The sequence below is a fragment of the Oncorhynchus gorbuscha genome, unplaced genomic scaffold (assembly GCF_021184085.1).
Source record: "Oncorhynchus gorbuscha isolate QuinsamMale2020 ecotype Even-year unplaced genomic scaffold, OgorEven_v1.0 Un_scaffold_807, whole genome shotgun sequence".
Taxonomy (NCBI): Eukaryota; Metazoa; Chordata; class Actinopteri; order Salmoniformes; family Salmonidae; genus Oncorhynchus; species Oncorhynchus gorbuscha.
In genome coordinates this window covers 252,617-316,935 of record NW_025745817.1, presented here as the reverse complement: position 1 = coordinate 316,935, position 64,319 = coordinate 252,617, and the positions used below count along the sequence as shown (strand labels likewise).

Below are 64,319 nucleotides of genomic sequence, written 5' to 3'. Positions count from 1 at the left end.
CCCTACCATCCTCAGAGATAGCAGCCTCCCTACCATCCTCAGAGATAGCAGGCTCATAAACACTGGCCCAAACTGTCAACCGACTGATAGGAAAATACCTATTCAAATAGAACTGGGACTGCAGGCGTTGCATCAGACAGACCCGGGCCACGTTCAGTAGCATAACGTTGTGGAACATTGAAAACGGTCCCTCCTGCCTGAACTGTGCTCTTTGGAATGTCTTGCCGTAAAAGCCAAACTCAATATCCACGTCGACTCTCCCTCATGTCACTGTGCTGCTGAGCTTGATTGACTGTCTTGACCTGAAGCAACTTGTTGTTGATGTCATTGTTGACCTGGTCATCACTGACCCCATCAACAACATGCAGGTCTATGACCTCGGTGTGCCTGACCACAAGGTTGTCTCATTGGACTTGACACACGCCACGCCCCTCTAACCAAGTCCAAGCCTCTCATACGTTTCCAGAACTAGAAGAAAAACATTGACCCAGCCAGCCTGTCAGTGGATGAAATTGTAGAGTTCTTACAACCAACCCCTGAGCATTGTGCTTGACCTCCACGCCTCCATAAAAACACAGGACATCACGTTCGGCTCACTCAGCTCCCTGGTTTACTCCATGTCACAAACCGGCTCATAGCCCATAACAAAGAGGGAAACAACGTGGAGATAATAAATATATTTGTGTTAATCCTTAACTAAAGTAAACTATATACACAATTAACAATGGTGTGTGTAGTCAGTTATCAGTAGTGTAAGCGAGTGGTTGCATGCAGAGATGGTGATAATGAGGAGTGTTGAGAGGTACCAAAAACAAACCACAAAATGCCACAACCAAAACATAACAGTGTGTCTGCATGGAGAGAGTCTCCTCAATGAATGGGAGGTGTATTTATCCCCTGGAAAACACCGGGCCCAGGTGTGTCCCATTTCACTGATGACCCTCCCAGCTCTGCCCACCAACATCCTATTAAGGATAAGAAGAGTAAAGAGAAAGAATTCGGCAGACAAGAGGTGGGAGGGTCGTCACATCCAAGAACTGAAAAATATTAAATCAATTGGCTGCGTCCTGGACCGTCTCAGAAACTTGGGCCTCACCATCCTTTTAAGACCACTGTCAACAGCCCCCTTCTGAAGCCCCGCCCTGGACCCAGAAGTACTGGCCAATTTCAGGCCAATATCCAACTTCTCCTTTCTTTCTAAGGTGTTGGGGAAAAAAAGTGATTGATGTACAGCTTCAAGGCCATCTCAATCAGAAGCACCCATTTGAGAAGTTCCAGTCAAGTTGCCGGCCCACAGCACTGAAAAACAGCCCTACTCAGGGTCACCAATGACCTGCTGATGGCGGCTGCTGCAGGCAGTCTCCAGATCCTCCTGGACATGCACGCAGCTCTTGACACGGTCGACCACCCCACCCTCCTGAAATGCCTCCGGGACACCATTGGACTGTCTGGACCAGCTCTGAGCTGGTTCCACTCCTAACTCTCAGACAGGACTGAGTACATGTCGCGAGGTGGGTCCAGGTCCCTGGACCAACTTGTCACCTGCGGTGTCCCACATGGATCTGTTCTTGGACCCATCCAATACATGCTCACCCCCTTGGGTTGTGTGGAATCTCCTTCCACTGCTATGCTGTGGACACCCAGCTGTAGGTATAAACGGCCCCCCAAGTCCCTCTGATGCATGTGCTCGTCTGAACACCTGCCTTGAGGAGCAGAGAAGAGGGTATGGATGAAGCAAAACGTCCTTCAACTAAACAGCAGCAAAACCAAAGCCCTACTAGTTGGCAGCCCCCACCAGGTCCAGCATGCACCAATAACACACCTCACCATTGCAGGACAGAACGTCCTTCTGTCCCCCTCAGGTTCCAGTCTGGGTGCAAAGCTCCATTCCTCCCTGACCTTTGACAGCCGCATCAAACAAAAGTGTAAAACATCATTCTATCACCTCAAGAACATTGACCAAACTCAGTCCCACCCCCTCACTCAGTCTGATGCAGAGAAGCTGGTCCATGCCTTTATCTCCTCAAGGCTGGACTACAACAGTGTTCACTGGGATCCCTGGCAGGAGTCTCCAGGACTACTACAACACAGTGTTCACCGGGATCCCTGGCAGGAGTCTCCAGGACTACTACAACACAGTGTTCACCGGGATCCCTGGCAGGAGTCTCCAGGACTACTACTACACAGTATTCACCTGGATCCCTGGCAGGAGTCTCCAGGACTACTACAACACAGTGTTCACCTGGATCCCAGGCAGGAGTCTCCTGGTTCCCCATCTCAACACCACCACATCACCTCCATCCTGGCTCCATCCTGGCTCCCCATCTCAACACCACCACATCACCTCTATCCTGTTTCCCCATCTCAACACCTCCACATCACCTCCATCCTGGCATCTCTGTACTGGCTCCCAGTCTCATTCCAGATTGAATTCAAAACCCTCTTTCTGACTCATCACTAAGCTAAGGATACTGGGACTAAACACCTCCCTCTGCAACTGGATCCTGGACTTCCTGACGGGCCACCCCCAGGTGGTGAGGGTAGGTAGCAACACATCTGCCACGCTGATCCTCAACCCTGGAGCTCCCCAGGGGTGCATGCTCAGTCCCCTCCTGTACTCCCTGTTCACCCACGACTGCATGGCCAGGCATGACTCCAACACCATCATTAGGTTTGCAGATGACACAACAGTGGTAGGCCTGATCACCGACAACGATGAGACAGCCTATAGAGAGGAGGTCAGAGAACTGACCGGGTGGTGCCAGAATAACAGCCTATCCCTCAACGTAACCAAGACTAAGGAAATTATTGTGGAATATAGGAAAAGGAGGACTGAGCACGTCCCCATTCTCATCGACGGGGCTGTAGTGGAGCAGGTTGAGAGCTTAAAGTTCCTTGGTGTCCACAACAACAAACTAGAATGGTGCAAACACACCAAGACAGTCGTGAAGAGGGCACGACAAAGCCTATTCCCTCTCAGGACACTAAAAAGATTTGGCATGGATCCTGAGATCCTCAAAAGGTTCTACAGCTGCAACATCGAGAGCATCCTGACTGGTTGCATCACTGCCTGGTACAGCAATTGCTCGGCCTCTGACCGCAAGGCACTACAGAGGGTAGTGCGTTTGGCCCAGTACATCACTGGGGCTACGCTGCCTGCCATCCAGGACCTCTACACCAGGCAGTGTCAGAGGAAGGCCCTAAAAATTGTCAAAGACCCCAGCCACCCCAGTCATAGACTGTTCTCTCTACTACCGCATGGCAAGCGGTACCGGAGTGCCAAGTCTAGGACCAAAAGGCTTCTCAACAGTTTTTACCCTCCAGCCATAAGACTCCTGAACAGGTAATCAAATGGCTACCAGGACTATTTGCACGGCCCCGGGACCAAGCTCCGTCCCTCAGGGGATCGGGCTGTCAGCCCAACTTGTTTAGTTCATTTTATGCACCCGCAAATTATTCTGTATAATGAGAAGAGCTTTACAAATGTAATAAATAATAATAATAATGTTATTATAATGAAAGGCTTGATAAGTTGAATCAGGTGTGCTAGTTGTGTAATAGTTGGAAGGGCTGGGGGTCCCTGAGTAGAGGTTGGAAAAACGCTGCTCTAAACTAGAGTCAAGTCAACAGGTCATACCTTGTAGTTCTCCAGTTCCGTGTGTAGCCGGTTGTTCTGTGTGACGAGTTCTCGGTTGTGTGTTTCACACTGCTTGAGTTCAGTCTCCAGTTCCACCTCGTAGTCACGACTCATCTGCTGGAACTCCTGCAGCTCCTCCTGCACCTCCTCAGCCCTGTGAGAGGTTAGGGGTCAAGACGGTGGTCGTGGAGTAACAGAGGACACTACGGTTTAAGCAGATACCTGTGGGTACCTCTGCTGGAGCCTGGCAGACTGCTCCTTTCTCTCTCTGTGTGTGTGTGTGTACGTACCTCTGTTGGTGCTTGCTTGTCTGTTCCTTCCAGTAGTCCACCTCCTCCTCCAGAGAGACAAACTTAAGGGACTCTGGTTCTCCCATCTCTGCCCACACCACTGGTCACTCTTCTCTCCCCGATCTCTTCTCTCCCTCTCTTACAGGTCTCTCACTGAGTCAGTAAATGGAAGGAAGGAGAGAGTCAGTAAATGGAAGGAAGGAAGGAAGGAAGGAAGGAAGGAAGAGAGTCAGTAAATGGAAGGAAGGAAGGAAGGAGTCAGTAAATGGAAGGAAGGAAGGAAGGAAGGAAGGAAGGAAGGAAGTAAGGAAGGAAGGAAGGAAGGAAGGAAGGAAGGAAGGAGAGAGTCAGTAAATGGAAGGAATGAAGGAAGGAAGGAAGGAAGGAAGTCAGGAAATGGAAGGAAGGAAGTCAGTAAATGGAAGGAAGGAAGGAAGGAAGGAAGGAAGGAAGGAAGGAAGGAAGGAAGGAAGGAAGGAAGGAAGGAAGGAAGGAAGGAAGGAAATGGAAGGAAGGAAGGAAGGAAGGAAGGAAGGAAGGAAGGAAGGAAGGAAGGAAGGAAGGAAGGAAGGAAGGAAATGGAAGGAAGGAAGGAAGGAAGGAGAGAGTCAGTAAATGGAAGGAAGGAAGGAAGGAGAGAGTCAGTAAATGGAAGGAAGGAAGGAAGGAAGGAGTCAGTAAATGGAAGGAAGGAAGGAAGGAGAGAGTCAGTAAATGGAAGGAAGGAAGGAGCGAGTCAGTAAATGGAAGGAAGGAAGGAAGGAAGGAGCGAGTCAGTAAATGGAAGGAAGGAAGGAGCGAGTCAGTAAATGGAAGGAAGGAAGGAAGGAAGGAAGGCGAGTCAGTAAATGGAAGGAAGGAAGGAGCGAGTCAGTAAATGGAAGGAAGGAAGGAGCGAGTCAGTAAATGGAAGGAAGGAAGGAGCGAGTCAGTAAATGGAAGGAAGGAAGGAGAGTCAGTAAATGGAAGGAAGGAAGGAGAGAGTCAGTAAATGGAAGGAAGGAAGGAGAGAGTCAGTAAATGGAAGGAAGGAAGGAAGCAGAGGAAGGAAGGAAGTAAATGGAAATGGAAGGAAGGAAGGAGAGAGTCAGTAAATGGAAGGAAGGAAGGAGGAGAGTCAGTAAATGGAAGGAAGGAAGGAGAGAGTCAGTAAATGGAAGGAAGGAAGGAGAGGTCAGGAAGTAAATGGAAGGAAGGAAGGAGAGAGTCAGTAAATGGAAGGAAGGAAGGAGAGAGTCAGTAAATGGAAGGAAGGAAGGAGAGAGTCAGTAAATGGAAGGAAGGAAGGAGAGAGTCAGTAAATGGAAGGAAGGAAGGAGAGAGTCAGTAAATGGAAGGAAGGAAGGAGGAAGGAGTCAGTAAATGGAAGGAAGGAAGGAGAGAGTCAGTAAATGGAAGGAAGGAAGGAAATGGAAGAGTCAGTAAATGGAAGGAAGGAAGGAAGGAAATGGAAGGTCAGTAAATGGAAGGAAGGAAGGAAGTCAGTAAATGGAAGGAAGGAAAGAGTCAGTAAATGGAAGGAAGGAAGGAGAGAGTCAGTAAATGGAAGGAAGGAAGGAGAGAGTCAGTAAATGGAAGGAAGGAAGGAGAGAGTCAGTAAATGGAAGGAAGGAAGGAAGGAGAGAGTCAGTAAATGGAAGGAAGGAAGGAAGGAGAGTCAGTAAATGGAAGGAAGGAAGGAGTCAGTAAATGGAAGGAAGGAAGGAGAGAGTCAGTAAATGGAAGGAAGGAAGGAGAGAGAGTCAGTAAATGGAAGGAAGGAGAGAGTCAGTAAATGGAAGGAAGGAAGGAGAGAGTCAGGAAAATGGAAGGTCAGTAAATGGAAGGAAGGAGAGAGTCAGTAAATGGAAGGAAGGAAAGAGTCAGTAAATGGAAGGAAGGAAGGAGAGAGTCAGTAAATGGAAGGAAGGAAGGAGAGAGTCAGTAAATGGAAGGAAGGAAGAGAGTCAGTAAATGGAAGGAAGGAAGGAGAGAGTCAGTAAATGGAAGGAAGGAAGGAAGGAAAATGGAAGGAAGGAGAGTCAGTAAATGGAAGGAAGTAAATGGAAGGAAGGAAGGAAGGAGAGAGTCAGTAAATGGAAGGAAGGAAGGAGAGAGTCAGTAAATGGAAGGAAGGAAGGAAGGTAAATGGAAGGAAGGAAGGAGAGAGTCAGTAAATGGAAGGAAGGAAAGGAGTAAATGAGTCAGTAAATGGAAGGAAGGAAGGAAGGAGAGAGTCAGTAAATGGAAGGAAGGAAAGAAGGGAAGGAAGGAAGTCAGTAAATGGAAGGAAGGAAGGAAGGAGGAGAGAGTCAGTAAATGGAAGGAAGGAAGGAAGTAAATGGAAGGAAGGAAGAGTCAGTAAATGGAAGGAAGGAAGGAGTAAATGGAAGAGTCAGTAAATGGAAGGAAGGAAGGAGTCAGTAAATGGAAGGAAATGGAAGGAAGAGTCAGTAAATGGAAGGAAGGAAGGAGAGAGTCAGTAAATGGAAGGAAGGAAGAGAGTCAGTAAATGGAAGGAAGGAAGAGTAAAATGGAAGGAAGGAGAGAGTAAATGGAAGGAAGGAAGGATGGAAGGAAGGAAGGAGAGAGTCAGTAAATGGAAGGAAGGAAGGAAATGGAGAGAGTCAGTAAATGGAAGGAAGGAAGGAGTAAATGGAAGGAAGGAGAGAGTCAGTAAATGGAAGGAAGGAGAGAGTCAGTAAATGGAAGGAAGGAAGGAGGAGAGTCAGTAAATGGAAGGAAGGAAGGAGAGAGTCAGTAAATGGAAGGAAGTAAGGAGAGAGTCAGTAAATGGAAGGAAGGAGAGAGTCAGTAAATGGAAGGAAGGAAGGAGAGAGTCAGTAAATGGAAGGAAGTAAGGAGAGAGTCAGTAAATGGAAGGAAGGAAGTAAGGAGTCAGTAAACAGGTGCACGTCAGTAGGCTAAATTTAGATGATCAACAGTGATTGATACTTTTTCAACCAAAAGAGATAAAGAGTTCTCTATTCAGCATTTCCAAGTCAACAATGTGCTTCAGGCAGGAAAGGACAGCAGAAACGGGTTAAAGGAGGTCAGTGCAAACTACAACGACATAAGTAAGTCATCACAGTCATCACCTAGCTAGCTAACAAGTGCGCTGTCAGTGTCAACTGATGACAATAGGCTGGCTGTCAAACTATAGGAACGCAAAGAAAGGCACAATGGCAAGGCTTAATGAACATCAATTTTATTTAAAAAGCCATTTTTACATCAGCCGATATCTCAAAGGGCTGCACAGAAACCCAGCATGAAACACCAAACAGCAAGCAATGCAGGTGTAAAAGCACGGTGGCTAGGAAAAACTCCCTAGAAAAACCAAAACCTAGGAAGAAACCTAGAGAGGAACCAGGCTATGAAGGGTGGCCAGTCCTCTTCTGGCTGTGTCGGGTGGAGATTTTAACAGTACATGAATATATAATGTTTATTCAAAACAAAGCAAATGGACCAATTTGGAATATGACTTGTTTATTTTGTAGCCATTGCCATTCTACTCATAACCAAAGTCTTAAAAGCAGTGTTTGTAAGATTTAAACAATATCTAAAACTTGTACGTTCAAGTACTTGCTAACTGATGTTTGGCAACAAGCAAACAAGGCAGCAAACAAAAGAGACTGCACTTTGGTCAGAATACAAAAGGGGAAGTGTATTCTCTCCTTCACACCAGTGACAAGCAGTGTCAACTGGATAACGTTAGATTGCTAATGCTTGCAATATGTCGTCTCTGGTCAAAATAAGTAGCTACGCTCTGGCATTTATTTTCTGCCAATTTTACAATAACGCAACCAGGGTCAGAATTGACAAAAATGCAGTTACAAATGTATGTGCAGACAGCATAATTTGCCTGTACATCGAACTAGTTGTGTCATAAATTCACGTTACCATCGCGATTTAAATCCCAGTAATTTGACAGTTAATACTAACCTACCGAGGATTGCTTGCGGTGGCTCCAACAGTGCCGAAAGATGACGGTACCTTTATAACGGAGCTACAAAACGGAACAGAAGTATCCAGCAAATGTTGTTACATAGATCATTCCTTGGCTGAAAGTAGTGACAAAGTTACCACCTAGAACAATGCGAAGGCTGCATATATATATATCTCTCTTTTGTCCAAAGTAGACTCATCGCTAATCCTCCAACCACCGCGATAGTTTAACCGCTCACCATTGGTCGGTTAAACTGTCAATCAAGTGTGTAGGGCGATGAATGGCCAATCACGTTCATGATTTGCCTACGAGGTCGGTTAAATCAAATGCGCTTTTAAGCAGAGAGGAAGAGGCGAAGCGAGAGGTTTTACTCCGCACAAAATCTGTCCAAGAAAATGTTTGTATTGGAGGTCAATGAGTGTTGAATTTGGTAAACAAAATATGTAATTGCTAATTTGCTACGTGAGGCTTATATGATCTAATAGAGGTTTGTAATGGTTAGGTTGTTACAATTGCACTGATATGAGTGAACGCACGTGGCAACTTCGAGAAAAACCCACATTTATATCTAGTGTAATTTTTTTATGTGTAAATGACGTCATCATTTCCTAAATCAAAGTTTGTACCGACAGATGTAACCTATCATTACAGGGCTCTCCAACCCTGGTGCTCTACCGTGCTTTAAGGATTCACTGCTACCCCAGTTGTAACTAGCCTGGTGCTCCAGGGGTCATTACAGACCTTGGTTCGATTCCAGGCTTTATCACAGCCGGCCATGATTGGGTGTCCCATAGGGCGGCGCGCAATTGGCCCAGCGTCGTCCTGGTTAGGGTTTGACCGGGTGAATGAATTTGTTCTTAACTGACTCGCCTCGTGAAATAAAGGTTAAATAAAAATAAATAAAATAACCTGATTAATCTTATAAACCAGCAAATTATTAGAATCAGGTGCGCTAGATTAGGGTTGTAATGAAAACCTACAGGAAGGTAACTCTCCAGACGCAGGGATGGTGAGCCCTGTTATAGAATACGCATAAAATGCATCCTCCATTAGCAACGTCTGACTAGGCCCACACATATTGTCTCAAGAACATGTTTTATTGTTAATGCCCTCAAACACCAAGTTAGACATACCTATAATTAAAACGAATAGGCCGTCATCACTGTCAATCGTTGCTCGTAATTCTTCAGATTTTACCGGTGAAACGGCATCTGCATGCCAATCGTTTGATTGATCTCAATTAGTTTCACGGGAATATGGATTTCTACCTTCTTGAATGACTGTTTCGTGAGCGAACTACAGCAGATGGTGATAACTAAGTGTTAGCCTTTCTTGTATTCTAGTTTCAATCGAAGCATATATATCCGGCCTAGTGGCTCTTTTGAGTTTGGGCAATATATATATATATATATAATATTCCACTTTTCAGCTTCACCATCCTAAAATCTCGATAGAAATGTGGTGTGTTTGGTGTAACAGTAATGTTATTGCCCTACTACGCGATTATATTTGGTTTTGTCAAGTAAAATAGGCTACTAATTAATCATTGTGATTTTACAAGACATTGATTCCCGCTTTGATCTAACTTTAATAAACGAGCATCTTTGTGAGAAGTGATAATCTTCTTATTTGTATCAATAAGCGATGAGCAGGACTATTCAGCCGTAAGGCAACAGATGTTGAGGGTTATTTTTTAAAGGTTTGGAGCGCCCTTCGTGGTTCTAAAAGGTCAGCGCGAAATCTATTTTTATTTGATTAGCTTGAACACATGGTTACAATATACCCTATTACTGAATAAAAGAAAAACACAGAGGTTAACTATAATCTAATTTATTTGCATAGACGTAATCATCAAATCAATTGATTAAGTAGTGAACATAAATCATTACTACATAGAATTGCAGGAAATTCGTTTTAAAAACAGCCATAAAATCCATATTTTGGTGTGGTTGTATTCACGCATCTCATTAAACTAGAACCTCAATGCATTATTACCCTCAAACTTGGCCCAATTCACATTTCCCCACCCTGACATACCAAGGTAGAAATGCAGGCTACATGTGTGCAATGCAAAGGCCCATTTCGCTACACTTGCAATAACATCTGCTAACCATGTGTATTTGACCAATAACATCTGCTAACCATGTGTATTTGACCAATAACATCTGCTAACTATGTGTATTTGACCAATAACATCTGCTAACCATGTGTATTTGACCAATAACATCTGCTAACCATGTGTATTTGACCAATAACATCTGCTAACCATGTGTATTTGACCAATAACATCTGCTAACCATGTGTATTTGACCAATAACATCTGCTAACCATGTGTATTTGACCAATAACATCTGCTAACCATGTGTATTTGACCAATAACATCTGCTAACCATGTGTATTTGACCAATAACATCTGCTAACCATGTGTATTTGACCAATAACATCTGTTAACCATGTGTATTTGACCAATAACATCTGCTAACCATGTGTATTTGACCAATAACATCTGCTAACCATGTGTATTTGACCAATAACATCTGTTAACCGTGTGTATTTGACCAATAACATCTGCTAACCATGTGTATTTGACCAATAACATCTGCTAACCATGTGTATTTGACCAATAACATCTGTTAACCATGTGTATTTGACCAATAACATCTGTTAACCATGTGTATTTGACCAATTACATCTGTTAACCATGTGTATTTGACCAATAACATCTGTTAACCATGTGTATTTGACCAATAACATCTGTTAACCATGTGTATTTGACCAATAACATCTGTTAACCATGTGTATTTGACCAATAACATCTGTTAACCATGTGTATTTGACCAATAACATCTGTTAACCATGTGTATTTGACCAATAACATCTGCTAACCATGTGTATTTGACCAATAACATCTGCTAACCATGTATATTTGACCAATAACATCTGTTAACCATGTGTATTTGACCAATAACATCTGTTAACCATGTGTATTTGACCAATAACATCTGCTAACCATGTGTATTTGACCAATAACATCTGCTAACCATGTGTATTTGACCAATAACATCTGCTAACCATGTGTATTTGACCAATAACATCTGCTAACCATGTGTATTTGACCAATAACATCTGCTAACCATGTGTATTTGACCAATAACATCTGCTAACTATGTGTATTTGACCAATAACATCTGCTAACCATGTGTATTTGACCAATAACATCTGCTAACCATGTGTATTTGACCAATAACATTTTATTTGATTTTGGAGGATTGAGAACTTTGGCCAATCAGAACGTTTAAAAAACCCCAACTAGATTCGGTGTGTCTGCTTTGATGTCCGTGAAACTCCATCAACCCCCTCTCTTGTGTCTGCTTTGATGTCCATGAAACTCCATCAACCCCCTCTCGTGTCTGCTTTGATGTCCATGAAACTCCATCGACCCCCTCTCTTGCACAGTGGAACCCAAGACGATATGTCACCACTTGGTTACAGTTATACCATTCTTCCCGAGGACACCCAACCCAGAGTGGCCGCAGGAAAGCCCAAGGAGCCGGACCCTCTCTGGAAGTTTCTGTAGCCCTGCTTGGGATATTTAGCCAACACTGGCTATTGGTTGAGACGCAGAGCCGTTCCTCGTCTTTCTCGCCACCACCAGAGAGAAGACCTGTAGGCTGCTGTAGGCTGCTGTAGGCTGCTGTAGGCTGTTGTAGGCTGCTGTAGGCTGCTGTAGCCTACGTATTTATTTGGTTGGTCATTCAATCGTTGTTCATGGAATTTTTGTGAAAATTAAATAGAATATATTTCAGATCTGAATACATTTTCGGTGTATTATCAAACTGAAAAAGATGAGGAAGTGCACCTACCTCCTCCAGCACTACACACCTGTTATATCTGAGTTGTGCCTGTTGTCATAGAGATAAGAGAACTCATGAGAATAAACCGTTTTATTATAAGGGCATCCAGTTTCACCATTTTAAAGTAGGGTGGGGATTCATATGAGTTGGGAGCAATTAATCCAATGAAGAAGAAAAATGTACTACTTTAAAATGGAGATAAGAGCTAAAAGAAATGGCAGACACAAGAATGAGTCTTGTATCTATCTCAATGGCCTGTTGTTCACAGTGTATCTGTCCTCTCTTTGGCTAGACCGGTCCCACCTGATCTCACCTCCTCCAGCCTGCCTTCCATCATGGAGGACTCCATCATGGATTTCCATTGTTAAAGCAGTCACTCAAAATCTTGTCAATTTAATAAACAATTGTTATTTCAGGACAACTGGGAATTCAGAAAAAACTGAGGTAAAATCCTGATTTCAAATTACCTTCAGGTCAGAGGGATTCTGACTTGAGCTGGACGACTGTTAAAAACACATTTTCCCCGTCAGAGATAAAATTAGTAAAGTATCCTAGGATAGGATAAGTAATCCTTCTCACCCCCCCCCCCCTTTAAGATTTAGATGCACTATTGTAAAGTGACTGTTCTACTGGATGTCATAAGGTGAATGCACCAATTTGTAAGTCGCTCTGGATAAGAGCGTCTGCTAAATGACTTAAATGTAAATGTAAAGTTGGAGGTTGGCGATTTCCAAGTTCCCAGATGTCTTGAACGCAGCATGATGGTAAATTGGGACTGATGGTCTGTTTACGTAGCCGGTTAGGATAATTAACTTTGCAGGTTAAAATAATCTGGTTTCCCATTGTTGACGTAGCTATGCAGTTCTGAGACAACTATCCGTGAGGGAGGGGACACAGACTGACGCCTTGATCACACCGACAGTGTTATTGCGCAAAATAGAACGCAACATAATCTAGATATACGGGCAACATAAATTCAACATTCACCTACTGCTATTTCTGTCAAGCCATCTACACATAGTTTGACGAATCCAATGTATGCACCACGCAGAACGCACTGCAAGGTAAACGCAGCGTTCCATTGGAAATTAATGTCCTTCTGGTGTACCAAAACGCAAAGCAGTGGTCGGTGCGATCGAGGCGTGAACGTGTCACCTACCCACAATTCCCAACCAAACGCAGCTCCATTAGGACCAACTCAAGAAACTGCTCGAGCTACGGCTGAGAATTCGAGAAGTATGAAAGACAACGGTCCGATATTCTAGAACATTGCTGTGCTCTAAAAAGGAATAGACCTTTTTGGATTATGATCGACACACTCCTTGATCCCAGCGACAGCGTCATTGCGTTTTGGTCCACCAGAAGTGCTTTCCTTTCCTATGGGAACGTTTGCCTTGCAGCATCGCGTTGCAGAGGCAGTTGCAGTGCGTTCTGTGTGGTGCACACGGTGAATTTATCTAACACATGCATCAAACTGGATGCAAAGACAGCTTGACAGAAATGGTAGTAGAGGTTGAATGATAAACTTGTGTTGCACACGTATCCAGGGGCTCCCGAGTGGCGCAGTGGTCTCTGCATCTCAGTGTTAGAGGTCTTACTACAGACCCTGGTTCGATTCCAGGCTGTATCACAACCGGCCGTGATTGGGAGTCCCATAGGGCGGCGCACAATTAGCCCAGCATTGTCCGGGTTAGGGGTAGGCCGTCACTGTAAATAAGAATTTGTTCTTAACCAACAGACAAGGACAGGTCAGTTCTAGCCTGAGGAACAGAAGGACAGGTCAGTTCTAGGCTGAGGAACAGACAAGGACAGGTCAGTTCTAGGCTGAGGAACAGACCAGGACAGGTCAGTTCTAGGAACAGACAAGGACAGGTCAGTTCTAGGCTGAGGAACAGACAAGGACAGGTCAGTTCTAGGCTGAGGAACAGACAAGGACAGGTCAGTTCTAGGCTGAGGAACAGACAAGGACAGGTCAGTTCTAGGCTGAGGAACAGACAAGGACAGGTCGGTTCTAGGCTGAGGAACAGACAAGGACAGGTCGGTTCTAGGCTGAGGAACAGACAAGGACAGGTCGGTTCTAGGCTGAGGAACAGACAAGGACAGGTCGGTTCTAGGCTGAGGAACAGACAAGGACAGGTCGGTTCTAGGCTGAGGAACAGACAAGGACAGGTCAGTTCTAACCTGAGGAACAGACAAGGACAGGTCAGTTCTAGGCTGAGGAACAGACAAGGACAGGTCAGTTCTAGCCTGAGGAACAGACAAGGACAGGTCAGTTCTAGGCTGAGGAACAGACAAGGACAGGTCAGTTCTAGGCTGAGGAACAGACAAGGACAGGTCAGTTCTAGGCTGAGGAACAGACAAGGACAGGTCAGTTCTAGCCTGAGGAACAGACAAGGACAGGTCAGTTCTAACCTGAGGAACAGACAAGGACAGGTCAGTTCTAGGCTGAGGAACAGACAAGGACAGGTCAGTTCTAGCCTGAGGAACAGACAAGGACAGGTCAGTTCTAGGCTGAGGAACAGACAAGGACAGGTCAGTTCTAGGCTGAGGAACAGACAAGGACAGGTCAGTTCTAGGCTGAGGAACAGACAAGGACAGCAGACTAGAACTGACCTGTCCTTGTCTGTTCCTCAGGCTAGAACTGACCTGTCCTTGTCTGTTGGTTAAGAACAAATTCTTATTTACAGTGACGGCCTACCCCTAACCCGGACAATGCTGGGCTAATTGTGCGCCGCCCTATGGGACTCCCAATCACGGCCGGTTGTGATACAGCCTGGAATCGAACCAGGGTCTGTCGCATTCATTGAATCACTAAGTCATAAATAAATCCGTTTCCTAGTTCCGACTAGCAAGTCAACGGGGCATGAGTGACTGATCTGGTCAGTAAGGAACAAAGAGAGACACAGGGATGTGTCCTATCAGTGCTACCAGCGCTTTAGCCTCCTGGTGGATGGAACAGTCCATTACACCAAGGCATACAACTCAAGGTGAGATGGGTGCGTGATCTTGCATTGGTGATACATCTTAAAGCAGAGGGGGCAGGATCGACTTCGTGAAACCCAGTCTTAAAACCACCATAATCAAGGCCAGATTAAGAAATCGTAGGCGCCAGCACATAATATAGACTGGATTTTGTTTTGCTGCCTCTTGGGGCCCCCACCTTGGGCCCAGGGGTTTCAGCCCCAGGAAACCCCTGCATTAATCCGTCCCTGACCATAATGCACTGTATTCAGAGTTAAAGTAGGCCTACTTGCTGAGGCCTGCACGAAGACAATACCACCATAATCCAGCACAGTTAAAAAAGTGCTTTGAATAAGATCCTTTTTGACTGACATTGAAAAACAAGATTTGTTCCTAAAATAAAAACCCAATTTCAAATTCAGTTTCTTGGTCAAGTTATTAAATGTGCCGTTTAAAATTCAGCTTTTCATCTAACCAAATCCCGAGTTACTTACAGGTAACACTATCAATTTGCTGGCCTTAAATCTGAACGTGACTCCACCTGTCTACTTTCAGAGAAGAGAAAACCATACATTTACTCTTGCTTGCATTAAAAGCACAAGTTTCAATTGGAAAAAGTTGATTTTGAACAGCATCATGGTGTCTTCAGCATACAGATGAAGATTTGCAGTCAACAGTCTTCCCTATATTTATATACAGTGTAAAAAAGGAATCGGACCCAACATTGAGCCCAGGGGAACTCCTTTTGTAAACCCCCAAAACTCAGATTTCAGACCCTCCTGTGCTACACACTGTTCTGTCAAAAGGATTTCATATTCAAACAGCTGGCAAGCTGATGTTCAAATTAAATATAACTTTATTAGTCACACGTGCTGAATGAAACAGGTGTAGACCTAACAGTGAAATGCTTACTTACAAGCCCCTTATTAACCAACAATGCAGTTTTAAGAAAAACAAATAATTAAAGAGCAGCAGTAAATAACAATAGCGTGGCTATATACAGGGGGTACTAGTTCAGTCAATGAGTCAATGTGCAGGGGCCACGGGAGCGAGGTAATTGAGGTAATTATGTACATGCAGATAGAGATATTGAAGTGGCTATGCATAAATAATAACAGAGAGTAGCAGCAGTGTGGGGGGGGGGGTACAAATAGTCTGGGTAGCCATTTGATTAGCTGTTCAGGAGTCTTGTGGCTTGAGGGTAGAAGCTGTTTTGAAGCTTCTTGGACAAACGGTACCGGTTGCCGGTGCTGTAGCAGAGAGAACAGAGAAAAGTCTATGACTTGGGTGGCTGGCGTCTTTGACAATTTTTAGGGCCTTCCTCTGACACCGCCTGGTATAGAGATCCTGGATGGCAAGAAGCTTGGTCCCGGTGATGTGCTGGCCCTTCCTCTGACACGCCTGGTATAGAGGTCCTGGATGGCAGGAAGCTTGGTCCCGGTGATGTACTGGCCCTTCCTCTGACACCGCCTGGTATAGAGATCCTGGATGGCAAGAAGCTTGGCCCCGGTGATGTACTGGGCCGTACGCACTACCCTCCGTAGTGCCTAGCAGTCGGAGGCTGAGCAGTTGCCAGACCAGGCAGTGATGCAACCCGTCAGGATGCTCTCGATGGTGCAGCTGTAAAACCTTTTGAGGATCTGAGAACCCATGCCAAATCTTTTCAGTCTCCTGAGGAGAAATAGGTTTGGGATGTTGGCCCTAACTCATAGGTTTACTCCAATATCTACATTGTTTTTTTTACATTGCATGTAGACAAACAATTGACATCTTGATTTTAGATTTTTACTTTCAAAATCTACAAGTAATACTGTTTCACAGAAATTTTTGAAATTGGCTGATTTAAGATAAAACTTCAATCCTGTTTACGGTCCACACAGAGACACTGTACTTCTGGAAACACCTACAGCTAAGGCACACGTTATGCCCTGGGGTCTGGACCACCCATTTCATCAGATATCCCTGGGGCCTGGACCACCCATTTCATCAGATATCCCTGTGGCCTGGACCACCCATTTCATCAGATATCCCTGGGGCCTGGACCACCCATTTCATCAGATATCCCTATGAAGATCATTGAACACTATGGGAAAAGAGACAAGGTCTCATATTATAATATACTCTACTCAACCTTAAGTCTCCAATCAGATTGCATGGGAAAATAGATTAAATAAAGTTTCTTTAACTAGGCAAGTCAGTTAAGAACAAATTCTTATTTACAATGACTGCCTACCCCGGCCAAACCCGGACAACGCTGGGTCAATTGTGCACCGCCCTATGGGACTCCCAATCACAGCCGGATGTGATACAGCCTGGATTAGAACCAGGGTCTGTAGTGACAACTCTAGCACTGAGATGCAGTGCCTTAGACCGCTGTGATACAGCCTGGAATCGAACCAGGGTCTGTAGTGACAACTCTAGCACTGAGATGCAGTGCCTTAGACCGCTGTGATACAGCCTGGAATCGAACCAGGGTCTGTAGTGACACCTCAAGCACTGAGATGCAGTGCCTTAGACCGCTGTGCCACTCGGGAGTCATATGGACATATGTTTCACAGATGAGGAATGGCAAAACATACTGAGGTCCAATAAGACACTAAGACCGTTGCAAGAGAGCTGCGGTCAAGGCTATCTCCGTTGACAACCATCCACAGGTTCTACTGGACTCTCCTGACTGCTGGGGATGCAACCAGGACAGAGGCACCTTGGTTCACGTGTTATGGACATGTCCACATTTACAACAGTTCTGGAAGATTCCCTTTGGCCCCAGACTGTTCCCCAGACTGTTCCCTAGACTGTTCCCCAGACTGTTCCCCAGACTGTTCCCTAGACTGTTCCTACTCTCCAATCCCTCTGAACTGAAACAGAACATCATCCTCGCTGCCTTGTTTTCGTACTAACCAACTCACTTTTCAGTCTCAGTCAGGCCTTTTTTAAATGACCCCATTTCTATGAGTAGAAAATGTATTTTTCCTTCCGTCCTTTTCTTGTCGGCCAGGTTCTCTGTTCAGTTGGAGCTCTCAGCGTGGCAAACGACACTGGGGATTGTAAAACAAAACTACCCTGCACTGTGCCTGCAAAACTATACCCCCTCCCTAAATAGAAGAGCCATGACATTGATCCAGTACAGGATGTGCTAATGGTTAAGACTGCTACATATGAACACATTTGATACAAACTTATTAAGCACATTCAAAACATTTGAGTTAAGGTGGGCTAGCCAGCTAGGCAATATTTCAGACCCCTCCCACCCTCAGATAGCAGGTTGATGCTTGTCATGATTCTTGTCCTGGAGGCAAAACAGAGCCGTTTCCCCTTCGATAGATCAGCTGCAAAGTCCAAATTGACTACAGTGAATTCAGAAAAGTATTCACACCCCTTCACTTTTTCACACAATAACCCAAAATGACAAAGCGAAAACGGGTTTTTAGAAATGTTTACAAAAAATAAGTATTCTGACCCTTTGCTATGAGTCTCAAAATTGAGCTCAGGTGCATCCTGTTTCCATTGATTATCCTTGAGACGGTTCTACAACATTATTGGAGTCCAGCTGTGGTAAATTCAATTGATTGGACATGATTTGGAAAGGCCCACACCTGTCTATATAAGGTCTTACAGGTGACAGTGCATGTCCGAGCAAAAACCAAGCCATGAGGTCGAAGGAATTGTCTGTAGAGCTCCGAGACATGATTTTGTCGAGGGAAGGGTACCAAAAAATGTCTGCAGCATTGAAAGTCCCCAAGAACACAGTGGCTTCCATTATTCTTAAAAATGGGAGAAGTTTGGAACCACCAAGACTCTTCCTAGAGCTGGCCGCCCAGCCAAACTCAGCAATCGGGAGAGAAGGGCCTTGGTCAGGAAGGTGATCAATAACCTGATTGTCACTCTGACAGAGCTCGAGAGTTTCTCTGTGGAGATGGGAGAACCTTGCAGAAGGACAACCATCTCTGCAGCACTCCACCAATCAGGCCTTTATGGTAGTGGCCAGATGGAAGCCATTCCTCAATAACACACTCATGACAGCCCGCTTGGAGTTTGCCAAAGTGCACCTAAAGGACTCTCAGACCATGAGAAACAAGATGCTCTGGTCTGATGAAACCAAGATTGAACTCTTTGGCCTGAATGCCAAGCACCACACCTGGAAGAAACCTGGCACCATCCCTACAGTGAAGCATGGTGGTGGCACCATCTCTACAGTGAAGCATGGTGGTGGCACCATCCCTACAGTGAAGCATGGTGGTGGCACCATCCCTACAGTGAAGCATGGTGGTGGCACCATCCCTACAGTGAAGCATGGTGGTGGCACCATCCCTTCAGTGAAGCATGGTGGTGGCACCAATTCCTACAGTGAAGCATGGTGGTGGCACCATTCCTACAGTGAAGCATGGTGGTGGCACCATCCCTACAGTGAAGCAGTGGTGGCAGCATCATGCTATGGGGATGTTTTTCAGCGGCAGGGACTAGGAGACTAGTCAGGATCAAGGGAAAGATGAACTGAGCGAAGTACAGAGAGATCCTTTCTAGGGAGTTTTTCCTAGCCAACGTGCTTCAACACCTGCATTGCTTGCTGTTTGGGGTTTTAGGCTGGGTTTCTGTACAGCACTTTGAGATATCAGCTGATGTACGAAGGGCTATATAAATACATTTGATTTGATCCTTGATGAAAACCTGCTCTAGAGCGCTCAGGACCTCAGACTGGAGCGAAGGTTCACCTTCCAACAGGAGAACGACCCGAAGCACACAGCCAAGACAACATAGAAGTGGCTTCGGGACAAGTCTCTGAATGTCCTTAAGTGGTCCAGCCAGAGCCCGGACTTGAATCCGATCGAACATCTCTGGAGAGACCTGAAAATAGCTGTGCAGTGATGCTCCCCATCCAACCTGACAGAGCTTGAGGATCCAAGCTTGTAACGTCATACCCAAGAAGACTAGAGGCTGTAATCGCTGCCAAAGGTGCTTCAACAAAGTACTGAGTAAAGGGTCTGAATACTTGTGTAAATGTAATATTTCATTTTTATTAACAAAATTAAAATAATTGCTAACATTTCTAGACCTGTTTTTGCTTAGTCATCATGGGGTATTGTGATGTCATCATGGGGTATTGTGATGTCATCATGGGGTATTGTGATGTCATCATGGGGCATTGTGATGTCATCATGGGGTATTGTGTGTAGATTAATGAGGAAATAAATGAATCAATTTTAGAATTAGGTTGTAACGTAACAAAATGTGGATAAAAGGCAGGTGTCTGAACTTTCCGAACCCACTGTATGTTGTCAAAAATCAAACAAACACAAATTAAGAACCCCCCCTTATCAAGTTGTGTTGACAGAATGCTAATATTAGTTGAAATAAAAGTTACACTACCCAAAATATACTCAATTTGAGGAAGGACCCACACACTCGGTCCTCAGCCCTAGGCTCAATGCCAACAAGGTATCCACACTCACTATGTCCTCTGTATGCTGTTCTAACCCATCTATGAAAGGGTGTGATGCACTCTTGGTTGGAATGAGGTCCATGTCCATCTCAGCTTTTCTCTTCCTTGGAGAAAAGGTCAGTGGAAGGTCTTTATCCTGTGGAACATGGGCCTTCATATCCAGCAACACGCTTCTGAGCTGTGAAGACAGGTCAGTCACGTACTGTTCCTCTTCGAGATGATAAGTGAGTTCTGTGATCTCTTTAAGATATCCTGCACATTGCCTCCGTAACCGCAACAGCTTCCTAGAGGACCTCTTCTTTCCTCTTCCAGATGGACCTTCGTATGGACGGTCAATGTTGGAGTCTCCGGTGGCCCGCTTGGTCTTAAACATGACATTTCTTATGTCACTGTCAGTAGGGTAATAGCGCCTGCGAGTAGGTGGAGGGGGCTGCTCTCCGTGGAAAAGCTCTTCCACTACAAAGGTGTTCAGATGACACTTCATTTCAGTCATCTTTCTCACACCAGACAGAGTCAGCTGCTCAATCTTCTCTCTCAGCCTGGCATCTACAGCTTCCCTAACATGAGCTGCCTGTTGGAGGAAGAACACATGGGTTTATCGTAAAGAGGTCAGGGGGTAACTTAACCAACAGTCTATTATATAGGTTCGATAGTTATATTTACCTCGCCAACAACTGCATGTGAGCTGTGCTCAGAGAGGGAGGGGAACCTGACGCAGTAGACAACCTCTGCCTTCACGGAGCTGGGCGTTTCACTTAGTGCTGCCTTCAGAGTTTGGGAGGCCTCCTTTTTAGAGCACACTGTACTTTCCTCAATCTAGACATAAAAACAGTGGTATTTGTTACATATGTACTGGTACTATGTACGGTGTTAGGCTGATTCACACAGACAGTCCAATTCTGATCTTTTTTCCCCCCACTAATTGATCTTTTGACCAATCAGATCAGCTCTTTTGCCCATAATTGGAAATGGGCTGCCTGTGTAAACACGGCCTTAGACTTTGACCAACTGTAGGCGTAGACGTTAAAACTTTTTCATGTAGACGTTAAAACTTTTTCATATTTACCTTAAAATCAGGAAAGCGAATAACGTGGGCGATGTTTATTATAGCCTTGCAGTCCACCTTTTTGGTATTTTGTACCAGTTTCCGTTTCTGTAGAAAGGTATGGTCTTCAAGCTATGGAAGATATGATAATAAATTTGACTTTTATAGCAAAACATTTAATAATAGTAAAAAAAATTGACTGACAGTTAAAAGTTAAAAGTTTGGACACAGCTACTCATTCAATTAGTACTATTTTCTACATTGTAGAATAATAGTGAAGACATCAAACATAATGATATAACATGTATGGAATCACGTAGTAACCAAAAAAAAGTGTTAAACAATTCCAAATATATTTCGGATTCTTCAGAGTAGCCACCCTTTGCCTTGACATTTTTTTGTACACGCTTGGCATTCTCTCAACCAGCTTCACCTGGAATGCTTTTCCAACAGTCTTGAGTTCCCACATATGCTGAGCACTTGTTGGCTGCTTTTCCTTCACTCTGCGGTCCAACTTGTCGCAAACTATCTCAATTGGGTTGAGGTCGGGTGATTGTGGAGGCCAGGTCATCTGTTGCAGCACTCTCCTTATTGGTCAAATAGCCCTTACACAACCTAGAGGTGTGTTGGGTCATTGTCCTGTTGAAAAACAAATGAGTCTCACTAAGCGCAAACCAGATGGGATGGCGTATCGCTGCAGAATGCTGTGGTAGCCATGCTGGTTAAGTGTGCCTTGAATTCTAAATAAAATCACTGACAGTGTCACCAGCAAAACACCGCCACACCTCCTCCTCCATGCTTCACGGCGGGAACCACACATGCAGAGATCATCCGTTCATCTACTCTGCGTCTCACAAAGACACGGCGGTTGGAACCAAAAATCTCCAATTTGGACTCAGACCAAAGGACAGATTTCCACCAGTCTAACATACATGGCTCGTGTTTATTGGCCCAAGTAAGTCTCTTCTTCTTGTTGATGTCCTTTAGTTGTGGTTTCTTTGCAGCAATTCGACCATGAAGGCCTGATCCACGCAGTCTCCTCTGAGCAGTTGATGTTGAGATGTGTCTGTTACTTGAAGTCTGTTATGCAATAATTTGGGCTGCAATTTCTGAGGCTGGAAACTAATGAACTTACCCTCTGCAGCAAAGGTAACGCTGGGTCTTCCTTTCCTGTGGTGGTCCTCAAGAGACAGTTTCATCACAGCGCTTGATGGTTTTTGCAACTGCACTGGAAGAAACTCAAAGTTCTTGAAATTTTCTGCAATGACTGACCTTCATGTCTTAAAGTAAAGATGTCGTTTCTCTTTGCTTATTTGAGCTGTTCTTGCCATAATACGGACTTGGTCTTTTACCAAATAACGCTATCTTCTGTGTACCACCCCTACCTTGTCACAACACAACTGATTGGCTCAAACGCATAAAGAAGGAAATAAATTCCACAAATTAACTTTTTAATTGAAATTTCCGGGTTCCTGGTGACTACCTCATGAAGCTGGTTGAGAGAATGCCAAGAGTGTACAAAGCTGTCAACAAGGCAAAGGGTGGCAGCTTTTAAGTATCTCAAATTTAAAATATATTTAGATTTGTTTTAACACTTTTTTGGTTACTATATGATTCCATGTGTTATTTCATAGTTTTGATGTCTTCACTATTATTCTACAATGTATAAAATAGTCAAAATAAAGGAAAAACCCTTGAATGAGTAGGTGCGTCCAAACGTTTGACTGGTACTGTATAAAGCACTTTTCTAGACACCCAAAGCTCTTTACAGTGTACAGGGAAACTCACCACCCGAACCCCACCTACATACTCTTGCAATAAGTGCCATGGCCTCTTTAGTGACCACAGCGTTAGGACAACCCTTTAAAGTCCCGTCTTATTGAGGAACATTCCACTGTTAGTACTTCAACATGATTCTAATTAAATGTTATATAAATTGTGTGGTGTAAAGGACAGTGATCCGTCTATGAACTTACTTCCTTCTTGTCTCTTTCAGCAGCATATTTCTCTTTGGCTTTTGTCTGTCTGTCTTTGCCCTGGTGGCATTCATACGTCTTTGTGCCAACAACTTGAAACGGAACACCATTGAACGGGATACTTTTACTCTCCCAGCTGAGTTTTTTCCGTGCCAAAGGCTGTGCATCTGTTAAAAAGGTCAACAATATGATATATTACTATTAGAATTATAGGCTTATGGGGGAAACTAACAAAGTTGCTCTCTGTCAAATAACTCATCTGTTCTTGAAAATGGATCCCTTTATGCTGATGATGCAATAGCAATTGAGGCAATAAAGTTGAGCATCGTTGCCATGGCAGCATTGGTTGCTGCAACCAATGTACTCTTAAGGAGTGTAGGTGAGTCTACCATTACTCTAAGGTCAAAGGACCTTATACACTACACAATCCAAAAAAAAATTGGACACCTGCTCGTCGAACATCTCATTCCAAAAATCATGGGTATTAATATGGACTTGGTCCCCCCTTTCCTGCTATAACAGCCTCCACTCTTCTGGGAAGGCTTTCCACTAGATGTTGGAACATTACTGAGGGGACTTTCTTCCATTCAGACACAAGAGCATTAGTGAGTTCGGGCACTGATGTTGGGCGATTAGGCCTGGCTCGCAGTCGGCCTTCCAATACATCCCAAAGATTTTCGATGGGGTTGAGGTCAGGGCTCCGTGCAGGCCAGTGAAGTTCTTCCACACAGATCTCGACAAACCATTTCTGTATGGACCTCTTTGTGCATGGAAGTATTTAGGGGAGTATTCAGGAGAGTATTTAGGGGAATATTCAGGAGAGTATTCAGGAGAATATTCAGGAAAGTATTCAGGGGTATATTTAGGATTGGAAACTTTCCGTGGGGATTATATGCAAATTAATATTAATACCATTTAAATGTCGATGTGTTTTGCATTGGATGTATTTACCATATCATATGGAGACAGAAACATAAATCTTTTACCTCATAACTAGATATAATTACAAATGATTAAATCCTTCCAATAGAAATAAAAAAAACAATTTAGTTACGAATTGAACTTTAATTAAATGAGTTGACTCTTCACATGGGATGATTTCACTGAACAACAATAGAAAGGGAATATTGAATGATCCCCAATGATCCATCGCATCTCCCAGAAACGTTTTCAACATACATCTGTAAAAAGATATTCTAGAAACTAAAGCTTTGGTTGTCTTCCTCTCAGGCTTCCATGTCTTCTCCCTGGACCTCCTCAATGTCCACCTCTTGAACATCAGACTGAGGCCTCATCTTCACTATCACTTTCCAACCGTGTTGAGGATGGCTCGTTGTCAGGCTCAAAAAGTCTCAAATTTGTCCGGACGGCCACAAATTTCTCAACCCTTGTATTGGTCAGCCTGTTGCGTGCTTTGGTGTGTGTGTTCCCAAACAAGGACCAGTTGCGCTCTGAGGCGGCTGATGTTGGTGGGATTTGTAGGATGATGGAGGCAACAGGAGAAAGAGCCTCAGATCCATGAAGTCCCTTCCACCAGGTGGCTGATGAGACATGTTGGCACGACTGCCATATTGCATCTCCATCCCAAAGCCCTTGCTTGGAAGTGGACTTCACCAGACTGCCAAGAACCTTGCCCTCATCCAGGCCAAGGTGACGAGACACGGTAGTGATGACACCATAGGCCTTGTTGATCGCTGCACCAGACAGGATGCTCTTGCCCGCATACTTGGGGTCCAACATGTACGCTGTGGCATGTATGGGCTTCAGGCAGAAGTCTTCACACTTCTTGATGTATTTCAGAACTGAAGTTTCCTCTGCTTGGAGCAACAGTGAAGTGGGCAGGGTAGTACAGATTTAAATCGTCCGATTAATCGGTATCGGCTTTTTTTTTGGTCCTCCAATAAATCGGTATCAGTATCGGCTTTGAAAAATCATAGTCGGTCGACCTCTAGGCCAAACACACCAAGACAGTCGTGAAGAGGGAACGACAAAACCTTTTCCCCCTCAGGAGACTGAAACTATTTTTCATGGGTCCCCAGATCCTCAAAAAGTTATACAGCTGCACCATCGAGAGCATCCTGACCGGTTGCATCACCGCTTGGTATGGAAACAGCTCGGCATCTGACCATAAGGCGCTACAGAGGGTAGTGCGTATGGCCCAGTACATCACCGGGGCCAAGCTTCTTGCCATCCAGGGCCTCTATACCAGGCGGTGTCAGAGGAAAACACAAGCCATAAAAGACTGCTGAACAATTCATCAAATGGCCACTGGACTATTACATTTACCCCCTCCATTTGTTTTGTACACTGCTGCTACTCACTGTTTATTATCTATGCATAGTCACTTCACCCCTACCTACATGTACAAATTACCTCTAACCTCTACCCCCACACACTGACTCTGTACTGGTACCCCCTGTATATAGCCTCACTATTGTTATGTTATTGTGTTAATTTTTATTTCAGTCTACTTGGTAAATATTTTCTTAACTCTTCTTGAACTGCACTGTTGGTTAAGGGCTTGTTTAGTAAGCATTTCACGGTAAGGTCTACACTTGTTGTATTCAGCATTTCACGGTAAGGTCTACACTTGTTGTATTCGGCGCATGAAACAAATAGTTTGATTTGACATGATCATAATTGACTGTAGCACATATAAAGCGCCCACAAGCTACCAGTGGCTGAAAACACAATTGCAGCGGGATGTACGAGTGACGAATTTCCGGGCAAGGATGGTCCATTTAAAATGAATTCCTTCCTCCCTCGCCCTGCAAGTGTAAACTCGTCAGACGTCATGATATAAGTGTCCACTTAATTTGAGGGCTGAGGGGGGAGTGTGTTTTGAATGCAGCCTTTATTGTACAATCACCGACGAAGTGGCTTAGACTTCGGCTTGCCTCTAGAACACATGTTGTGTGCCCGAACAGACCAAAAGGGTAAACCAGACACGTCTTCGGGGCTATAAAGCAGAAGCCCTTTAGAATGGTAGTGAGAGGAAATCCAGTCGCGAGGAGCGGATGGAAGTAGCGGAAACTGGGCCGACATTCTGCTAATTTAACATCCGATCTCAATACATGTTTAATGTCCCAAACGTACAATATGTTACGAGCACAGTGCGCTAAGTTTTATAGACTTGAAGCTTTGCCGAAGTTTTAAAGAAATTGCGTTTAGGAGTGCAAGGGTCGAATTGAGTTTGTGCTTGGCTTTGCCCACTATGCTCATACTGTAAACAACACAGATGAACTAACGTCGTTTTGGAAACAAAAAGCCAAAATGTCATAATATATGCACGAATTCTCCAAACTGTTCGGCTGGGAAGAATCCCTGGTTCATCGTCCGTGCTTCACCGAACATGGAAAGACTGAGACGGGCAAACCCCACTCCGTTGCCAACAACATTTAATAGCAATATTGCCCCCCCAGAAATGGCCAGTGTATCATTAGCCGTCACGTAAGTAACTTAGTTATTTCAACAGTAATTAATGAAAATGTCTAATTTATTGGGCTAGTGTATCATCAGCTTTAGGTCATTTTAGATGAGTAGCAAAAGTAAGCTACTAGCTACCTAATGTTAGCTATTTAGGCTATGTTATGTTTTTTAAAGATAACTTACCCTTTTGCCCAAAACTTTTGTCCTTTCTCAATGTTATGAATTTCAGTGACGTTTCCAATTCTTGTTCCCGAATGTATTTAGTTATTTCGTCCTCAAACTTGAACTCGAGGTATGCCATTTCGAAAATGTGGCGTTTTCCACCATAGATATTAAGCAGTGTACTAGCACAGTTTCTAAACCGAGAGACGCAACATCGCGATACTTCCGGGAACGCTTGCGGACCAGGACGACGCCTCGATCACACCAACAGTTTTCCCCTCCCCCGATTTGGAACACCAGAAGTACATTCATTTCCGATTTAACGCTGTGTGTGCATTACAGTATTGCTGAGGCAGTTGTGTGGCGTATTATTTATATATATATATATATGAGAGAGAAATGTCCTTGTTTTTGAAAGAGAAACACTTTTTTTTGTCCATTAAAATAACATAAAATAGATCCGAAAAACAGTGTAGATGTGTAATTGATTCAAACTGTAATTGATTCAAACTACATAATAGTAGGATGATACACAGCCAATACAGTAGGTGGCAGCATGCCCCTAGAACAATTGTTAGAAGAACAACAACAATAACAACATTTGGCCTCACACTCCAGAACAGTAGGTGGCGCCAAGTGCTGATTGTACAGAGATTGTGACAGCCTGGTTAAATGGTGTCCCTTGACAAGGCAAGAACAAGATGTATGTCAGGAGAAGTGCAGTATTATCTTGACTTGGAAATGGAGGAGGAGTGGAGGGGAAACGAGTGGCGGAGGAGGTCTCAGAGAGAGATGGAGGAAGAGGGTGAACTTGAGTCTGGTAAAAATGTTGGGGGAAAAAGGAGGTGGTGAAGTTATCGGAGCCCGAGGCGTGCACCGAGAGTCAGGATAAAGATGAGTCTGTGACAGCAGGAGTGAAGTTTTTGGAAAAAGTGGACGCCTGCCTTTTGGCTGATCCATTTGTGGTTTCAGGGTGGGAGAAAATGGAATTGGGTGCTGTGGAATCGGTGAGGGTAACCAGAAGTGGTCTTGTGGTAATTGTATGTGTTTCTGCTGGTCCGAGGGAGCAGTCGCTCCACGTTTAAACGAATGGGGACAAGAGGTGTGAATTGTTTTGCTCTCCAGAAAAGGGCGCCATTGAAAGGAGTGATTACTGGGGTCGCGGTAAAAGCTGACCAACTGAAGGGGAAGATTCCCGGTGTTCGTGACGCTCGTCGTTTGATGCGTGAGTGGAGAAACAGAAGAGTCATTGTCTGTTCTTTTGAGTTTTGATGTTGAGTCTGCCCGACAAAGTGCTGTTAGGATATATGTTTTCCTGTACGAACTTTTGTGCCGGTTACATTACGTTGCTTCAGGTGTCAAGCTTGTGGGCATGTGGCAGCAGTGTGTAGGAGCGAGATACCTATGTGTGCAGAAGGGCATGAGACAAAGAAATGTGTAGCATTGGGTAAAGTAGTGGTATATAGTCATTGTAGCAGTGCCCATTGGGCTGGGGATCGGAAATGTCCCGTGCGAGAGAGGCTGGTTGAGGTTTGCAGGGTTAGAGTAGTGCGAGAGAGGCTGGTTGAGGTTTGCAGGGTTAGAGTAGTGAAGAAGTTGTCATACACTGAGGCAGTGAAAAAAGTAGAGGAAGATGGGTCAAGGGGGATGGATCCTGAGAGGAGTGGTGTGAATAGTAGATCAGTACCAGTACAGAGGGAGGGATCCTGAGAGGAGTGGTGTGAATAGATCAGTACCAGTACAGAGGGAGGGATCCTGAGAGGAGTGGTGTGAATAGTAGATCTGTACCAGTACAGAGGGAGGGATCCTGAGAGGAGTGGTGTGAATAGTAGATCTGAACCAGTACAGAGGGAGGGATCCTGAGAGGAGTGGTGTGAATAGATCAGTACAGAGGGAGGGATCCTGAGAGGAGTGGTGTGAATAGTACATCTGAACCAGTACAGAGGGAGGGATCCTGAGAGGAGTGGTGTGAATAGTAGATCTGTACCAGTACAGAGGGAGGGATCCTGAGAGGAGTGGTGTGAATAGTAGATCTGTACCAGTACAGAGGGAGGGATCCTGAGAGGAGTGGTGTGAATAGTAGATCAGTACAGAGGGATAAACCAACAAGTGATATACAGTTGAAGTCAGAAGTACATACACCTTAGCCAAATACATTAACTCAGTTTTTCACAATTCCTGACATTTAGTCCTAGTAAAAATTCCCTGTTTTAGGTCAGTTAGGATTACCACTTTATTTTAAGAATGTGAAATGTCAGAATAATCGTAGAGAGAGAATGATTTATTTCAGCTTTTATTTCTTTCATCCCATTCCCAGTGGGTCAGAAGTTTACATACACTCAATTAGTATTTGGTAGCATTGTCTTTAAATTGTTTAACTTGGGTCAAACGTTTCGGGAAGCCTTCCACAAGCTTCCCACAATAAGTTGGGTGAATTTTGGCTCATTCCTTCTGACAGAGCTGGTGTAACTGAGTCAGGTTTGTAGGCCTCCTTGCTCGCACACACTTTTTCAGTTCTGCCCACAATTTTTCTGTAGGATTGAGGTTGGGGCTTTTTGATGGTCACTCCAATACCATGACTTTGTTATCCTTAAGCCATTTTGTCACAACTTTGGAAGTATGCTTGGGGTCATTGTCCATTTGTAAGACCCATTTGCGACCAAGCTTCAACTTCCTGACTGATGTCTTGAGATGTTGCTTCAATATATCCACATCATTTTCCAGCCTCATGATTCCATCTATTTTGTGAAGTGCACCAGTCCCTCCTGCAGCAAAGCACCCCCACAACATGATGCTGCCACCCCCGTGCTTCACGGTTGGGATGGTGTTTTTCGGCTTGCAAGCCTCCCCCTTTTCCTCCAAACATAACGATGGTCATTATGGCCTAACAATTCTATTTTTGTTTCATCAGACCAGAGGAAATTTCTCCAAAAAGTATGATCTTTGTCCCCATGTGTAGTTGCAAACCGTAGTCTGGCTTTTTTATGGTGGTTTTTGAGCAGTGGCTTCTTCCTTGCTGAGCGGCCTTTCGGGTTATATCGAAAAAGGACTAATTTTATTGTGGATATAGATACTTTTGTACCTGTTTCCTCCAGCATCTTCACAAGGTCCTTTGCTGCTGTTCTGGGATTGATTTGCACTTTTTGCATCAAAGTACATTCATCTCTAGGAGACAGAACAAGTCTCCTTCCTGAGTGGTATGATGGCTGCGTGGTTCCATGGTGTTTATACTTGCGTACTATTGTTTGTACAGATGAACGTGGTACCTTCAGGCATTTGGAAATTGCTCCCAAGGATGAACCAGACGTGTGGAGGTCTGCAATTCTTTTTCTGAGGTCTTGGCTGATTTCTTTTGATTTTCCCATGATGTCAAGCAAAGAGGCACTGACTTTGAAGGTAGGCCTTGAAATACATCCACAAATACACCTCCAATGGACTCAAATGATGTCAATTAGCCTATCAGAAGCTTCTAAAGCCATAACATAATTTTCTGGAATTTTCCAAGCTGTTTAAAGGCACAGTCAACTTAGTGGATGTAAACTTCTGATCCACTGGAATTTTGATACAGTGTCTGTAATTGTTGAAAAATGTATTGTGTCATGCACAAAATAGATGTCCTAACCGATTTGCCAAAACTATAGTTTGTTAACAAGAAATGTGTGCAGTGGTTGAAAAATGAGTTTTAATGTATGTAAACTTCCGACTTGGAGTTTCGGCGTTTTATAGTAATCGTTATCAACTGTTCTGCAGAGATGGAACATAAAGTCACAGAAAATAGAAGTTGTGGTGGCAGCTGCAGAGAGGTCTTTGGGTGTGTGAGACTTGACATCAGAATAATTACAGGGTGTGTTAAGTGGTGGTCTCCCATCCTTTCAGGCTGTTGGTCTGAAGTAGGACTAAATATATATTGTTTTATTTTAACTCGGCAAGTCAGTTAAGAACAAATTCTTATTTTCAATGACGGCCAAGGAACAGTGGGTTAACTGCCTTGTTCAGTGACAGAATGACAGATTTGGACCTTGTCAGCCCAGGGATTTGACCTAGCAACCTTTCAGTTACTGGCTCAATGCTCTAACCACTAGGCTACCCTGCCACCCCAATAGTGGAGCATGGTATTTATTATGACTTATTATTATTTTGTGAGTGTAGTGTGAAATTTTTGGGCATTTGTTGTATTTTTTTTATATATATTTTTTAGCAAGGTATAAGGGAGTTATACTCCAGTCTAATGGTAGCGGTACACCTCATCGGAGAACAGTAGGTGGCAGTGTTTGCTGCTGAAGGTTGAATGCGATCCGCCAACCCAATCTCAAAGAAGAAGAACGTATATTAGCTAACGCCGTATTTTCGAAATGGCATATCTCGAGTTCAAGTTTGAGGACGAAATAACCAAATACATTCGGGAACAAGAATTGACAACGTCGCTGAAATTCGTAATATTGGGAAAGGACAAAAGTTTTGGGCAAAAGGGTACGTTGTCTTGTCTTATTTAAAATGTATAACTAGTAGCTAACTTTTGCTACTCTCATCTAAAATGATGCTAAGTTAGCTAGCTAGCATAACAGATTCAATTTCAAGCGCTCGACCAGAGAGCAACTTTATTAGTTTCCCCCACAACCCTATCCTTCTAATAGTAATATATCATATTGTTTACCTTTTTTTAACAGATGCACAGCCTTTGGCACGGAAAAAACTCAGCTGGGAGAGTAAAAGTATCCCGTTCAATGGTGTTCCGTTTCAAGTTGTTGGCACAAAGACGTATGAATGCCACCAGGGCAAAGACAGACAGACAAAAGCCAAAGAGAAATATGCTGCTGAAAGAGACAAGAAGGAAGTAAGTTCATAGACGGATCACTGTCCTTTACACCACACACTTTATATAACATTTCATTAGAATCATGTTGAAGTACTAACAGTGGAATGTTCCTCAATAAGACGGGACTTTAAAGGGTTGTCCTAACGCTGTGGTCACTAAAGAGGCCATGGCACTTATTGCAATAGTATGTAGGTGGGGTTCGGGTGGTGAGTTTCCCTGTACACTGTAAAGAGCTTTGGGTGTCTAGAAAAGTGCTACAAAAGTCAAATGTATCATATCTTCCGTAGCTTGAAGACCATGCCTTTGTAAAGAGACGGAAACTGGTACAAAATACCAAAAAGGTGGACTGCAAGGCTATAATAAACATCGCCCACGTTATCCGCTTTCCTGATTTTAAGGTAAACATGAAAACGTATATCAAGGTCTAGGCCTTCTGTTGGTCTGTCTAAAAAAAAAAATGTATCAGAATTGAGCTGGATATGTAAACACAACCTGTGAATCAGCGTAACACCAAAAGAGCTCATCTGATTGGTCAGAACACTGTACATAGTACCAGTACAGCCAGCCCATTTCCAATTATGGGCAAAAGAGTCGATCTGATTGGTCAAAAGATCAATTAGTGGGGGGAAAAAATATCAGAATTGGACTGTCTGTGTGAATCATCCTAACACCGTACATAGTACCAGTACATATGTAACAAATACCACTGTTTTTATGTCTAGATTGAGGAAAGTACAGTGCGCTCTAAAAAGGAGGCCTCCCAAACTCTGAAGGCAGCACTAAGTGAAACGCCCAGCTCCGTGAAGGCAGAGGTTGTCTACTGCGTCAGGTTCCCCTCCCTCTCTGAGCACAGCTCACATGCAGTTGTTGGCGAGGTAAATATAACTATCGAACCTATATAATAGACTGTTGGTTAAGTTACCCTCTGACCTCTTTATAATAAACCCATGTGTTCTTTCTCCAACAGGCAGCTCATGTTAGGGAAGCTGTAGATGCCAGGCTGAGAGAGAAGATTGAGCAGCTGACTCTGTCTGGTGTGAGAAAGATGACTGAAATGAAGTGTCATCTGAACACCTTTGTAGTGGAAGAGCTTTTCCACGGAGAGCAGCCCCCTCCACCTACTCGCAGGCGCTATTACCCTACTGACAGTGACATAAGAAATGTCATGTTTAAGACCAAGCGGGCCACCGGAGACTCCAACATTGACCGTCCATACGAAGGTCCATCTGGAAGAGGAAAGAAGAGGTCCTCTAGGAAGCTGTTGCGGTTACGGAGGCAATGTGCAGGATATCTTAAAGAGATCACAGAACTCACTTATCATCTCGAAGAGGAACAGTACGTGACTGACCTGTCTTCACAGCTCAGAAGCGTGTTGCTGGATATGAAGGCCCATGTTCCACAGGATAAAGACCTTCCACTGACCTTTTCTCCAAGGAAGAGAAAAGCTGAGATGGACATGGACCTCATTCCAACCAAGAGTGCATCACACCCTTTCATAGATGGGTTAGAACAGCATACAGAGGACATAGTGAGCGTGGATACCTTGTTGGCATTGAGCCTAGGTTAGTAGGGCTGAGTGGATATCTTGTTGGCATTGAGCCTAGGTTAGTAGGGCTGCGTGGATACCTTGTTGGCATTGAGCCTAGGTTAGTAGGGCTGCGTGGATACCTTGTTGGTATTGAGCCTAGGTTAGTAGGGCTGAGTGGATATCTTGTTGGCATTGAGCCTAGGTTAGTAGGGCTGCGTGGATACCTTGTTGGTATTGAGCCTAGGTTAGTAGGGCTGCGTGGATACCTTGTTGGTATTGAGCCTAGGTTAGTAGGGCTGCGTGGATACCTTGTTGGCATTGAGCCTAGGTTAGTAGGGCTGAGTGGATATCTTGTTGGCATTGAGCCTAGGTTAGTAGGGCTGAGTGGATATCTTGTTGGCATTGAGCCTAGGTTAGTAGGGCTGCGTGGATACCTTGTTGGTATTGAGCCTAGGTTAGTAGGGCTGCGTGGATACCTTGTTGGCATTGAGCCTAGGTTAGTAGGGCTGCGTGGATACCTTGTTGGTTTTGAGCCTAGGTTAGTAGGGCTGAGTGGATATCTTGTTGGTATTGAGCCTAGGTTAGTAGGGCTGAGTGGATATCTTGTTGGTATTGAGCCTAGGTTAGTAGGGCTGAGTGGATATGTTGGTATTTATCCTATAGGCTGATGACTGTGTGGGTTCTGCCACCAATTGAGTATATTTTGGGTAGTGTACCTTTTTTATTTCAACTAATGTTAATATTCTGTTAATGTAACAGATGTGAAATGGCTAGCTAGATTAAAGTTATACTGTTACATTAACAACTTCATAAAAACATGTTTTCTCATCTGTAATGTAAAACAAATACATAACTATAGTAAGTCATTTAGGAGGCATATAAACACACTGTTCCACTCATCTGCAGCTACTCTGTACTTTATTTTATTATGGTCTGTCCTGATGCCTTGTCACTTTACCCTGCACATTTATCTCCTTGATCTGGTACTTCCTGTATATAGTCTCACATTGATCTGGTACTTCCTGTATTTAGTCGCACATTGATCTGGTACTTCCTGTATATAGTTGCACATTGATCTGGTAATCCCTGTATATAGCTGCACATTAACCTGGTACTGGTAATCCCTGTATATAAACTGCACATTGATCTGGTACTGGTAATCCCTGTATATAGCTGCACATTGATCTGGTACTGGTACTCCCTGTATATAGCTGCACATTGATCTGGTACTGGTACTCTTGCTTTGATCTGGTACTCCCTGTAGCTCCACATTGACCTGGTAATCCCTGTATATAGCTGCACATTGATCTGGTACTGGTCCTCCCTGTATATAGCTGCACATTGATCTGGTACTGGTACTCCCTGTGTATAGCTGCACATTGATCTGGTACTGGTAATCCCTGTATAGCTGCACATTGATCTGGTAATCCCTGTGTTAGCTGCACATTGATCTGGTAATCCCTGTGTATAGCTGCACATTGATCTGGTAATCCTGTATATAGCTGCACATTGATCTGGTAATCCCTGTGTATAGCTGCACATTGATCTGGTAATATATATAGTTGCACATTGATCTGGTAATCCCTGTATATAGCTGCACATTAACCTGGTACTGGTAATCCCTGTATATAAACTGCACATTGATCTGGTACTGGTAATCCCTGTATATAGCTGCACATTGATCTGGTACTGGTACTCCCTGTATATAGCTGCACATTGATCTGGTACTGGTACTCCCTGTATATAGCTCCACATTGACCTGGTAATCCCTGTATATAGCTGCACATTGATCTGGTACTGGTCCTCCCTGTATATAGCTGCACATTGATCTGGTACTGGTACTCCCTGTGTATAGCTGCACATTGATCTGGTACTGGTAATCCCTGTGTATAGCTGCACATTGATCTGGTAATCCCTGTGTATAGCTGCACATTGATCTGGTAATCCCTGTGTATAGCTGCACATTGATCTGGTAATCCCTGTATATAGCTGCACATTGATCTGGTAATCCCTGTGTATAGCTGCACATTGATCTGGTAATCCCTATATATAGTTGCACATTGATCTGGTAATCCCTGTATATAGCTGCACATTAACCTGGTACTGGTAATCCCTGTATATAAACTGCACATTGATCTGGTACTGGTAATCCCTGTATATAGCTGCACATTGATCTGGTACTGGTACTCCCTGTATATAGCTGCACATTGATCTGGTACTGGTACTCCCTGTATATAGCTCCACATTGACCTGGTAATCCCTGTATATAGCTGCACATTGATCTGGTACTGGTCCTCCTGTATATAGCTGCACATTGATCTGGTACTGGTACTCCCTGTGTATAGCTGCACATTGATCTGGTACTGGTAATCCCTGTGTATAGCTGCACATTGATCTGGTAATCCCTGTGTATAGCTGCACATTGATCTGGTAATCCCTGTGTATAGCTGCACATTGATCTGGTAATCCCTGTATATAGCTGCACATTGATCTGGTACTGGTAATCCCTGTATATAGCTGCACATTGATCTGGTACTGGTAATCCCTGTATATAGCTGCACATTGATCTGGTAATCCCTGTATATAGCTGCACATTGATCTGGTACTGGTAATCCCTGTATATAGCTGCACATTGATCTGGTACTGGTAATCCCTGTATATAGCTGCACATTGATCTGGTACTTCCTGTATATAGCTGCACATTGATCTGGTACTGGTAATCCCTGTATATAGCTGCACATTGATCTGGTACTGGTAATCCCTGTATATAGCTGCACATTGATCTGGTAATCCCTGTATATAGCTGCACATTGATCTGGTACTGGTCCTCCCTGTATATAGCTGCACATTGATCTGGTACTGGTACTCCCTGTGTATAGCTGCACATTGATCTGGTACTGGTAATCCCTGTGTATAGCTGCACATTGATCTGGTAATCCCTGTGTATAGCTGCACATTGATCTGGTAATCCCTGTGTATAGCTGCACATTGATCTGGTAATCCCTGTATATAGCTGCACATTGATCTGGTAATCCCTGTGTATAGCTGCACATTGATCTGGTAATCCCTATATATAGTTGCACATTGATCTGGTAATCCCTGTATATAGCTGCACATTAACCTGGTACTGGTAATCCCTGTATATAAACTGCACATTGATCTGGTACTGGTAATCCCTGTATATAGCTGCACATTGATCTGGTACTGGTACTCCCTGTATATAGCTGCACATTGATCTGGTACTGGTACTCCCTGTATATAGCTCCACATTGACCTGGTAATCCCTGTATATAGCTGCACATTGATCTGGTACTGGTCCTCCCTGTATATAGCTGCACATTGATCTGGTACTGGTACTCCCTGTGTATAGCTGCACATTGATCTGGTACTGGTAATCCCTGTGTATAGCTGCACATTGATCTGGTAATCCCTGTGTATAGCTGCACATTGATCTGGTAATCCCTGTGTATAGCTGCACATTGATCTGGTAATCCCTGTATATAGCTGCACATTGATCTGGTACTGGTAATCCCTGTATATAGCTGCACATTGATCTGGTACTGGTAATCCCTGTATATAGCTGCACATTGATCTGGTAATCCCTGTATATAGCTGCACATTGATCTGGTACTGGTAATCCCTGTATATAGCTGCACATTGATCTGGTACTGGTAATCCCTGTATATAGCTGCACATTGATCTGGTACTTCCTGTATATAGCTGCACATTGATCTGGTACTGGTAATCCCTGTATATAGCTGCACATTGATCTGGTACTTCCTGTATATAGCTGCACATTGATCTGGTACTGGTAATCCCTGTATATAGCTGCACATTGATCTGGTACTTCCTGTATATAGCTGCACATTGATCTGGTACTTCCTGTATATAGCTGCACATTGATCTGGTAATCCCTGTATATAGCTGCACATTGATCTGGTACTGGTAATCCCTGTATATAGCTGCACATTGATCTGGTACTGGTAATCTCTGTATATAGTGTTATTATTGTGTATTCTATTCCTCTTGTTACAATCCCCATGTTTGTTTTTTACTTTGTATCGTTGTGAAGGGCTGTAAGCAAGAATTTCACGGTCAAGTCTACACCTGTTATATTCGGTGCATGTGACAAATAAAATTTGTTTTTGAAGTGCCCAAATAAAGTAAAAGGGTTGACCTTAAGTGTTGATGTTTAATCTTAAATCAGACCATTTCTAAATATGCATTAATGACTGTTTAAAAATAAAAAATCTGTGTAGGTTTTACTTGTGCATTAAAAAAAAAAAAATTGAAAATCAAGATGTATCAATTTAAAAAAATATATATAATGGCATGTAGATATTGGAGTAAACCAAAATAGGTTTACTCCTAACTCTTGAGTAAGGGCCAACATGATTAGCTTGCAATCTGATTGGTTGATCTGGTTGAGTGCATTGTTTTACAACTAAGTATTCCCTTTCCTTGAATAAGCAACCTGGTCTCGGAGCATTTGGTATTATTCTGTACGTAAAACCGATAGGCTCCATTTTACTCTGTCTCGTATGGTATATATTAATCTGTAGATGTCCATCACCCATTCCGTATGATATCTTACGAAGTACAATTAATATTCTATTTTACGAATTTGCAGAAAATATGCTATGTTACGAATTCAAGCTAGGTGGGTAATGTTAGCCAGGCTAGCGGTTAGGTTAGGGGAAGGGTTAGCTAACATGCTAAGTAGTTGCAAAGTAGCTAAAATGCTAAAGTTGTCCGTGATGAGATTCAAACTCTTAACCTTTGGCTGTGTGTTATACACCTACCCAGCCATCTGACTTCAGTAACCAAACCAAACGTAACATACGGTGCATTCAGAAAGTATTCAGACCCCTTTTACCACATTCTGTTACGTTACAGCCTTATTCTAAAATGGATTAAATTAAATGTTCATCAATCTACACACCATACCCGCTAATGATAAAGTGAAAACAGGTTTATACATTTTTGCTAATTTATAAAAACAAATCTGAAACAGATACCTTACTTGCATAGGTTTTCAGATCCTTTGTGATGAGCCTTGAAATTGATCTCAGGTACAGTCTGTTTCCATTTATCAGCCTTGAGATGGTTCTTCAACTTGATTGGAGTTCACCTGTGTTAAATTGAATTGATTGGACATGATTTGGAAAGGTACACACCTGTCTATATAAGGTCCTACAGTTGACAGTGCATGTCAGAGCAAAAACCGAGCAATGAGGTCGAAGGAATTGTCCGTAGAGCTCAGAGACAGGATTGTGTCGAGGCACAGTTCTGGGGAAGGGTACCAAAACATGTCTGAAGCATTGAAGGTCCCCAAGAACACAGTGGCCTCCATCATTCTTAAATTAAGAAGTTTGGAACCATCAAGACTCTTGCGAGAGCTGGCCGCCTGGCCAAACTGAACAATCAGGGGAGAAGGGACTTGGTCAGGGAGGTGATCAAGAACCTGATGGTCACTCTGACAGAGCTCTAGAGTTCCTCTGTGGAAATGAGAGAACCTTCCGGAATGACAACCATCTCTGCAGCACTTCACCAATCAGGCCTTTATGGTAGAGTGGCCTGATGGAAACCACTCCTCCGTAAAAGGCACACCACAGTCCGCTTGGAGTTTGCCAAAAGGCATCTAAAGGACTAAAAGATTGGAAACAAATTCTCTTCTTGGATAACCAAGATTGAACTCTTAAGCCTGAATGCCAAGTGTCACGTCTGAAGGAAACATGGCACCATCCCTACGGTGAAGCATGGTGGTGGTGGCATCATGCTGTGGGGATGTTTTTCAGCGACAGGGACTGAGAATGTCCTTGAGTCTGAATGTTCTTGAGTGGCACAGACAGAATCTGGACTTGAATTCGACCGAACATCTCTGGAGAGACCTGAAAATAGCTGTGCAGCGACGCTCCCCATCCAACCTGACAGAGCTTGAGAGGATCTGCAGAGATGAATGGGAGAAACTGCCCAAATACAGGTGTAGCGTCATACCCAAGAAGACTGATCGCTGCCAAAGGTGCTTCAACAAAGTACTGAGTAAAGGGTTTGAATACTTATGTAAATGTGATATTTCAGTTTTTTTTATTAATACATTTAGCCAACATTTCTAAACCTGTTTTTGTTCTGTCGTTATGGGGTTGGGGGGGGGGGGAAGCAACAGTTATCAACTTAAGAATAAGGCTGTAAAGTCAAGGGTTCAGGATACTTTCTGATTGCACTGTATCATACTAATTTGAGTGTCCTGGACTTCCACGTACTATGTTACGTCTGGTCTTTGAGACCAGGCTGGAATAAGACATCCGATTACCACTTTGCATTTAAAACAGGCCACCGTTGGTTATATTATAGCTAATAAATAACCAAATCAATGAGGTAACGGAAACGTATGGCCTTTCTCTCAATTGGATTTTGCTCAACTCCTTCGTTCTCGCTCTCTGTCACTTTCTTGATAAAGATCATATGTAAACGACGAGAGGGAATTGGGATGAAAAATGTGCTTGTATGAAATTCTCCACTCGCGCATCATCATGCAAATTATGTTTAAAGTGGTGGATTCCGAAATAAATGAGGAAAGTGATACAACCCAATTAAGTTAGTTGTGCAAGACACTTTGTATGTAACCAATACTTTTCTTAATCAACGTGGCAGGTTAGGAGAATGAGGTTATCTTAACCTGCTATGTAAACGTACCATCAGTATTGCCGTGTTCACGTGCTAGTCGGAACTAGTCAACTCTGAAATGGCGACTTGTTAAGTGATGTAGTTGAAGCGGCAGGTAGCCTAGTGGTTAGAGCGTTGGACTCGTAACCGAAAGGTTGCAGACAAGGTCAATATCTGTCGTTCTGCCCCTGAACAAGGCAGTTAACCCACTGTTCCAAGGCCGTCATTGAAAATAATAAATTCTTTCTTAACTGACTTACCTAGTTAAAGGTTCAAAATAAAAAATAAAAATACACGTGCTGCGTTGAACATGGCAAGTTTCAGACTTTCCTAGTTCCGACTAGCACGTGAACACGGGATAATGCCACTACATTGGCATACGTGTCATCCCACTCCATCTGATTGGTCGGGTAGATGTGCCTTGTGGTGTGTTTACTAGTGACGACCGTTTCACTGGTACCGTAAAATCATTTTTCATCAGGCTATTGACGACTTTACTGATTGGAATTAAATAATCTGATTCTAGATCTTTAGGTAATAAAGTTAAAACAATTTTAGTCCTCTGAATGTGATCACTGGAATACATTCCTATGTCCTACTCTTCTAGCACAGCTACCTGTTTTGTTATGAGCCTGTCCCTTTTGTTATGAGCCTGTCCATTTTGTTATGAGCCTGTCCATTTTGTTATAGCCTGTCCATTTTGTTATGAGCCTGTCCATTTTGTTATGAGTCTAGCCTGTCCATTTTGTTATGAGCTTGTCCATTTTGTTATGAGTCTTGCCTGTCCATTTTGTTATGAGCCTGTCCATTTTATGAGCCTGTCCATTTTGTTATGAGTCTAGCCTGTCCATTTTGTTATGAGTCTGTCCATTTTGTTATGAGTCTAGCCTGTCCATTTTGTTATGAGCCTGTCCATTTTGTTATGAGTCTTGCCTGTCCATTTTGTTATGAGCCTGTCCATTTTGTTATGAGCCCTGTCCATTTTGTTATGAGCCTGTCCATTTTGTTATGAGTCTTGCCTGTCCATTTTGTTATGAGGAGACTGCATGCCTAAACATATTGCAGAGACTGTTAGGAGACAGTGAGGAGACTGCATTCCTAAACATATTGCAGAGACTGTTAGGAGACAGTGAGGAGACTGCATGCCTAAACCTATTGCAGAAACTGTTAGGGGACAGTGAGGAGACTGCATTCCTAAACATATTGCAGAAACTGTTAGGAGACAGTGAGGAGACTGCATTCCTAAACATATTGCAGAAACTGTTAGGGGACAGTGAGGAGACTGCATGCCTAAACCTATTGCAGAAACTGTTAGGGGACAGTGAGGAGACTGCATGCCTGTTCAGTGGGGCAGATGTCTCCACCTGTAGCCGAATGGAAGAAACTACAGTTAAAATTGAATGTAACATTCTGTCAAGATTATTTTTGGATCATTTCAATGAAATAATGAGAACTCTCAAATACCTTTAACTTTAAAGCCTTTTATTTTGACCCACTGTTAATCTATCCATTTATACAATGGGTATTTTTCCACAAATCATCATAAAGAAAATGTGTTACTCATGTTATGACCAAGGCATTTCCATTCTTTTCACGAATCACACACGGATCATCATTATAGTCAAAACACACACGGATCATCATTATAGTCAAAACACACACGGATCATCATTATAGTCAAAACACACATGGTTCATCATTATAGTCAAAACCCCCACTAGGTTCATCATTATAGTCAAAACCCCCACTAGGTTCATCATTATAGTCAAAACGCACACTGTTCATCATTATAGTCAAAACACACACGGTTCATCATTATAGTCAAAACACACACGGTTCATCATTATAGTCAAAACACACACGGTTCATCATTATAGTCAAAACACACACGGTTCATCATTATAGTCAAAACCCCCACTAGGTTCATCATTATAGTCAAAACACACACGGTTCATCATTATAGTCAAAACACACACGGTTCATCATTATAGTCAAAACACACTTTGCTTTTAAACATCAAATTATAAAATCCCAATGTCGATGCATTCATTGGGACAGTTTCAGATGATCAGTATTGCATTCTCCATGTCGGCAGAGAGTAGACAGTAGACCTTCTCCAGTGCCCTGTCTAGAAACATCACAAACAGCCCAGAGGCCTGACCACAGAGAGTAGACAGTAGGCCTTCTCCAGGGCCCTAGACCACAGAGAGTAGACAGTAGGCCTTCTCCAGGGCCCTAGATTACAGAGAGTAGACAGTAGACCTTCTCCAGTGCCCTAGGCCACAGAGAGTAGACAGTAGGCCTTCTCCAGGGCCCTAGGCCACAGAGAGTAGACAGTAGGCCTTCTCCAGGACCCTGTCCAGAAACATCACAAACAGCCCAGAGGCCTAGACCACAGAGAGTAGACAGTAGGCCTTCTCCAGGGCCCTAGGCCACAGAGAGTAGACAGTAGGCCTTCTCCAGGGCCCCAGACCACACAGAGTAGACAGTAGGCCTTCTCCAGGACCCTGTCCAGAAACATCACAAACAGCCCAGAGGCCTAGACCACAGAGAGTAGACAGTAGCCATGGGTAGAGGGGTTAAGGGCTGTTTCTGGACAGGGCCCAGCCATGGGTAGAGGGGTTAGGGGCTGTTCCTGGACAGGGCCCAGCCATGGGTAGAGGGGTTAGGGGCTGTTCCTGGACAGGGCCCAGCCATGGGTAGAGGGGTTAGGGGCTGTTTCTGGACAGGGCCCAGCCAGGGCCCAGCCATAGGTAGAGGGGTTAGGGGCTGTTCCTGGACAGGGCCCAGCCATGGGTAGAGGGGTTAGGGGCTGTTCCTGGACAGGGCCCAGCCATGGGTAGAGGGGTTAGGGGCTGTTTCTGGACAGGGCCCAGCCAGGTTCTAGGAGTTCAAATACTTTATTTCCCAGGGGTCGGAGGTCAGCCAAGCAGGGATGTCTGAGTAACTTTGCACCTTCAGAGATTACCAATGTGATCCTGGTTAATTCACATGCTAACTATCAGCAGGCAGGGCCCCACGCTGTTTTCTCTCTCTCTCTCTCTCTCTCACTCACTCACTCACAAACAGACGCACCACACACACACACACACACACACACACACACACACACACACACACACACACACACACACACACACACACACACACACACACACACACACACACACACACACACACACACACACACACACACACACACCAAGAGAAATCTACAGGATCTGCTCTCTCTCTCTGAATAGAGTAGATGATGTTTACACCACAGTAAACCATGACGTCTGGTCTGGGCCACCGTGTGACATCACCACCAGCAGCAGATTAAACAGATCAGTGTCTGTCTTCACCTGTCAATCACAGACGCGTGGCACCCTATTCCCTACATAGTGCACTACTTTAGACCTGAGTCCTGGTCCTGGGTGCCATTTTGAATGCACACTTAGTGACCTTCAGTACGAGAGCAGTTGAGGTCAGAATGAAGTTGTTTAGCTTCACGTCCACCACACTAAGGGGCTCAGATTACGGGGTTGCCAGGGGATTCCAATATCACAAGGTAAAAGAACACTGCACACTGATTGACTGATGCTCCTGTGTGGTTTATTGAAACAATGTGAGGACTGGGAACACACTGTAACGAGACTCCCATTAGTGACCATCAGAGACATTTAGAGTTGGGACGTTGACGTAGCATTTACACGACACCACAATATTCTAAAGGCGGCCATGTTGGTTCCCCATTAACATTTCCCCACAGGGAATATTTAAACACGATGCTATATTAGAGACCTATATAGAGACCCCCCCAGGTCTGAATCTATTTTTAACATTTTTTATAACCTTTATTTTACTAGGCAAGTCAGTTAAGAACAAATTCTTATTTTCAATGACTGCCTAGGAACAGTGGGTTAACTGCCTGTTCAGGGGCAGAACGACAGATTTTGTACCTTGTCAGCTCGGGGATTTGAACTTGCAACCTTTCGGTTACTAGTCCAACGCTCTAACCACTAGGCTACCCTGAAACTGAATGTCTAGAATTTAGAACAATGTTCAAAGAGTTCTTTAAAAGCTGGCTGAGCTTTTCTAAATATATGGCTCTGCTGTCCACTTCATTCATCGCCCTTTGACCTCTTCCTACTGCGCAGCACCCTGACTGTGTGATCTATCCAGGTCACGGCAGAGGCACCGCTGTCAGAGTACATTGTGTTCTACCCCAAGCTAGCCTGCGGGCCAATCTGCTTCTGCTCTACTGCCGATGACTCCTGGAGTTGTCATGCCAACAATGACAACGGAGGAGCAGTCCAAATCTCAACCAGATCTGGGGACCAGGCTGACGCCAAGCGGAGCTGGACCTAATGGGGCAACATCACACGTCACTCGTAGTCAACCGCCAACAGTCTTCGCCAACAGAGTAAGAGATTAGTCTGTCTCTCCATGACAGTTGGCTTTACATCTCAGCGAAGGTGAAGGTCACTGATGAACTCCAGTGAAGGTGAAGGTCACTGATGAACTCCAGTGAAGGTGAAGGTCACTGATGAACTCCAGTGAAGGTGAAAGTCACTGATGTACTCCAGTGAAGGTGAAAGTCACTGATGTACTCCAGTGAAGGTGAAAGTCACTGATGTACTCCAGCCAACATGCTACACCAGTGGTCCCCAATCCTGGTCTTAGGAACTCTGCTACCTACTACACCATGTTATGGTGAGCCTTCACTCTGCTACCTACTACACCATGTTATGGTGAGCCTTCACTCTGCTAACTACTACACCATGTTATGATGAGCCTTCACTCTGCCGACTACTACACCATGTTATTGTTATGATGAGCCTTCACTCTGCTAACTACTACACCATGTTATTGTTATGATGAGCCTTCACTCTGCTAACTACTACACCATGTTATTGTTATGATGAGCCTTCACCCTGCCAACTACTACACCATGTTATTGTTATGATGAGCCTTCACCCTGCTAACTACTACACCATGTTATGGTGAGCCTTCACTCTGCTAACTACTACACCATGTTATGATGAGCCTTCACTCTGCTAACTACTACACCATGTTATGATGAGCCTTCACTCTGCTAACTACTACACCATGTTATGAGAGCCTTCACTCTGCTACTACTACACCATGTTATGACTACTACACACCATGTTATTGTTATGATGAGCCTTCACTCTGCTAACTACTACACCATGTTATTGTTATGATGAGCCTTCACCCTGCCAACTACTACACCATGTTATTGTTATGATGAGCCTTCACCCTGCTAACTACTACACCATGTTATGGTGAGCCTTCACTCTGCTAACTACTACACCATGTTATGATGAGCCTTCACTCTGCTAACTACTACACCATGTTATGATGAGCCTTCACTCTGCTAACTACTACACCATGTTATGATGAGCCTTCACCCTGCTAACTACTACACCATGTTATGATGAGCCTTCACCCTGCTAACTACTACACCATGTTATGGTGAGCCTTCACTCTGCTAACTACTACACCATGTTATGATGAGCCTTCACTCTGCCGACTACTACACCATGTTATTGTTATGGTGAGCCTTCACTCTGCTAACTACTACACCATGTTATTGTTATGATGAGCCTTCACTCTGCCGACTACTACACCATGTTATTGTTATGATGAGCCTTCACTCTGCCGACTACTACACCATGTTATTGTTATGATGAGCCTTCACTCTGCTAACTACTACACCATGTTATGATGAGCCTTCACTCTGCTAACTACTACACCATGTTATTGTTATGATGAGCCTTCACTCTGCCGACTACTACACCATGTTATGATGAGCCTTCACTCTGCTAACTACTACACCATGTTATGATGAGCCTTCACCCTGCCGACTACTACACCATGTTATGATGAGCCTTCACTCTGCTAACTACTACACCATGTTATGATGAGCCTTCACTCTGCTAACTACTACACCATGTTATGATGAGCCTTCACCCTGCCGACTACTACACCATGTTATGGTGAGCCTTCACTCTGCTAACTACTACACCATGTTATGATGAGCCTTCACTCTGCTAACTACTACACCATGTTATGATGAGCCTTCACTCTGCTAACTACTACACCATGTTATGATGAGCCTTCACCCTGCCGACTACTACACCATGTTATGGTGAGCCTTCACTCTGCTAACTACTACACCATGTTATGGTGAGCCTTCACTCTGCTAACTACTACACCATGTTATGATGAGCCTTCACTCTGCTAACTACTACACCATGTTATGATGAGCCTTCACCCTGCCGACTACTACACCATGTTATGGTGAGCCTTCACTCTGCTAACTACTACACCATGTTATGGTGAGCCTTCACTCTGCTAACTACTACACCATGTTATGATGAGCCTTCACTCTGCTAACTACTACACCATGTTATAAACTCAGCAAAAAAAGAAATGCCCCCTTTTTAGAACCCTGTCTTTCAAAGATAATTCGTAAAAATCCAAATACCTTCACAGATCTTAATTGTGAAGGGTTTACGCACTGTTTCCATGCTTGTTCAATGAACCATAAACAATGACTAAACATGCACTTGTGGAACGGCCGTTAAGACACTAACAGCTTACAGACGGTAATTAAGGTCACAGTTATGAAAACTTAGGACACTAAAGAGGCCTTTCTACTGACTCTGAATAACACCAAAAGAAAGATGCCCAGGGTCCCTGCGCATCTGTGTGAACGTGCCTTAGGCATGCTGCAAGGAGGCATGAGGACTGCAGATGTGGCCAGGGCACTAAATTGCACTGTTCGTACTGTGAGACGCCTAAGACAGCGCTACAGGGAGACAGCTGATCTTCTTCGCAGTGGCAGACCATGTGTAACAACACCTGCACAGGATAGGTACATCTGAACATCACACCTGCTGGACAGGTACAGGATGGCAACAACTGCCCGAGTTACATCAGGAACACACAATCCCTCCATCAGTGCTCAGACTGTCTGCAATAGCCTGAGAGAGGCTGGACTGAGGGCTTGTAGGCCTGTTGTAAGGCAGGACCTCACTGGCAACAACGTTGCCTATGGGCACAAACACACCTTCGCTGGATGAGACAGGACTGGCAAAAAGTGCTCTTCAGTGACGAGTCGCGGTTTTGTCTCACCAGGGGTCATGGACGAATTCGCGTTTATCGTCGAAGGGATGAACATTACACCGAGGCCTTTACAGTTCAGTTTACGTCTCAGTTGTTGAATCTTGTTACGTTCATACAGATATTTACACATGTTACGTTTGCTGAAAATAAACTCAGTCGACAGTGAGAGGATGTTTATTTCTTTTTTTTTGTTTAGTAACAAGATGCTGGTCAACGCTACGTTCGTCAGCTCATTGAGAAATTGATTTTAAATGGCGCGTAGCTGACAAAGCATGAACATTTGAATCCTGATCTTAGCCTGTGAGGTTTGAGGCTAATATACCTCTGTCTGTACAGTAAGTACCTCTACTAACGTGATAACTTCTACTTGAAGAGGCGAAGAAAAGGAGGTATGACTTGAGCTTGGATTTTTATTTCTCCATCTATTCATTCAATGTAATGCCATGACACAACTGGTCTATGTAACAGTAAACACAGGGCACAAATGTTGAGTCCAATATGTGTCATACTAACACCTCTTATGTAGATTATACAGTAGGGTGGAACTGAGTAAATCCCAGTCTCCACAGATTTCTTTCTTATACCCTTCAGATTCCAGGAATATTTCAACCGGGATTTGTGGAAAACCTGGGAATTTGTGGAAAATTCCACAGTAAGGTTTGACTTAAGTAAAGAATGTCGCAGATCTTCCCTACCTTGATGGGATGCGAAATTCCTGAACATTTCCCAGACTCCCAGGGTTGGAAAAACAAAAACTGGAATTGGCAAGGAATAAGGAGGAAATCCGGGAATCCTCCAATGGGTATTTCTGGAAAACCTATGAATTTGGGATATTTTGCAGCCCTAATGGTATGTATACCTCTTGTTCATTGATATATGTACGTTATAAGGTCACCGGGTCGATGGCAACCTGGTAGGTTAAAATAAATAAACAATTCAAGTAACCGCCTTCACTCTGGGGTGGTCCTTCTGTAGCTCAGTTGGTAGAGCATGGCGCTTGTAACGCCAGGGTAGTGGGTTCGATCCCCGGGACCACCCATACGTAGAATGTATGCACACATGACTGTAAGTCGCTTTGGATAAAAGCGTCTGCTAAATGGCATATATTATATTATTATTATTACATATATTATAAGCGGACAGGGTAGCACTTTATCCTTCAATGGTCAATCTGGAGATGAGTTCTACAACACAGTACCAGTCAACAGTTGGGACACAACTACTCATTCTACGGATTTAATTTAGACTTTTTTTTTTACATTGTAGAATAATAGTGAAGACATAAAAACAATGAAATAACACATATGGAATCATGTAGTAACCAATGTTGTGTTAAACAAATTAAACAGATTCTTCAAAGTTGCCACCCTTTGCCTTGTTGACAGCTTTGAACACATTTGGCATTCTCTCAACCAGCTTTATGAGGTAGTCACCTGGAATGCATTTCAATTAACAGGTGTGCCTTGTCAAAAGTTAATTTGGGGAATTTCTTTCCTTCTTAATGCGTTTGAGCCAATCAGTTGTGTTGTGACAAGGTAGGGGTGGTATACAGAAGATAGCCCTTTTTGGTAAAACACCATATTATGGCAAGAACAGCTCAAATAAGCAAAGAGAAATGACAGTGATTTAAAGGCACACTACCACAGCATTCTGCAGCGATACACCATCCCATCTGGTTTGCGCTTAGTGGGACTATAATTTTGTTTTTCAACAGGACAATGACCCAACACACCTCCAGGCTGTGTAAGGGCTATTCGACCAAGAAGGAGCGTGATGGAGTGCTGCACCAGATGACCTGGCCTCCACAATCATCCAATCTCAACCCAATTGAGGTGGTTTGGGATGAGTTGGACAGCAGAGTGAAGGAAAGCCAACAAGTGCTCAGCAAATGTGGGAACTCCTTCAAGACAGTTGGAAAAGCATTCCGGGTGAAGCTGGTTGAGAGAATGTCAAGAGTGTGCAAAGCTGTCATCAAGGCAAAGGGTAGCTACTTTGAAGAATCTAAAATCTAAAATATATTTAGATTTCTTTAACACTTTTTTTGGTTACAACATGATTCCATATGTGTTATTTCATAGTTTTGATGTCTACAGTATTATTCTACAATGTAGAAAATAGTAAAAATAAAGAAAAACCCTTGAATGAATAGGTGTGTCCAAACTTTTGACTGGTAATGTATAAATATATATACACACACACACACACACACACAAAAACACACCCAGTTTATCTGAGTAAGAACTAACTAAATCTAGAGCAGAACATGAAGGGCTCTTGTTACCAACAGAAGGCACAACCGATGGGACAGAAATTGAGAGCATAGAATAAACACATTTTACATATATACATGAACATCAAATACACACCCTGAAGAACCTCTCTACAAATCACAACATCTAACACCTCCTCTCCCTGCAAATCACAACATCTAACACCTCCTCTCCCTGCAAATCACAACATCTAACACCTCCTCTCCCTGCAAATCACAACATCTAACACCTCCTCTCCCTGAAAATCACAACATCTAACACCTCCTCTCCCTAGAGGAGGAACATCCCTGCAAATCACAACATCTAACACCTCCTCTCCCCTGGGAACATCCCTGCAAATCACAACATCTAACACCTCCTCTCCCTAGAGGAGGAACATCCCTGCAAATCACAACATCTAACATCTCCTCTCCCTAGAGGAGGAACATCCCTGCAAATCACAACATCTAACACCTCCTCTCCCTAACACCTCCTCTCCCTGAGGAACATCCCTGTAAATCACAACATCTAACACCTCCTCTCCCTGCAAATCACAACATCTAACACCTCCTCTCCCTGAGGAACATCCCTGCAAATCACAACATCTAACACCTCTCCCTGAGGAACATCCCTGCAAATCACAACATCTAACACCTCCTCTCCCTGAGGAGCATCTAACATCTCCTCTCCCTAGAGGAGAAACATCCCTGCAAATCACAACATCTAACACCTCCTCTCATCCACCCAACATGTTTGTCTTACAAGCAACTTACATGTATCTCAGAGTGACTTGTTCTGTTTCACGTAATGTATTGCACTTCTACACCTGTACAGTCTGAATGTCTGTAAGCAATGTGTTCCGTGTCCGACTGTGTTTTCTGGCTTGACGGGATTGATAAAGTTGTATTGAATTGAATCAGTGATGTAACGTCTGTAATGTAGGCCCACTGTACGTGTTGCTGGCATAGTATTAGGTGGAGGTATTAAGCCCACTGTACGTGTTGCTGGTATAGTATTAGGTGGAGGTATTAAGCCCACTGTACGTGTTGCTGGTGTAGTATTAGGTGGAGATATTAAGCCCACTGTAGGTGTTGCTGGTATAGTATTAGGTGGAGGTATTAAGCCCACTGTAGGTGTTGCTGGTATAGTATTAGGTGGAGGTATTAAGCCCACTGTACGTGTTGCTGGTATAGTATTAGGTGGAGATATTAAGCCCACTGTAGGTGTTGCTGGTATAGTATTAGGTGGAGGTATTAGGCCCACTGTAGGTGTTGCTGGTATAGTATTAGGTGGAGGTATTAAGCCCACTGTACGTGTTGCTGGTATAGTATTAGGTGGAGGTATTAAGCCCACTGTATGTGTTGCTGGCATTGTAATAGATGGATGTATTTGTATATGTACAGTAGGCATAAATTATATAACTGTATTCCAACGATGATTCCTCCTTGCCCCTGAGGATATCAATAAAGTTATATTCACTCGTCCTTGCCCCTGAGGATATCAATAAAGTTATATTCACTCGTCCTCGCCCCTGAGGATAGCAATAAAGTTATATTCACTCGTCCTCGCCCCTGAGGATATCAATAAAATTATATTCAATCCAACTGATTCAGTTTTCACTATGTGTTTTTTTGTTTTTTTGTAAGGTGTGAGAGCCTGCCCTGGCCTCACATGATGACGTTGTGGTCTCACCCTCTAACCATGCCCTCGTTCCTTGTCTTGTTGCCCTTGAAGACAGGGAGATATAACAACGTTTTGTTGAAATTCATTTGAAATAACATTTTAGCAGTTCAGTTCTCAGTGCTCAGGTCCTCTTCTGTTTCCTGTTTCCTGAATTGAATCGAATCTCATTGAACCAAATCAGTTCAGTTCTCAGTGCTCAGGTCCTCTTCTGTTTCCTGAATTGAATCGAATCTCATTGAACCAATTCAGTTCAGTTCTCAGTGCTCAGGTCCTCTTCTGTTTCCTGTTCCCTGAATTGAATCGAATCTCATTGAACCAATTAATTTAGTTGCCAGTGCTCTGCTGCTGTTCCTCCTCTTCTTTCTGTTTCTTGCGGGCGAGGTGGGCCTCCCGGGCGGCCTGCAGCCTCTGTTTGGGATACAGGACGAAGGCGAGGGCCACGCTGGCCGTACCGTCCCCACTCTGCCGGGAGAAACACAGGAAGGTGGCCCACAGGAACGCACAGCAGCCCATGAAGACTGTCCTCAGGTACAGAGGCATCAGGATGAAGTTTAGGAACTGGGGAGGGTGAGTGGGGGAGGGAGGGTGAGTGGGGGAGGGGGAAGGAGAGGGAGGGGGTGAAGAGGGAGGGAGAAGCAGAGGTAGGGGTGAAGAGGGAAGGGGTGAAGAGGGAGGGAGGGAGAAGCAGAGGTAGGGGTGAAGAGGGAGGGAGAGTGAGGGGGTGAAGAGGGAGGGAGAAGCAGAGGGAGAGGGTGAAGAGGGAGGGAGAGGAGGAGGGTGAAGAGGGAGGGAGAAGCAGAGGGAGAGGGTGACGAGGGTAGAAGAGGGAGGGAGAAGCAGAGGTAGGGGTGAAGAGGGAGGGAGAGTGAGGGGGTGAAGAGGGAGGGAGAAGCAGAGGGAGAGGGTGACGAGGGTAGAAGAGAGAGGGAGAAGAAGAGGGAGGGAGAAGCAGAGGGTGAAGAGGGAGGGAGAAGCAGAGGTAGGGGTGACGAGGGTAGAAGAGGGAGGGAGAAGCAGAGGTAGGGGTGAAGAGGGTAGAAGAGGGTGGGAGGAAGGGGGAAATAAAAACAGGTGTCAGTTTGAAGTGCCTCAGAAAAGAACACCAGTATTGTATTACAGCACACTGCACCACTGACTGACAGACCAATACTGGTTCATAACATGACAGACCAATACTGGTTCATAACATGTGACAGACCAATACTGGTTCATAACATGACAGACCAATACTGGTTCATAACATGTGACAGACCAATACTGGTTCATAACATGTGACAGACCAATACTGGTTCATAACATGACAGACCAATACTGGTTCATAACATGTGACAGACCAACACCTCACGAGGATGCTTCTCTCTAAGCTGAGACCTTGAAACTGAGATATCTTTCATTCTCAAAACAAAGGTCTGGGCGTACTGACAAATTGCAGCTACAGATAGTGACAGATAGGGAGGATTCATTCAGCATGAACACAGACATTAGTTATTACAGCACATGACTAGAACACAGACATTAGTTATTACAGCACATGACTAGAACACAGACATTAGTTATTACAGCACATGACTAGAACACAGACATTAGTTATTACAGCGCATGAATAGAACACAGACATTAGTTATTACAGCACATGAATAGAACACAGACATTAGTTATTACAGCGCATGAATAGAACACAGACATTAGTTATTACAGCGCATGAATAGAACACAGACATTAGTTATTACAGCACATGAATAGAACACAGACATTAGTTATTACAGCGCATGAATAGAACACAGACATTAGTTATTACAGCACATGAATAGAACACAGACATTAGTTATTAGAACAGCACATGAATAGAACACAGACATTAGTTATTACAGCACATGAATAGAACACAGACATTAGTTATTAGAACAGCACATGAATAGAACACAGCCATTAGTTATTAGAACAGCACATAGAACACAGACATAAACAGCACATGAATAGAACACAGACATTAGTTATTAGAACAGCACATGAATAGAACACAGACATTAGTTATTACAGCAATGACTAGAACACAGACATTAGTTATTACAGCGCATGAATAGAACACAGACATTAGTTATTATTACAGCACATGAATAGAACACAGACATTATTACAGCACATTAACACAGACATTAGTTATTACAGCACATGACTAGAACACAGACATTAGTTATTACAGCACATGAATAGAACACAGACATTAGTTATTACAGCACATGAATAGAACACAGACATTAGTTATTACAGCGCATGAATAGAACACAGACATTAGTTATTACAGCGCATGAATAGAACATGAATAGAACACAGACATTAGTTAGTTATTAGAACAGCACATGAATTATTACAGCGCATGAATAGAAATAGAACACAGACATTAGTTATTACAGCGCATGAATAGAACACAGACATTAGTTATTACAGCACATGAATAGAACACAGACATTAGTTATTAGAACAGCACATGAATAGAACACAGACATGAGTTATTAGAACAGCACATGAATAGAACACAGACATTAGTTATTAGAACAGCACATGAATAGAACACAGACATTAGTTATTAGAACAGCACATGAATAGAACACAGACATTAGTTATTAGAACAGCACATGAATAGAACACAGACATTAGTTATTAGAACAGCACATGAATAGAACACAGACATTAGTTATTAGAACAGCACATGAATAGAACACAGACATGAGTTATTAGAACAGCACATGAATAGAACACAGACATGAGTTATTAGAACAGCACATGAATAGAACACAGACATGAGTTATTAGAACAGCACATGAATAGAACACAGACATGAGTTATTAGAACAGCACATGAATAGAACACAGACATTAGTTATTAGAACAGACATGAATAGAACACAGACATTAGTTATTAGAACAGCACATGAATAGAACACAGACATTAGTTATTAGAACAGCACATGAATAGAACACAGACATTAGTTATTAGAACAGCACATGAATAGAACAGACATTAGTTATTAGAACAGCACATGAATAGAACACAGACATTAGTTATTAGAACAGCACATGAATAGAACACAGACATTAGTTATTAGAACAGCACATGAATAGAACACAGACATTAGTTATTAGAACAGCACATGAATAGAACACAGACATTAGTTATTAGAACAGCACATGAATAGAACACAGACATTAGTTATTAGAACAGCACATGAATAGAACACAGACATTAGTTATTAGAACAGCACATGAATAGAACACAGACATTAGTTATTAGAACAGCACATGAATAGAACACAGACATTAGTTATTAGAACAGCACATGAATAGAACACAGACATTAGTTATTAGAACAGCACATGAATAGAACACAGACATTAGTTATTAGAACAGCACATGAATAGAACACAAACATTAGTTATTAGAACAGCACATGAATAGAACACAGACATTAGTTATTAGAACAGCACAAACATTAAAATTCCAGCACCCTATTATGACATCAGATCATCACTTCCGCAGAAGAAGGTGGTTCTGTCCAACAGTAAATAAACCATCATACTGAAATAGAACTGTGTGTGTGTGTGTGTGTGTGTGTGTGTGTGTGTGTGTGTGTGTGTGTGTGTGTGTGTGTGTGTGTGTGTGTGTGTGTGTGTGTGTGTGTGTGTGTGTGTGTGTGTGTGTGTGTGTGTGTGTGTGTGTGTGTGTGACATTACTATATTGACAGGGTCAACCTGATGTTTATAGTAAATTCCACTGCATGTGTATTAGTTGGTGGGGACATTTCAGAGCATGATGTTATGTCTTCACACAATGTAGTTTATCATCAATACACTGGGATATTTACAGCTGTCTATCAATAGCATCCTTATCATTTACCTGCATGAAAGGCCAGTACATGAGTCCAGTCTGAAATTAAAAGAGACAAGATACATGTTAATAATCAAGCCAAGTCTCATACAGTATTCCAAGAGCTCCGTTCTAGCACACATCCTTCACATCATAAACTGACTAGCAAGCCAAGTCTCATACAGTATTCCAAGAGCTCCGTTCTAGCACACATCCTTCACATCATAAACTGACTAGCAAGTCTGGTCAGTCAGTCTGTCTGTCTGTCTGTCTGTCTGTCTGTCTGTCTGTCTGTCTGTCTGTCTGTCTGTCTGTCTGTCTGTCTCTCATGCAGTCTGTCTGTCTGTCTGTCTGTCTGTCTGTCTGTCTGTCTGTCTGTCTGTCTGTCTGTCTGTCTGTCTGTCTGTCTGTCTGTCTGTCTGTCTGTCTGTCTGTCTGTCTGTCTGTCTGTCTGTCTGTCTGTCTGTCTGTCTCTCTCTCATGCAGTCTGTCTGTCTGTCTGTCTGTCTGTCTGTCTGTCTGTCTGTCTGTCTGTCTGTCTGTCTGTCTGTCTGTCTGTCTGTCTCTCTCTCATGCTGTCTGTCTGTCTCTCTCTCATGCAGTCTGTCTGTCTCTCTCTCATGCAGTCTGTCTGTCTCTCTCTCATGCAGTCTGTCTGTCTCTCTCTCATGCAGTCTGTCTGTCTGTCTCTCTGTCTGTCTGTCTGTCTGTCTGTCTGTCTGTCTGTCTGTCTGTCTGTCTGTCTGTCTGTCTGTCTGTCTGTCTGCAGTCTGTCTGTCTGTCTGTCTGTCTGTCTGTCTGTCTGTCTGTCTGTCTGTCTGTCTGTCTGTCTGTCTGTCTGTCTGTCTGTCTGTCTGTCTGTCTGTCTGTCTGTCTGTCTAGTTTCTCTCTCCGTTTGTATTTCCTTCATAAAGTGGATTGCTAGACTGTGACAACAAAGCAATTTAAATAAAGCTTGATTTTCCACTCATAAAACAATCAGAGACTTCTTCCAGCAGCACCCCTCTCTATATGTCCAGATCTATAGATCTACCAACTCAGATCAATGGGACTTCTTCCAGCAGCACCCCTCTCTATATGTCCAGATCTATAGATCTACCAACTCCAGGCTCTGATCAGGCCCTACACCCAAACAAGGGCACTGCGTTCATCCACCTCTGGCCTGCTCGCCTTTGTAAGTCGCTCTGGATAAGTGCGTCTGGATAAATGCGTCTTAAATGTAAATGTAAATGTAAACTCAGACCAATGGGACTTCTTCCAGCAGCATCCCTCTCTATATGTCCAGATCTATAGATCTACCAACTCAGATCAATGGGACTTCTTCCAGCAGCATCCCTCTCTATATGTCCAGATCTATAGATCTACCAACTCAGATCAATGGGACTTCTTCCAGCAGCATCCCTCTCTATATGTCCAGATCTATAGATCTACCAACTCAGATCAATGGGACTTCTTCCAGCAGCATCCCTCTCTATATGTCCAGATCTATAGATCTACCAACTCAGATCAATGGGACTTCTTCCAGCAGCATCCCTCTCTATATGTCCAGATCTATAGATCTACCAACTCAGATCAATGGGACTTCTTCCAGCAGCATCCCTCTCTATATGTCCAGATCTATAGATCTACCAACTCAGATGGGACTTCTTCCAATGGGACTTCTTCCAGCAGCATCCCTCTCTATATGTCCAGATCTATAGATCTACCACTCAGATCAATGGGACTTCTTCCAGCAGCATCCCTCTCTATATGTCCAGATCTATAGATCTACCAACTCAGATCAATGGGACTTCTTCCAGCAGCATCCCTCTCTATATGTCCAGATCTATAGATCTACCACTCAGATCAATGGGACTTCTTCCAGCAGCATCCCTCTCTATATGTCCAGATCTATAGATCTACCAACTCAGATCAATGGGACTTCTTCCAGCAGCATCCCTCTCTATATGTCCAGATCTATAGATCTACCAACTCAGATCAATGGGACTTCTTCCAGCAGCATCCCTCTCTATATGTCCAGATCTATAGATCTACCAACTCAGATCAATGGGACTTCTTCCAGCAGCATCCCTCTCTATATGTCCAGATCTATAGATCTACCAACTCAGATCAATGGGACTTCTTCCAGCAGCACCCCTCTAACGTTCTACACTGCCCGTTCATTTGATTTAAATGGGGGGAATATGTTCTCCCCAGATGTCAGTATTATTTTACAACGGTTGTTGGGCCTGGAAGAGTTGGGCTCGACTGGCAGTAATAGTCATACATTGCCGTATCCCTGGCCGCCTGCCCATTGCTGCGCAAAAGCGGTGCCATAATCTGGGTTAATCGGGGGTGAGCTCACACCAGGCGGGCGGAAGGTGACTTTCCTTCTCTGCCTGTATGCGTGGGCCGGCCATCCGGCCTCTCGGTCGGTTCCGGTTCGTTCTGATTTCATCTTACCTTGTACGTGTTGAGGAACTTTTCTCTCCAGTCCTCGAAGACGTCGTCTTTATTCTCCAAGAAACTCACTCCTGCAGATGAAGACGGCGAGAGAGTACAAACTGTAGGTCACACTTGTGCCCATTTCACGCAATCACGCAAACCTCGTGCATTTCGCACACGACCTTCTGAACGAGTACACGTTAGAGCACTGTCCGTTCATCACGTTCAGCGTTTACAAATACACACATCCAAGGTTAGGCTTTAGGAGAGGAGCCTAACCTTGGCCTATTACCCAATGGACATGACGCATTGGTCTGTTTCTCTATATAAGGTTATTCTATGTAGGACACATTAGAAAATGGTTGTAGGCTACAATAGAAACAGTTCAATTAAACTTCCCACATTAAAATGCACGTTACCTGTGTAGAAGACACTCGTTGCCAAGGGTGATGCAAAACTTTGGTCCAGGAGCAGTTTGCGGAAGAGCATTCCGGGAGATTTTCCCGGGAAACGGCTTTCCAAAGCCCGCAACCAGAAATAATTAAAGTTTCCATGGAAGCTGATGGCCACTATGGCAACATTTCTGGTGTGTTTCCAGTCCATCTCTTCTCTTTGTGCGATCATCTGATGAACAAAGTCTCCGCCGGCAAACAGGCAGCCATACAGAGTAACGTTGGCAAGCCATGGGAAGCGTTTAACCGCTTCTTTTAAACGGCTTTCCTCATTTTCAACTGCGGTGTTCTACGACGACAGAACAGAGTAGAATATACCTCGTGTAGTCCATTGTTGGGTGAAACTTCAAAAGTAAAAGTTGTCTTCTGCCTTTCCAAATCCTCCTAGGTGAAGAAACACACACGTTGAGAGAGGCACCGGTCGGTCAGTGGCAGGACAGCGGCCCTGGGGCAGGTTATAGGTTAAGTGCCCTTACCCAAGGGCACAATGGCGGGATAGATATTTTAAAGTTCCTCCTATTCACACACTTGGCATGCCAGCTAAATGTAGTCTACGCGTGTATACCTGAGATTATTATCTGGTGTTAGTGAGCGAGCAGAACCCGACAATACATTCATTTTATCCAAAAGGTTTAGATGTTACTTCCAACCATTAAAGTACCGTTACACTCATTCTTACATCTGCGTGTTTTAGAGGGAAAGTTAAACGGCTCCATCACAAACGTCCCACAAGACCGTGTTGTAAACGCACCAAATCTGCCACCATTCCGTTGGGTCTCTTCATTTTGGAATCGAAACAGGAATGGTCCATATTTAGCTCTCCCGTCATAGCTCATCTAGCCTATTTAAAGATTAGGACTACACACATTCTATCCTTATAACGACTGGCTCATTTGATAATAGGAAGAGTATCGAAATACGTTACATTTAAAGCATTTCATTCGTCCATTCTAGATCATCCCGTCCCTGTATACCGACCAGTACGGTACAGTATCAGGTTGCTATCTACGAAATCCATCCTCTGCGTCAACCGCTAATCTAGAGGATTGTCCCATGAGGCGCTCAGTTGTATAGCGCGCTTCAACAACTCCACAAATCACAATGACCCCTGTTAGTTTTTAGAGTAGTGGGCATGCGGATTTTAAACCAATCAAATGTGTTGTTAATCTGTGAAACTGCGAGCACTGGACGCCGTACTTCACTTTTACACGCATGTATGGTGGCCGGCGGGTACTTTTACGCACAACTTGTTATCTCTACCTCTACCTCTCTCTCTACCTCTCTCTCTCTCTCTGATGTTTAGCATTGGAAACATATATTTACATTGCCAAAGCAAGTGAAAGGGATAATAAATACAAGTGAAATAAACAATCAAAAATGAAAAGTAATCATTACACTCGCAAAAGTTCCAAAGGAATAGATATACTTCAAATCTCTCTATCGCGAGCACACATAGAACACTCACACAGAGCAATCAACATGTAAAACCACCTTCTATTATTCTGATTGGATAAGCATACCAAGTTGAGGTTTTCTGCCTGAAAAGCTTTAACCAATGATGACAAGTTTTGACAACAGTTTGATTTATAAAACCTTAGAGCTCAAATAAATACGGTGTCTTTGCCGACCTATCATCGATAGGTGGTCTTGAAACGGTATACAGACAGAGAGCCATTTCTGTCTATCACCACTAGGGGGTGCTCTTGAAACGGTATACAGACAGAGCCATTTCTGTCTATCACCACTAGGGGGTGCTCTTGAAACGGTATACAGACAGAGAGCAATTTCTGTCTATCACCACTAGGGGGTGCTCTTGAAACGGTATACAGACAGAGAGCCATTTATGTCTATCACCACTAGGGGGTGCTCTTGAAACGGTATACAGACAGAAAGCCATTTCTGTCTATCACCACTCTGCTCTTGAAACTGTATACAGACAGAGCCAGGGCTCTTCATGTGGCTACATACTGTATATATACTGTATATTATTATGTTTTTAGATTGAGATTTTACTGAGATCCCCATCAGCCGACTCAAATGGCGACAATGGCTTGTCTTCCTGGGTCCGACACATAACGAAAAAGACATGACAGACAAAAAATACTTTACGATTGACAAACATTTTAAAACGTTAATGTGTCGGGGAGAGGGGTTGTGTTGTGAGGTGTTGTTGTATTCGTAAAAAAGAAAATAAGCTAATTTAGCTGTTTGTTTGACTACTAATAAAACACATGTAGACTGAACTGTATGCTATTTTGATACCATAATAATAGCATTGTGTTTTAGTCCACTGATTGATAAAGCCTCATGATGATGCACCGTCGAGAGCATCCTGACCGTTTGCATCACCGCCTGGTATGGCAACTGCTCGGCATCTGACCGTAAGGTCGCTACAGAGGGTAGTGCGTACGGCCCAGTACATCACTGGGGCCAAGCTTTCTGCCATCCAGGACCTATATAATAGGCGGTTTCTGAGGAACGCCCCAAAAAATTGTTAGAGACTCCAGTCATCAAAGTCATAGTCTGTTTTCTCTGCTACAGCACGGCAAGCAGAATCAGAGCACCAAGTCTAGGACCAAAAGGCTCCTCAACAGCTTCTACCCCCAAGCCATAAGACAGCTGAACAATTCATTAAATGGCCACTGGACAATCTACATTTACCCCCCTCCTCTTGTACACTGCTGCTACTCGTTGTTTATTACCTATACATAGTCACTTCACCCCTACCTACATGTACAAATGACTTCAACTATAACCTGTACCCTGCACATTGACTCTGTACCGGTACCCCCTGTATATAGCCTCCACACTGACTCTGTACCGGTACCCCCTGTATATAACCTCCACACTGACTCAGTACCGGTACCCCCTGTATATAACCTCCACACTGACTATATAATAACCTCCACACTGACTCAGTACCGGTACCTCCACACTGTATATAACCTCCACACTGACTCAGTACCGGTACCCCCTGTATATAACCTCCACACTGACTCAGTACCGGTGGTACTGACTCAGTACCGGTACCCCCTGTATATAACCTCCACACTGACTCAGTACTGGTACCCCCTGTATATAACCTCCACACTGACTCTGTACCGGTACCTCCTGTATATAACCTCCACACTGACTCTGTACCGGTACCCCCTGTATATAACCTCCACACTGACTCAGTACCGGTACCCCCTGTATATAACCTCCACACTGACTCAGTACCGGTACCCCCTGTATATAACCTCCACACTGACTCAGTACTGGTACCCCCTGTATATAACCTCCACACTGACTCTGTACTGGTACCTCCTGTATATAACCTCCACACTGACTCAGTACCGGTACCCCCTGTATATAACCTCCACACTGACTCAGTACTGGTACCCCCTGTATATAACCTCCACACTGACTCTGTACTGGTACCTCCTGTATATAACCTCCACACTGACTCTGTACCGGTACCCCCTGTATATAACCTCCACACTGACTCTGTACTGGTACCTCCTGTATATAACCTCCACACTGACTCTGTACTGGTACCTCCTGTATATAACCTCCACACTGACTCTGTACCGGTACCCCCTGTATATAACCTCCACACTGACTCTGTACTGGTACCTCCTGTATATAACCTCCACACTGACTCTGTACCGGTACCCCCTGTATATAACCTCCACACTGACTCAGTACTGGTACCTCCTGTATATAACCTCCACACTGACTCAGTACCGGTACCCCCTGTATATAACCTCCACACTGACTCAGTACCGGTACCTCCTGTATATAACCTCCACACTGACTCAGTACTGGTACCTCCTGTATATAACCTCCACACTGACTCAGTACTGGTACCTCCTGTATATAACCTCCACACTGACTCAGTACCGGTACCCCCTGTATATAACCTCCACACTGACTCAGTACCGGTACCTCCTGTATATAACCTCCACACTGACTCAGTACCGGTACCCCCTGTATATAACCTCCACACTGACTCAGTACCGGTACCTCCTGTATATAACCTCCACACTGACTCAGTACCGGTACCCCCTGTATATAACCTCCACCTCCAGTACACCTGATATAACCTCCACACTGACTCAGTACTGGTACCCCCTGTATATAACCTCCACACTGACTCAGTACCGGTACCCCTGTATATAACCTCCACACTGACTCAGTACTGGTACCTCCTGTATATAACCTCCACACTGACTCAGTACCCCCCCTGTATATAACCTCCACACTGACTCAGTACTGGTACCTCCTGTATATAACCTCCACACTGACTCAGTACCGGTACCCCTGTATATAACCTCCACACTGACTCAGTACCGGTACCCCCTGTATATAACCTCCACACTGACTCAGTACCGGTACCCCCTGTATATAACCTCCACACTGACTCAGTACCGGTACCCCCTGTATATAACCTCCACACTGACTCAGTACCGGTACCCCCTGTATATAACCTCCACACTGACTCAGTACCGGTACCCCTGTATATAACCTCCACACTGACTCAGTACCGGTGTATATAACCTCCACACTGACTCAGTACCGGTACCCCTGTATATAACCTCCACACTGACTCAGTACCCCCTGTAGTCAGTTACCCCCCTGTATATAACCTCCACACTGACTCAGTACCGGTACCCCCTGTATATAACCTCCACACTGACTCAGTACCTCCACACTGACTCTGTACCTCCACACTGACTCAGTACCGGTACCCCCTGTATATAACCTCCACACTGACTCAGTACCGGTACCCCCTGTATATAACCTCCACACTGACTCAGTACCGGTGCTTTTTATGATTTTTTATTTTAGTTTATTTGGTAAATAATTTCTTAACTCTTCTTGAACTGCACTGTTGGTTAAGGGCTTGTAAGTCTGCATTTCACTGTAAGGTCTACACTGTTGGTTAAGGGCTTGTCAGTCAGCATTTCACTGTAAGGTCTACACTGTTGGTTAAGGGCTTGTAAGTCTGCATTTCACTGTGAGGTCTACACTGTTGGTTAAGGGCTTGTCAGTCAGCATTTCACCGTAAGGTCTACACTGTTGGTTAAGGGCTTGTAAGTAAAGCATTTCACTGTGAGGTCTACACTGTTGGTTAAGGGCTTGTAAGTCAGCATTTCACTGTAAGGTCTACACTGTTGGTTAAGGGCTTGTAAGTCAGCATTTCACGGTAAGGTCTACACTGTTGGTTAAGGGCTTGTCAGTCAGCATTTCACGGTAAGGTCTACACTGTTGGTTAAGGGCTTGTAAGTAAAGCATTTCACGGTAAGGTCTACACTGTATCCGATTGCATGTGACAAATAAAGTTTGATTTGATTTGCTAGCTGTGATGGTTCAGTCACCGAGGGTCTACTGCAGTACATGTATTCTCAATCACAGTCATATGTTGGCGATGATAAAAATGTCCATACAATAAGATCGCACAGTTAGAATGTACATATATTTGGCTGAGACTTGACTTGGGACGTTTATGCCAAATGCATTATCCGAGTTTCAATCAGTGGTTTTAACTATTACACAGCAAGACTATTGTATCACACTTGCAACTCAGAGGGCGGGCACACGGAGAGGAAGACTGGGCGATATCCTTCTTCTATTGGTTAGTTGAGCTGTCGATCAGCAGAATTTTTTTTGTGACTGGCGCAAGAACGTCTTTGCTTTGGTCGGTAGCCGAAACGGCATCGAACTTTAGAATGACCAGAAACTAAGTCCGAATCAGGTAGGATTCGTTATCGCATTATTTAATAGGCTCCATTAAGCTTTTACTAATGTCTTGAATATTACTTTTGATGTACTATGAACTGGCTTACTTGGGTGTTTTCTTTGATATTGTCTGTAAATGTATTGTTTCCTGAGGGTTGGTGAAAGCCAAGCCCTCGATGCTTTACTTTCATTCATCATCAACAATAACCTCAATTGTGTGAAGTGCATATGTATCGATAAAGGCATGTTGGGTGATGACTTCTCGTGAAACGGGGGTGTTTTAGAATTACGGAAGTTGATTTTGAGCGAGTATGGGCATGTTTTTCTGTTGTGCAAAGTTGCGTTGCATCTCCGTGTCATCCGCTCGCTACGTGATAATAATAGTTGCGGTCGAAGCTCCACACTCGTCTTTATTATGTGAGCATCTGTCATAACTTTCCACGTTGAACACACAATGACATAAAATGTCATTACACGTCTGATGTAGGATTCTAGTGATTCTAATGATTGTAGTAGCCTACTGCTGGACATGGTGAAATTAAATGAAAGGTTTAGAAATAACTATCAGAATGGCAGTTGTCCAAAGTGATGAGATTTTGTAGGTTACTAATCAATCAATCCATCAAGTCAATCAAATTTGATTTATAAAGCCCTTTCTTACATTAGCTGATATCTCAAAGTGCTGTACAGAAACCCAGCCTAAAACCCCAAACAGAAAGCAATGCAGATGTAGAAGCACGGTGGCTAGGAATGATTATACTGGATAGTGATTATGGAATAACATTTGTTCCTTTCTTGACTTATCTATCAGTAACACTCGTGGAATTAAAGTGGAGACATGCCAGTAGGACTGTTTCCTAGCAACAGATCAAGACGTATCTATAGGTCAGTGGTCTATGTTCATAGCAAGTCCGAAAGCCAAAACCCACTGTATGGATTTCCGTGCATACGCGAAGTCCTGAAAAACAACGTCTGCGTCCCAAATAGCATCATATTCCCTACATAGTGCATTACTTTTGACCGGGACCGTGGCAGACTTTGTTTCAGCTGGAGTGAGGGTGATT

The 64,319-nt window shown here is 43.8% G+C and overlaps 5 protein-coding genes across 8 annotated transcripts in view; 2 read left to right on the top strand and 3 right to left on the bottom strand.

The window, feature by feature from the left end:
• Positions 1-3,598: 3,598 nt before the first annotated feature.
• Positions 3,599-8,050, bottom strand: LOC124020301 (nuclear distribution protein nudE homolog 1-like). Of its 2 annotated transcripts, none has more exons than XM_046335649.1 (3): positions 7,849-8,050; positions 3,928-4,080; positions 3,599-3,791 (listed from the first exon to the last, which is right to left on the bottom strand). In XM_046335649.1, the coding sequence occupies exons 2-3, from the start codon at positions 4,011-4,013 to the stop codon at positions 3,632-3,634; spliced, it is 246 nt and encodes an 81-aa protein (XP_046191605.1). In that variant the 5' UTR covers positions 4,014-4,080; positions 7,849-8,050; the 3' UTR covers positions 3,599-3,631. The 2 variants fall into 2 exon arrangements, with proteins under 2 accessions (XP_046191605.1, XP_046191606.1); XM_046335650.1 differs by having other exon boundaries at positions 7,853-8,050.
• An 11,612-nt stretch (positions 8,051-19,662) lies between these two features.
• On the bottom strand, positions 19,663-28,274 carry LOC124020303. Its single transcript, XM_046335654.1, has 5 exons — positions 26,741-28,274; positions 23,129-23,295; positions 21,174-21,284; positions 20,771-20,923; positions 19,663-20,678 (listed from the first exon to the last, which is right to left on the bottom strand). Exons 1-5 carry the CDS (start codon positions 26,856-26,858, stop codon positions 20,046-20,048), a joined length of 1,182 nt encoding a protein of 393 aa, XP_046191610.1. The 5' UTR covers positions 26,859-28,274; the 3' UTR covers positions 19,663-20,045.
• A 2,753-nt stretch (positions 28,275-31,027) lies between these two features.
• LOC124020304 lies at positions 31,028-34,165 on the top strand. The gene is made up of 5 exons (XM_046335655.1): positions 31,028-31,189; positions 31,387-31,553; positions 31,823-31,933; positions 32,258-32,410; positions 32,503-34,165. Exons 1-5 carry the CDS (start codon positions 31,072-31,074, stop codon positions 33,100-33,102), a joined length of 1,149 nt encoding a protein of 382 aa, XP_046191611.1. The 5' UTR covers positions 31,028-31,071; the 3' UTR covers positions 33,103-34,165.
• A 15,437-nt stretch (positions 34,166-49,602) lies between these two features.
• Positions 49,603-58,363, bottom strand: LOC124020310 (mpv17-like protein). The gene is made up of 5 exons (XM_046335662.1): positions 58,286-58,363; positions 57,502-57,823; positions 57,101-57,171; positions 54,689-54,718; positions 49,603-51,353 (listed from the first exon to the last, which is right to left on the bottom strand). Exons 1-5 carry the CDS (start codon positions 58,361-58,363, stop codon positions 51,120-51,122), a joined length of 735 nt encoding a protein of 244 aa, XP_046191618.1. The 3' UTR covers positions 49,603-51,119.
• A 4,808-nt stretch (positions 58,364-63,171) lies between these two features.
• Positions 63,172-64,319, top strand: part of LOC124020305 (cytokine receptor-like factor 3) — a 33,876-nt gene continuing 32,728 nt past the window's right edge. The window contains exons 1-2 of one of the 3 annotated variants that reach the window (XM_046335656.1): positions 63,201-63,271; positions 64,067-64,140. The gene's annotated coding sequence lies outside the window, so the exon portion shown is untranslated. Of the gene's footprint in view, positions 63,272-64,066; positions 64,141-64,319 lie in introns of all 3 variants that reach the window. The other 2 variants (XM_046335658.1, XM_046335657.1) reach the window with 2 other exon arrangements.

Coding starts and splice junctions, on each gene's coding strand:
- LOC124020303 (XM_046335654.1), bottom strand. CDS start 26,858: ATGGCATACCTCGAGTTCAAGTTTGAGGACGAAATAACTAAATACATT. Junction 20,924..21,173: donor TTCGCTTTCCTGATTTTAAG/GTAAATATGAAA, acceptor TTTTATGTCTAG/ATTGAGGAAAGTACAGTGTG. Junction 20,679..20,770: donor CACATGCAGTTGTTGGCGAG/GTAAATATAACT, acceptor TTCCTCCAACAG/GCAGCTCATGTTAGGGAAGC.
- LOC124020304 (XM_046335655.1), top strand. CDS start 31,072: ATGGCATATCTCGAGTTCAAGTTTGAGGACGAAATAACCAAATACATT. Junction 31,190..31,386: donor CAAAAGTTTTGGGCAAAAGG/GTACGTTGTCTT, acceptor TTTTTTTAACAG/ATGCACAGCCTTTGGCACGG. Junction 31,934..32,257: donor TCCGCTTTCCTGATTTTAAG/GTAAACATGAAA, acceptor TTTTATGTCTAG/ATTGAGGAAAGTACAGTGCG.
- LOC124020310 (XM_046335662.1), bottom strand. CDS start 58,363: ATGACGGGAGAGCTAAATATGGACCATTCCTGTTTCGATTCCAAAATG. Junction 57,172..57,501: donor AACGAGTGTCTTCTACACAG/GTAACGTGCATT, acceptor CTTCATCTGCAG/GAGTGAGTTTCTTGGAGAAT. Junction 54,719..57,100: donor AGTTCCTCAACACGTACAAG/GTAAGATGAAAT, acceptor TTTTAATTTCAG/ACTGGACTCATGTACTGGCC.
- LOC124020301 (XM_046335649.1), bottom strand. CDS start 4,013: ATGGGAGAACCAGAGTCCCTTAAGTTTGTCTCTCTGGAGGAGGAGGTG. Junction 3,792..3,927: donor ACAAGCAAGCACCAACAGAG/GTACGTACACAC, acceptor AACCTCTCACAG/GGCTGAGGAGGTGCAGGAGG.